This window comes from Protomyctophum parallelum (assembly GCF_964188405.1).
Source record: "Protomyctophum parallelum genome assembly, chromosome: 20".
Lineage (NCBI taxonomy): Eukaryota > Metazoa > Chordata > Actinopteri > Myctophiformes > Myctophidae > Protomyctophum > Protomyctophum parallelum.
In genome coordinates this window covers 15,484,698-15,556,786 of record NC_139718.1, presented here as the reverse complement: position 1 = coordinate 15,556,786, position 72,089 = coordinate 15,484,698, and the positions used below count along the sequence as shown (strand labels likewise).

The following is a 72,089-nucleotide window of genomic DNA, read 5'->3' as shown; positions in this document are numbered from 1 at the left end:
CTTAAGCCCTATAGGCGTACATTTCAAGATGAAAATCTTTTGAAATGCATCACAACACATTGTGAGCTTGTAGATCGGCTATTTTCAAAAGATTTGTATACATTTGAAAACTTGAAACGGGACATTCTGCCTAATGACTGCTTTCTACTGTTGGATTTTGATACCAATTTGTACTTTAACTCAGGTCAAATTTGAATTCCGGACTTTTACTTGTAACAGAGTATTTCTACATTGCAATATTGACACTTTTAGTCAAACATTTGAGTACTTTTTCCCCCCACTGCTGTCCCTCGCTGCTGTTGTTGATGACTTATGCAGACTGACTGACTGACTGACTGACTGACTGACAGGCACTTAACTTTTCCATGGATTAGGGAATCTGACTTCATCAAGGTCCATGAGGGGGTTCACGTAACTCTGCCCGCCCGGAGGTCATTCCATTCCTGTCTGCTGACCGCTCCGATGATGACAGGACTTCCAACCTCCAGACCCAGGACAGACAGTGGACGGACTTGACCCTTCCTCTATCTCTCTATCTCTCTCTCCCTCTCTCCCTCTCTCTCTCTCTCTCTCTGTCTGTCTGTGTCTCTCTCTCTCTCACTCTCTCTCACACACACACACACACACACACACACACACACACACACACACACACACACACACACACACACACACACACACACACACACACACACACACATTATGTCGCAAGTTGACACACTTTCGGATACTCCTGACTGGAGTGTAAATGTTTAATGGAATGTACATTAAGACGATGCATTCATGGGCTGATATATGATGTTTCTCCACAGCTAATATTTCAGCGGGCTGTGTAACAGATCAAGATTCAATGATTGATTTTCTATCAGGCTGCTTCTCTTGAGTGAATAATTCAGGAGTTATACCTTGTGTGACACCTCTTCGGCATATTCGATTACAGTAGCTACCGGGTCATTTGTATATTGAGCATACATACATACAGTCACAGCGCCCCCTGGTGGAGAAAAACTCACAGAGTGTGAAGTCACAGCGCCCCCTGGTGGAGGAAAACGCACAGAGCGTGGAGTCACAGCGCCCCCCGGTGGAGAAAAACTCACAGAGTGCGAAGTCACAGCGCCCCCTGGTGGAGAAAAAAACCACAGAGCATGAAGTCACAGCGTCCCATGGTGGAGAAGAAATCTCAGAGCATGATGTCACAGCGTCCCCCGGTGGAGAAAAAACCACAGAGCATGAACCCACAGCGTCCACTGGTGGAGAAGAAATCACAGAGCATGAAGTCACAGCGTCCCCTGGTGGAGAAGAAATCACAGAGCATGAAGTCACAGCGTCCCCTGGTGGAGAAGAAATCACAGAGCATGAAGTCACAGCGTCCCCTGGTGGAGAAGATACTGAGGCCGCCGAGAGGTCCTTCAATGACAGTCGAGTGGAAGAATTTCCAACTCCCTCACCAATACATCTCCTCTCATTCACCCCGGGCATGGTGGACCTGATAAACATTGGAATAAAGTCGACCCCCCTTACCAGACGATGTCACCGACTGACGGCGTCCCATATGTCAAGCCCAGCTCCAGATAGCCTAGAAAATACATTTGATAACTGATATGAACAGGGTCCATTATGCGCAGCAACAAACATGTATGGACCCCATGCTTCTAGAAAGCCTGGTGTTTCAATCACTGCACAGGTTGAGGTTCACAACATTTCTACTGTTATTTCAAATAGAGTGTCCAAAACAAGGACTGGTCTGCAGAGAGAATGCTGTTTGGTTACTGTACCTCACAGGCATCACAGCCCCCAAAAATGTGATAACAAGCTTAACCTTGCCTTGTTTAACATCAGGTCACTAACAAATAAGTCCTCCTCTGTAAATGATATAATCTGTAAAGAGAAGCTAGATATAATCTTTCTAACAGAGACATGGCTTGGCTCGGATGGAGCTGTTCTCCTAGCGCCAGCCTGTCCCGCAAACTACAGTTTCATTCACTCTGTTCGCGAAGCTAAGAAAGGAGGTGGACTGGTGACACGTTAAAATTCAAGGCTCCTTGGCAGCTTTACATCCTTTGAATACCAGGCCATTATACTACATGGTCAATCCTCTATGCCAATGATTAGCATTTATCGCCCACCAAAATGCAGTAAAGCAATATTTCTAACAGAAATATCAGAACTTTTATCTATCTGCTCCACTAACTATGACAGAACTCTTATCTCAGGTGATCTTAATCTTCACCTGGATGATGCTACAGATGCTGTGGCTATGGGTTTCTTTTATTGCACTCCTTTGAGTTTATCCAACATGTTGGGCCTACACATAAACATGGGCACACTCTGGACCTGGTGATTTCTAGAGGGCTGAACATCACTGTGGAAAGGACTATTGAAAGGCCTGAGCTATCAGACCACTATTTGCTGTGTTTTAATATGACTGTCTCTGATCTAGAAAAAAACATCACTGAATATACCATAAAAAAGCGTTTTCTTTAGCTCTTCTGCAGCCGACGAGTTCTCTCGTCATCTGGGCCCCCCCCCTGCCCGATACTCCCCCAGTGAATGATATGGTTTAATATTTTTAATCTTAAACTAGAGTCAGCTCTTGATATAGTGGCTCCTTTGAAAACAAAAAAGAAACATAACACCAGAGTAACACCCTGGATAAATGAGCATACACGCTCACTGAAGCAAGAATGTCGTAGAGCTGAGCGAGCTTGGAGAAAAAACAAACTCACCATCCACCTAGAGATTCTTAAAAAGTCAACAGTCGCCTATAACAAAGCCTTGCGTCTAGCAAGGCAGGCATATTTCTCTGGCATTATTAATGAGAACAAGAAAAATGCCAGAGTCCTATTCTCTACCATTGAACGACTTTTAAACCCCCCCAGTCCTACAAGCAGTCATTCCCGGCCTCTAAAGCTAAGTGTAATGAGTTTGCATGCTTTTTTGACAACACATTTTTTAACATTAGAGCTGATATTATGAATGGTGCTGCTGCTAGCGCAAACCTTCAAACAGCAGCTATGAATGAAGACGAACTCCGCAAAACCATATCACAGATGACATCATCCTCCTGTTCATTGGATACAATTCCCACCACCTTTCTCAAAGAGGTCTTAGACAGTGTGATTGGAGATATCCTAAAAATTGTAAACAGCTCTCTACAATCAGGCGTCTTCCCAGACTCACTGAAGACTGCTGTAGTTAGGCCCCTACTCAAGAAACACAATCTTGATCCCGCTGTTTTGGGTAACTATCGACCCATTTCAAATCTACCCTTTCTGGGCAAGGTTTTAGAAAAAAATGCATCTTCCATCAATTGGATGTGTTTCTACAGAACAATAATGTCCACAACAAATTCCAATCTGGCTTTAGGAAAGGTCACAGCACAGAAACAGCACTTGTAAAAGTAATGAATGATTTTAGGGTGTCTGCTGACAAGAAACATGTATCCGTTCTCTTACTTCTAGATCTAACGGCTGCATTTGACACTATTGATCATTCAATTTTAATACAGCGTCTGGAGCACTGGACAGGCCTGTCTGGTACGGCCCTGTCCTGGTTTTCCTCCTACCTATCAAACAGAAGTTACTTTGTCAATCTAGCCGAGTTTGACTCAGACAAACACGACATCAGTTCTGGTATTCCACAGGGCTCGATTCTTGGCCCTCTGCTTTTCTCCTTGTACATACTGCCATTGGGCGAACTCATTACCAATCACGGAGTCAATTTTCATTTCTATGCTGATGATACCCAGCTATATCTCTCTGTGGCTCCAGATGCTTTAGACCCGCTGTTGACCTGTCTGTCTAGCATCAAATGTTGGATGAGTGAGAACTTTCTCAAGCTAAATGAGGATAAGACAGAAGTTCTCATAATCGGTTCTAGTGAGCAGAAAGAATCAATAATAAGCAGACTTGGCAACCTGACTGTAGAAAGTAGCAGTACAGTAAAGAACCTGGGGGTTATTATTGATTCTGAATTGAATTTTAATTCACACATTAATCATGTTACCAAGATTGCCTTTTTTCACCTTTGTCCTTGGACGATGCAAAAACGTTAATCCACGCCTTTGTTTTTTCTCGGCTTGCACTTTTTTCAGGACTGCCTAAGAAAACTACTGACAGATTACAACTTGTCCAAAATGCAGCAGCCAGAGTTTTAACTAGAACTAAGATGAGAGAACATATTACTCCAGTTTTTTTTTATTTTTTTTATTTTTTTTTGGAGGGTCTCCACATTTTTATTTATAGAAAAGAATTTGACCATCTAGTAGAGGCGCTGGGGTTTGCCCATGGTGCTCTTGATGTACAGGGCACGCACGTTCTGCCAGTTCTTCTTCAACAGAGACACCAGGAAGTTGACAGCCAGGTGAACGTTGTAGACCAACTCATCCTCTGCCATCTTCACATGGCCCACAGCAACAGCCAGACAAAGCACCTTCTTCATCTGGAATTTGATGGTGGACTTGACCTCATCCACCTTGGTGTTTAGGTTCTCGTTGTGGGTGAGCAGGGAGGGGAACTTGCCAGCCTTGTTCAGACCAGGACCCAAGATACGAGGGATCTGCTTGATCAGAGACTCCGAAGCAAGGAAGGCGTCATACTTCTTGGCGAGCTTCTTGACCATCTTCTTGTTCTTGTTGAGCTTCTTGAGGGCCTCAATGTCCATGTGGGGCAGTTCAGCAACTTTGGCCTCGTCACAGTGCTGCTGGTCTCCCAGGACGCACACAGAGAACTTGGGCCTGGGGAGGGACTTCAGCCTGACGGTGCCAGAGAAACGCTTGTCCTTCTGTGGATCATAGTTCTTCAAGCTGATCTGCAGCTCCACAGTCTCCACAAACTTCCTATGCTTTGTCCTTGCTCCCTGCTGGACCTCCCTCACACATTCGTACAACGTGTCTCTTGAGACCTTACTCATTTTGGCTGGACGCTCCTTCCGTCTCCACGTGTATAATATATTTACTTGTATGTAACATATGTTATGTTATTGATCTTCTTCGGCTTCTTCTGACTTACTGACCCAGTGCCATACTTTAATAGGGTAAGGTGACGTCATGACCTGACGTCAGGTTGTCGACCGTTTCCGTGACAACACCATGGACAACACCCACATTAACAAGTTTTGGATGTATCTGGGTATATTGTTGATAATATTGACTCTGACTTAGGTAATAATAGTAATAAGAAAAAGTATACATAATTAATTTGATCATTATTCTAGCTAAATTTCATATACATAAATTTAAATTTAGTCATTCCATACCTTCATTCATTGTATTTGATTGAGACCAAGCAGTACATTAAAACAAATTTTAACTATTTAAAAATGCTGCAATAACTGTTGCTTTGTGTTCGCTCTTTAATGTTTTCTATTAGTAATCCCCCCTGGCTCTGATGTTGTATTAATAACTTTGTTGTTTGTGTTAAAAAAAAGGAAAAACAACAACTATAGAACTCCATAATACATACGTATAGTACATATGTATTAAATAAAGGTTGTTGCATAGCAGAGCCATAGAGTAAAGGCCTATTCATAGTCTGGATTTTCTGTGGTGAGGTGACCACCGCTCCAGTGGTGAGGTGACCACCGGAGCTTAACGTTGAGCGGTGATGAGTAAAAACAGAGAGAAGGGCTGGGGAGAGTGGTGGTTTGCTCTTCACCGCGGCTCCGTGACATCATGTTGTAGTTGCGGTGGTCACCTCACCGATAAATCAGACTATGAATACCGCTTTAGACAGTGTTACAACTCCGTTCACTTCATGGGGCCAGTCTCTTCTACACATACTTCTATTGAAAAGGGACAACCAGAAGTTTAGGGAATCCATTGGACACGAGGGACGAATAGTTTTCATAATCCTCATGGGGGCCCGTTCTTTATTACTTGTGCAAGCAGAGCGCGCAAGTAATAGTTTCGCCTGGTCCGTATGCACCGTCCCAGCCAACCCGCCACCCCCGATGCGCACGCAAACAAAACAGCAAACCGCGCCCGACCCGCTGGGACCAGACCACACACACGACCACACCTCCCACGCCACCACCGAGCGCCAGTCACACACATACCACATACATGCAACCTGTCAAATAAAATAGCAAATTGTGCCTGATTTGCTGGGACCAGCGCATATGGTGTGTATATGTATAACTAGCTCCCAACGACGACGCAAGAAATATGTTGATTAAAGGACCCAATGCCAGAGTGTAATTGGTCTTCAATTGTGACGTAATGACGATATGTTTTAGTGTTGGGAGGATTAAAGGTAATGTTCCTGTGTATACATGTATGCAACCTGGTCCCAGCAAACCAGGCACAACCCGCTGTCCCATTTTCATACGCATCAAAAGTGGCGGGTTGGCTGGGACGGTTTTTGGCGCAAAGTATACCGCTAATCAACTTACAAATTACATATATACAGTACATGCATGACCAGCCCTCAACGATGACGCAAGAAACACGGCCATGTATGCAATCTGGTCCCAGCAAACCAGGCACAACCCGCTGCCCCACCTGCACACGCATCAAACGCGGCGGGCCGGCTGGGACGGTTTTTGGCGCAAAGTAACCACATTACTCCAGTTTTGGCATCACTGCACTGGCTTCCGGTTGTTTTTAGGATTGATTTTAAAATTATTTTACTTGTCTATAAAGCTCTCAATGGTCTCGCACCTTCCTACCTACATGACTGCCTGCCTAAATATGTCCCAAACTGCCCCCTAAGGTCTTCCACTGCTGGCCTGCTCGCTTTGCCTAAAAAAATGGCAACTAAAAAATACGGGAAACAGCTTTTTGCTTCTACGGGCCGTCGGCATGGAACAAGCTCCCACTGTACCTTCGTCAGGCAGCCTCTGTAGACATTTTTAAAGCTCAGCTCAAGACCCACTTCTACAACATTGCTTTTAATTGATCTTTTATTTTTTATTTTTTGTTATTCATGTCCTCACTGTATTGCATTACTGCTTGTTTTTTAATGTCGTTGCCTTGCTTTTCTTTTATTCTCCATTGTTCTGTAAAGCACTTTGAGCTGCATTTCATGTCATGAAAGGTGCTATACAAATAAAGTTTTATTATTATTATTATTATACTGTAATAATACTAATAATAATAGTAATGATAATGTCATTCTTATTTTCTAATGAAAATAAATGGGTATAAAAACTCACTGAAATAGGATGAAAGAGGATAGTTTCAATGCTCACCTACTGTGTGTGTGTGTGTGTGTGTGTGTGTGTGTGTGTGTATGTGCATGCGCACTGCGCACTTTAAACACAATATATTTGTCAATACATCGGCAATCGTTGCTCCAGGCCTCTGTATGGTGACGTACCGATCGTGAGTTTGTAGGCAATACCCCAGCCCTAATCGGTGACTATGAGAGGGTTTTTATGCCTGTTGATGATGGGTATACATGTAGGTATGTAGGTGTACAATGCTTGTGTGTTGATGCATATGTCCTTTGTCCTTTTATAACGTGTTTCCTTCGGTTAATGTTTTATGTATAGCACATTGTTGAAATGTTATATACAAATAAACGTGCCTTGCCGAGGTGTTATTGGGTAGGTTTACATGCATGTTAATGGGTATAGGAGGTGTACTTGCGTGTTTCACCTTTATAGTTAGGTGTATGTGCGTGTTGAGGAGTACTATGTGCGTGTTGATGGGTAGGGCGCACGCAAGTGTTGATGACTTTCTCTGTTGGCCTCCTGTCTGTGACGAGAAATAGGAGATGGCGGTGTCTGAGGTCACTCTCTGATTACTTGTCCCCTCACCGGGTCAAATGACTCTTAAATGTTTTGTTTACACTTCTGCTACTCGGTTTGGGCTCACAACCAACTAGGGTGAACCCCCGTACGGATTGCACAAAGTTGTGGTCATTGGATTCCCGGACTATGTGATCAGTGCATCAATCACATGTGTGACCAGAGGAACTTTCCACACCAACATTCTGCCAATCGAGACAATGCTTGTCTCGATTGGCATCCTTGTCCTTGTCAATTAGTTAGTACCAATTAGTTTAGTAGTTTAGGTGGCTACACTGTACAAGTTTAAAGGAGCATTCAGTGATTTGGGTGATTTGGAAAAAAAACCTGGTCCTCCCCGGTAACAAGATGTGCACATGCACGCTCTACAGTGGGGGGACATGCGACAGGCCAACAGCACGCGCACCAAGGCCCGCCCCGCTCGATCCTGATTGGAGGAAGGCTCCTCTCATCCTGATTGGATGAAGGCTTTGCCACCCAAAGCCCAAACCGAAACTAGGGTTTTTTGACCCCAGGGGCTCACTGGGGACAGGGAGGAACTTCTTATGATCAGCACACTTTATAGTAGGGAGGATTATCCAAAAAATAAGAAAACATAAGTGATATTTGAATTAAGTGTCACTGAATATACCTTTAATGTCAGATTTGGTCCATGTCATTGGACACAGTGACGCAGTCGGTATTGCTGTCGCCTCACAGCTAGAAGGTCCTGGGTTCGATTCCCGCTGGGGACGCTGTGGGCGTGTTCTCTCCTCCGCGTCATCAGTGTAGTTTAGTTACCCTCACAAAAAAACAGGCAGTAATCCTGGTTTCTATACTGCCTCCCCCTGGCCAGCCGGGGTGCCTGATTGAGGGGAAAGGAACTACTTGGAATAACGTGTTCCTTCCATGCGCTATGTCCAACCAGGGAATCTCCCCCCTGGTTGAATCTCCCCCTGGTTGTGGAAAAGAAGCGGCTTGGACTCCTCGTGCAATGAAGGAAGCATGAGGTCCGTACGTTGCTCTCCCCGTGTTGGCAGAGGGAGTGTATAGTGCCCAGGTTTACAGTAGACAATTGCATGGTTCTGGGTTCCGATCCCAGCCAGGCACCACCAACTCAGTGTATGTAATAGAATATACTAAGTTGTGCGGTAAGTCCTGTGATCTGGTATAGGTGTGGTGCTTCACCTCAGCAATCCATCTGCCAGGGGTCTAGTTATTGTACAGTAAAAGAGATGGTTGCCCAGCTGCTTCAGACAATAAGACACTCCAACCTACATAACTCACGTTAATCTTCATACATCTGGGCACTTTTTATGATTTTGGAACCACACAGGAAATGGATATGTTTAAATTCACGGTTGAGATATTAAGGGGTATAATTTATGTCATGGAACAAAAGCTGGAACTCTTATGTTAACCACAGGCCTTATTTTCTGCATAAATCGAAAACTCTACAGTAAACTACATCCACATGATGTGTTTCATAAAAGCACAAAGACACAAAATCAGCCTAAGTGTTGATTCACAGCTTGAAGAAAGGTGATATTTTTGTTTGTTTAATAGCTCCTGCATCATTCAGGAGGGTCGCCTCAGGTTTCAGTCTGGCTGGAGTCCTAGAACCGGACCGACAAACACTGGATAATTATCCGGGCTGGTGTAACTACAAATTGCCGGGATTGGATCTTGAAAGGACTTGCTGAAGCATGTCTACCATGTTCTGGCAGAGAGTTCTTCTCAGGCCCGCTAACTCTCACTCCAGTCTAGTCTGTTGACCACCCCATGTACAAACACTGATATTTTGCTAATTAAGTTTTAATTCGTTCCACAGCAGAACGTCTGGGCAAGCCCCACGAACGGTTCAGTCATTAGGTGTCTCTGAAGAAATCTGAAGTTATTATCTTTTTTAATACACTATATCAAACTGTGCCTGTATGTGGCCTCGCTTCTAATTGGAACACGTACAGCTTCTGTGAACACTCTTTTAAATAATGGTTGATGCTCTAAAGGTATTTTTATCATCACAAAGTATTTATAGAGAATATATATACTAGGGATGCACCGAAAGGGAAATTCTTGGCCGAAACCGAATACCGAATATAGGAAACAGATGGCCGAAAACCGAATAGCCGAATACATCTTGTGTGGAATGTGGAATTTCATGGAATTTGATGCGATGCGATACGATACGGTGTGATCCGACACATTTAACCTTTTTTAGATTTTTTATTTGAAGCTAGATCTATGGAATAGGGTTGGGACTTCATTAAAAAACATCTAATTAATTGGAGGCTTTGTGATTAATTCATCTCAATTAATCACATTTTAATCGCATATCAATAGGCTTATTTGACCTGAGCAGTGAGCTTTTTTTTCTACATAAGCATAGGCAATAAAACAAGTAGTAATAATAATAGTGATAATAATATTATTTATAGCTTCTCTGAGTACTTAAAGACACTTTTCAAGGAGAACATGAGAAAACAAATAAAAACAACTTTATTTGAGAAAAACTAAGACTATGGAATAAAATAAATTAAAGTGGAATGAGATAGCAATATTCCAGAGGTTGGTTTGAATTTATAGGTGGTGGCATATCTCTGAGTTTTGGGAAGTGCATCGTTTTGACAGGTCTGCCTGCTGTGGACAGTGAAACCCTGACCATTAAACACGGGCAGACGCAACGATACAGTCTATCATTCATTGTTAAAGCTACAGATGATATTCCCATTCGTCTTTGTGTCTGCCCGTGTAAACGCAGCAGCGAGTGTGATGGGGTTGGGGAACGGATGGAAAGTACATAGTGTTAAAACTAACGTTAGCTCCCTTGCTAGCTACTAGCTAGTAGCTTCCCTCGTCAACAGAACACCACCACAGATCGGGTGGAAGCTGCTGGATATCACGTTGCTTGTGCCCGTGGATGGGAAATAAGATTTAAAAGGCTATGGAAGCGTGGATGAAAGCACAGATGTGTGCAATAAAGTTGTGTCGGATCTGCCTGTGCATTCCGTCTGCTGCTCGCGTGTTGTGAGTGACTGTCGCAGCGTCGCTGGCTGCTGATGCATAGTTAAAGAGCGTCATAAGCATGCGCCCTTCCTGCGCTGGAAGTAGCAGATCTACAAGTTATCTACCCGTCGCAATGTTTTTCCTGCAGTTTAGTTGAATTATATCTCACTACTATTCGGTGATATTTTTTCGGCCTATTTGAGCCGAAACCGAATAGGCCAAAAATAAATTTTTAGCCATTTTCGGCCGAATATTTTCGGTGGCCGAAGTTTCAGTGCGTCCCTAATATATACTTACTATATTTTAGTCCCCACAAAAATTTGAATTAATTCTTATATTGTAAAACTAAATATACAGTATGTGCTAATTTCAACCAATAATAAGACCATCAATCAGTCTTCAACTTTTAACTGTAATTCTCCATTTTTGTAACTTATGAGACACACTTTTTAACATTCAAATCAAATACCTCTCAACATCATGCCCCACGTACCTGCTTATCACTCAGAGATACATCACAATACAGAAATTAGATACCCTCGAAATGGTGTGTCACCTGGACTTTAACATGTATTAAATCAAATAGATATCTAAAACATGGTTGGTTATGGTTGGTTACTTACATGCTGGTAAGTGGTAACCTGCTTTCTTTGAAGCACCACCTTGTTTTCTTTGCACTCTACTTATTACTTATTTACCCTGTTGTTTGTTTACTCGGGTTCACGACATTTACTCAGGATAAGAGCCAAAAACCCTTAATTGAAATTGTAAATTGGTGATGCCTTTGATGTCCTTGGAATAATTCTAACATTTCATCCTTATTGGCATGCTGCGTGCACACAGTCCCGCTGTGACTTAATCAGTGGGTTATAAGAACCGGTTCCAGCTGTAGTAAAGTGCATGTCCAAGTGTATTCTCTTATAGTCCAGCATGGCAATAACAAGGACAGGTGGCCTGCATGGACAGACCAAAGTCATATTTGATGTCCAACATCAAACTACTTAGACTGGAGGGACTGTGACATCATGATGACTCTAAGCTGATAACCCGGCAACAAACCTGCAGTTGTTGTGTGGATAAAGGATTAACATCCCTTTGCTTGTGCTGCTCTTTGAACCAGAAAATGCTCAAACCAAAGGATTGGGGCTTGAAAGAACCAACTTGCTGAGAAGGCACAAAACTTTGGGGCCACCTCCTCACATCAAAGAGTTGAGTCACTTCAGGCGAGACTTGTGAAATTCTCTCTCTCTCTGTCTGTCTCACTCTCTCTCTGTCTGTCTTTGTCTCTCTCTCTCTGACACCCGTCGCTGGCCGGGCTTATGGTGTCGATGCCGCTTCGAGTTTGCAGGTGATGCTGCGTGCGTGATTTCTCTTTTGTGCGTGTGTTGACCGTGTCTGTCTGGCGTATCAGGTAAGGTCCCTGTCTGCTTCCTACATTGTTTGGCGGATAATAAGGTGTGATTAAATATGAATGCTAAGTGTTTGGTGGCTGAGGCCCAAAGCTGAAACCGGATCCAGTGGAGCCCACAGGCGGCATAATTAGTAGCTGATGAGAGATGCCATCAATGGTGCTTTTCCACCCAGCGCCGCCAGGCCTCTCAGCTGGACCTCCATGCAACAGACCTCCTTTAAGCCGACCACAGTTAATTAAGTCCCAAATAAACAAACCCTGATACGATTATGCAGTCTGCTGCTGTTCTATCTTAAAGCTGCACAGTTGATTGCAAGCGACCATATCTAACTTTCTGCTTTGCGGCCAGCAGTGATTAAATATTAAGGCCTTTGTTACACTTATTTGATCTTTATTTCCACAACACTCCTCTGGGGGGGATTTTCATGCTGAAAGTTTGGTGAAGACAATATCAGTGTTTCAAAGCATTGGAGGGCCAGTGTGAATGCTTTTAATGGTGGGGAAAAGCCCTTTATGTGTGCTGGAAGCTCTGTGTTTGGGTTTGAGGCCTCTTTGTATTGTCATAACCCCGGTGTGAGATTGACTCATTCACAGAGAGAGGCCTCCATGCTGCTCATCCTCTCCTCCGCTGCTGCGCTGTCTTCTCTCACTTCAGAGAGAGTGAGAGAGAGAGAGAGAGGAGAAAAGAGAGAGAGAGAGAGAGAGAGAGAGAGAGAGAGAGAGAGAGAGAGAGAGTCATGTCCACAGCTGTTTGGACATGCCCTCTTTGAGGTGCCGTCTCTTTAATGTGTGCGGTAGATCAAATAGGGTGTCTTTGTGAAGGCTGGGTGACTGGTCAGCTCTCCCACACAGTTATCCACTGTCGTCCACTGTGTGTGTGTGTGTGTGTGTGTGTGTGTGTGTGTGTGTGTGTGTGTGTGTGTGTGTGTGTGTGTGTGTGTGTGTGTGTGTGTGTGTGTGTGTGTGTGTGTGTGTGTGTGTGTGTGTGTGTGTGTGTGTGTATTATTGCCTTTGCCACACTCGCATGCTAAAGCCCTCAGAAGCAAAAGGGCAAAAAACATCTCCACACCCCACGAGTCGATCTCATTAAATGATGCCTGCAGTCCTTTAAGAGCACTCCGCCCGGCAGGTAGCCGGTTGGCCCAAATGATCAAGTAGCCCCTCATTGAACTGTCTGCATCGCCACGCTGCTTCAATTGATTCTGCTCACTTCGCATGAAAGCACCACCTGAATTCTGAGTGTTGCTGGACTTGCTGCTGTCCTAGTTTCAGTGTGTCATGCAGAGATTTCATGCAGCCGCCGCCCGCAGTACAGTTCAGCCGGTGTGTGTGTTTGTGTGTGTGTGTGTGTGTGTGTGTGTGTGTGTGTGTGTGTGAGTGAGAGGTCAGTGTGCATGTGTGGAACGGTGAGACATGCCACAAGATGTCAGATCGTGTTGTTTCTCTTTGCCCACCGTTGAAGTGTTCCATAACAACATCTGAAATAAGCAACCAAGCGATGTGTTCAAACATGGCGGCTCATGTGGCGCTTTCAGCTCTGTTCATAATGCTGCAGCTTGAGTCCACACTAAGACGGAGAAAGTGGATCATTTCACACCAGTTCTAAAATGTTAACACTGTCTCCCTGTCTGTCAAATAGATTACTTCAAAAATACTTAGAAAGCATTGAAGGGTTTATATGGCCAAAATACATTTCTGATCTTCTGCTATCTAATCTTATGAACCATCCAGACCTCTCATGTCATCTGGGACAGGTCTGGTTTCTGAACCCAGAGTAAAAACTAAACATGAAACAAACTCTCAGAAAACAGCATCAGGTCTGCCACATGAAGACCTTTATGTTTGCCATTGAGGCTTTTGGCTAATTTATTGTGCTGCACTGTATTTATTCTTATTTTTAACTGATTTATTTGAGCTTATTCTTTTCTGTTCTCTAGACTCTTATATCCTTTTATAATATGTCTTAATGCTCTGTTTTGTCTAAAGCACTTGGATAGCCTTGTTGAAATGTGCTACTACAGTAGGCTACATAAAATTGGCATGCTGTCATTGCTGTGCCTTGCTTAAAGCCACGTCTGATTGCAACGGTCACCTAACTGGATTTCAAGGAATGAATAGATGACGACAAGCCGGATGCAAACACTATCTCAATTAAAACACCCATAACAAACATGAATAAATCCTTAAAGTCTTCATTAAACGGCACTGATGCACGCATTCTGCCATCGGCCCTAAACAATTGGATTGTCACACAGCTTAAAGTCACTCAGATCATTTGCATGACTGACATACATTGGGGAAATGATTTACGGTAACATTGCAGCCTCTGATGCTTCAGTCATCATCAGATAATAGTGAACACATACAGTAGGAAGGGGGTTGTTCCTTTGGGTAAGCGTCTGAGACGATGAGCTCACTGGCTAAATTGCGGTAATCCCAGAACACTAAATCTGGGTTTATAAATTTAAAAGGACAATTACAATGCATCTCTGATGTTGGAAATCTTTGCCATCATGTGTAAAGTAAATGGTTGGCTTTTGCTATATAAATCCATCTCCAGAGAGGGATTTTGTGTGGGTCATTGGAATAATTTACTAATTTACTCTTGTGAATACTGGGTTCAAACTATGAACATTGACTGAAGACATGCAACAAAAGCCTTTGTATTGAGAGGTCAATTATACCAGAGTAATGTGCACCCAGATCAGTGATGTATGTTTACCAGACAGAAGTGAAAAGGTGGCCCTTTGCGTCCACGCTCTCAGTTACCAGAACCAGATCAGGTGTCGTTGCTTAATAATAACTATGGTGCCCTTAGCTCCATTTCCCATTTCTGAAAGAGTCTGGAGGTCACCGTCAGACACAAATCACCGTCCATCTCTCCACCCATCATGATGCATTATTCACTGGCTTTCACCTGAGAGGACCTGCATAAGGGGGTCGACAGACAGACTGAGAGGAAAACTGACAAACTGTCTCCTTGTCTTGAAAACAACACTGGGTGACTTAAGGTATAGTGACAGCAAATCAGTGAAAAACAAACAAACCACAGCAGTGCTCATGCTTTCTGAAAGTGAATGATTTCCTTAATGATATACCAAACATTACATACATTAGTCTTCTAGTAGAATGGCCCCCTTTTGGATTGCATTGTATTTTGTTTTACTGTACTTGATATGATTTTGAGATTTGACATTACTATGAAAACCTGCAATGTCGTCACTCCGTTAGTCATGCTACCATATTTGGCCGTCAGTCCCTCACTCCTTATGACACGTCACATCACAACCATATGGCGAGACCTCATCAAACCCTGTACACTGAGTAAAGACACTGCCCCCGCTGCCACCCTTAGATCTCCATATATGGAGCTGACCTGTTCTGACATTCCATATGTTGATCTGACCTCATCAAACCCTGTACACTCAAGACACGCTCCATATATGGCCAGTACAGAATTCATTCCATATGTTGATCTGACCCCCCTTGCCAAAGCGCCAGCGCTCGCCCAGCAGTCTGCTGTCACCCAGGCGGATCCGTTGCACGGTTGCTTCTCGCCCTTTCAGTGGTGATGTGTTTATCATCTATTGTTATCATTTTCATACCCAGTACACTCAAGTTAAATTCTCTCAATACTAAGGCAAATCATACTGTTTGTAGAAACTATTGGTTATTGCTCGAAAATGTGAAGAAATCTGAAGTAAAACAATAAAAGCAACATCTTCAGATCTTCAGACTCCAGGTCATCTGACTTAGAAAAGAAAACAAGCATACATTTGATGACATGATAACTGACCTGAGGCTAATCCTGTGGATGGCTTACACAGACAGCCTGTGTAAATACAGTATGTATGTGTGTGTGTGTGTGTGTGTGTGTGTGTGTGTGCGTGTGCATGCTTGCGTTCGCATACACGCACACTTATAGCCTCATAGCTTCAGATGTTGTCAGGTCCCATTCTTCTCCAAGGCTGATCTAATGTTGTTGACAGTTTGTTTGCTTAACTGTGTCAACCGCACAGATGCCTGTTTAGAGCAAACGGCTATTTCTTTGAGTTTGCGTCACGTGGGACTTGGAGAAATTTCTCCCAAACAGTACACGAATAAATGCATTATAAAATGCACAGCAAAGTGAATTAGTAATGTGATTCACAGTGTCAGAGATGTCTGCGTCTTTAGTATCCCATGGCTGTTTCCTCGGATCCCACACAGTAACAACCTTAGTGTTTATTTTATACATTTGTAAGTACCGGTAGCTGTCTCGAGAAAGAGAGAGAGAGAGAGTACAAATGTAACCCTAATGCACCCAGAAGGGTCCGTTTGGTCACATTTGTACCATCTCGGGGTCAAACAAACGCTGAGGATTTTGCTGCGTGTGACACGGAGTCAAGGCGACAAGGGGAGTCCCTCAGGGCAGGTCATCAAGCCCCCTTTTGTTGCCAGGTCACAGGGCTTCTCCATTGGGTCAGTGTGCCACACATGTCTCCTCTGACTGGCCAGCCGCCCGGACGCAGTTGTTGCCATGCTACATATGTGTTCTACTGAAACACACGATGGAAATTAAAAAAGAAAAAAGCCTTTCCAGTTTCCAGGCAGGATTCACACACGCATGATTGTTTGAGAGAAGCTGCATGTGTGTGTGTGTGTGTGTGTGTGTGTGTGTGTGTGTGTGTGTGCGTGTACATCTACTGTATGACTGAGAGAATGAGATATCAAGAGGGAAGATCAGTTACTGAGGAAGTGGAGCATGTGATTGTGCCGCCATGTGTGTGCACGTGCACACGTATGTGTGTGCGTGCAGTCGTGCACATCACTCGGAGCACGTGATTGTGCCACCATAATATGTGTGAGTGCGTGTGTGTGTACACATGTGACTGTGTGTGTGTGTGTGTGTGTGTGTGTGTGTGTGTGTGTGTGTGCACGCGTGCGTGTGCGTGCACATGCGTGTGTGTGTGCGTAGGCGCGCGTGCATGCGTATACACATCACTCTGAGCTCTTGGAAACAGTTTTCTGATGCAACAGAAACTGATGTATATATGCCTCTCCTCTGCTCATCCCAGAGGGTTCCTGGAATCCCGGGCGTCTGTGTGAGAGCTTGTTTGTTTGATCACCAGCATTCTGCAATGCAAGCACAAGCCAATGACAATGCTGTTGCCATCGGAGCTACTACAGGATAATGGTTGCTGTCTGTTGTTGTCACACACACCTTTTCTCATCGTTGTTGTGATGCAAGGCAAGCTAATAACTCCTGGAGGTTAGATGAAAAACGTAACGTTGCAATACCGTTCTTTGTGATTATGGTTACCTTCAATGTTTATATGGGGCTGTGTCCGTCCTCATTGCCGTGACTACTTGAACCCTATAGTGTTCAGGTTCTGCGATGAACAGTCGGTGAAAGTAGAAGATCTACAAGCTTGTACACATGCAATTTCTGGCTATATTTGATGTAGAGGGGGAAAATGGAGGAGGCCTGGTATAGACCCCTGGGAGACTCCGGTCAACTAAGTATACAGGGTTTACACTAAGTGGTTAAAAGCTCTTGCAGATCCCTGATAATCATGCACTAATGCATTTTAAAGAGCAGCTCTTGTTTGTTTAGTTAAAGGACGTTACATAATTTTTTACCTGAATTCTATTAGTGTATGATGAGGGCACGTGAAAATCGGACATAAAATGTGCACTGACCACATTCTCCTTGTGAGTTGTGACTCGTGAGGACCTTCTGTTGCGTGAATCCATATTATACCTGCCAATGTATTCATCCATTCATATACTGTACTGTACATACTGTATATTTTCTTTTTGGCTCATCATCATCCTTCGAGTGCCCTTGAGATCTGCGACACAAGCTGCTTCCACTGGTCTCTGTTGCTCATTGCCACACCAAGTTCATTCACAGTCAGTCCTGTGTCCCTACTCAGAACATCTGGAAATGTGAGAGGTCGTGTTCCTCTTGATGGGCAGGGTAGTCTCCACAGAAGAATATCCGAAATGACCTGGTCTTTTGCTCTGTGGCAGTGTCCAGCAAAGCGGAGTCTTCTTTCTGCCACAACAACTGAGATGGGGGGTGCCTCCGTAAATCTGAGCTTTAGTGGGATGGTCCTTTTTGGCTGCAACATTACATATCTTGCCACAGAAACAGATGCAATTCCAAATGATCAATTGTATATTATTAGACCTTGCGCGCCTATGTCGCGCTCAGGGGTGTGTGTCACAGTGTGTGTCACAGTGAATATTGAGAGACACAAAGTGTACATTTTGAACGAAGGCATGCAGACAGCGATGTGTCTTTGGCCACTGACCGTGTTTTGTCCGTGCTGGGCAGGTTGTGTGGGCACTTGCGATATGTCTTTGGCCACTGACTGTGTCTGCCACAGCTACATGTCACTGTACATACTTGTATGAGCATGTGACAAGTACAATCTCTTGAATCTTATCAGTGTGCAATTGATTACCATCTGTTGTTAGTGTATCCCTACAGTGTGTCTCCACTAAACTGAAAATCAAAGTAGGTGACTCTGAAACCTTGATTCAAACCACAGATGTAAAGACAGATATTTTTGGGCTGTGTATTTTTCCACCACCTCAGACTGAAGAGATAAATATTAATGGTCAGGCGGTTGTGGCCAGGGCTACGAGCCTGTTGATTTGGCTACGAGCCAGCAAACCCAGCATGAACTCTTGTCCCCACCTTGGAGTTCAAGATGACAGCTGATTTTACCTAAAGGCTCATATTTCTAATGGAATTAGGAGAACGAGTGTTGTAACTCAGTGGTTCCCAAACCTTTTAGCTCAAGACCCTAAAGAGAAATGAGACGTTTGCCTGGGAACCAAACCAGTGAAAGAAGAAAGTTGTAGATCTGCTATTTTCACTACTATTCATGAAATGCTTTAAAAAAAATGTATGTTTAATTGAGGAAATGGTTGGTTTTAATAGTTGTTTTTAATTGATGAAACGTTGTGATATTCTTTTTTGGTTTCAACCTTTTTTTAATCTGAAATTTACTCGTGACCCAAACCTACCGACCTACTCTTTGGGAAACAGTGTTGTAACATATTTGAGACCAAAGATGGAGGGATGACAGTAAGTTTATTCAGAAAATGAACATAATTTACATAATTATCTGAACATGTCAGGACAATAACGGGTTTAGAACATTGTTGAGGTTCTCTGTGTAGATGCAATATGGCCAACAAAAGACAATTACTCTTGAGCTTATATGACACATTAGTATGAACACTGATCAGACTAAACAAAGAACTTGGTGAACTCAATTAATTTAATACTTGCAGGACCACTTTGGAAACAAGCCCTTAGGGCTTTTTGTGTTATCCTTTTAGCCTCGTCGTATAATTGTACCACTGTACTATTTGCAAACTGTTAATAAAGTAGCTATATCGCCTGCACACTTCAAGAGTTTTAATTTCCTCATAATGAAAATGCAAAGCACTGGAAGAATTGCTGTCTGTCCTGTCATCCAAATGGCCTGTTCCATGATGGATTCTGGCCTGTCCTTTAGTAATTACATCTTGGCTTTTCTCTTCTCCACAATAACGTGTGTGTGTGTGTGTGTGTGTGTGTGTGTGTGTGTGTGTGTGTGTGTGTGTGTGTGTGTGTGTGTGTGTGTGTGTGTGTGTGTGTGTGTGTGTGTGTGTGTGTGTGTGTGTGTGTGTGTGTGTGTGTGTGTGTGTGTGTGTGTGTGTGTGTGTGTGTGTGTGTGTGTGTACGTGCATGGGAAGGGGGTCCTTTGTTTCACTTGTGAACAAAAGGAAGTAAGTATCAATGCTTCCACTTCTCAGCATCTCTTTTTTTTCCTTTTCCCCCCAGCAGTCACTCGTGAGAGAGGAATCAGGTTTCCAATATCATACTGAGAGAGAAAGCCAATCCCCTCTTCCACAGTGCATCTCCACCTCCTTGGACAGGCTACAGGTGGTGGTCAGACCCACATGTCCAGCCCATTCAGAGTGGACACAGGAACCAGGGATCCGTGACTTCAGTTCTCACACAGCTCAGTGGTGTGAGATAACACTTACAATTTAGGCAAGGTAAATAATCATATATTCATATAATGAAGAGAGACAGGGTAGTACCTCAAGAGACTAGGATAAATAAACCATGAACCTAGCATCTGTCTAAATAACATAAATCACATTGTTAACAATTTGTGGTCAGGAAAACAATAAGAAACATAACATGAGGACCAAGTGACCAAGCCATGTTGATCAGTATGAACGACCGGGAGTAGGCTAGGGCAATTTGGCAAATAACGGAAAATATATCGAAACCGATCTCGCTCATCGAATTCATTCATCAAATAACTGAAAAGCAGGTTATATATATATAATTTCTTTCTTATTTATTTTACATCAACGAATCGACACAAACAAAATTAATGCTAACAGATTTTTGGATCAAATTGATTAGTCTGATTAACCACTTAATATATATAGCCTATTATATTTAGCTGTAAAATAATTGCGTACAAAAACAGTGGAAAAAAGACGATCTACAAGCTCACAACTTGTCGCATTGTGATGCATTGTGAGCTTGCAGATCTGCTGTTTTCACTGTATTAAAAATAATTGTGCGTTAATTGTAATCGAGGTCAAAGTTAGAAATAACGGTGATATTGTTTTGAAGTCACGTCGCCCAGCCCTAACTGGGACAGAGAGAGAGGAGTCAGTTGGGGGCAGGGTGACACTAGCGTTCTGTGAGAGAATGCAGCAGAGTATCACCCTCCACCCCCAGCTGTCCCAGTGTTTATTGATCAGCGAGACCCCTGGGGCAGGGTGGGCTTCATTACAACCAGCACCAGCACCTACCCTGCCCTCCATAACTAGAGCAGTCCAGCACGCAATTATAGATCAGTGATTCTCAACCTTTTTAATGTCATGATGGATGATGGACCCCCAGTTTGATATGCATTAGTGCACTGTTTCCCAAACAGAGGTTCGGGACCCATTTGTGGGGCATGGGCCACTTTTTATGGGTCACGATTCGAGTAAAAAAAAAGTTCTACATTCAAATATTTCAAAAGATAGATTTTAAACCAAACAACTAATTATAAGAAATGCCATGAAAAAAAAAACATCCTGATGAAGGCGATTGAAACTTAATCTTGTCTACTAGTGTGCAGACACCTGCAGCCTGCCTGCACTGATGACCGCCAATGTGATTGACTCTCATAGAATGCAGTTTGTAGAGATTTTTTTACAACTTGGAAGAAACAACAATGCCATGTCTCCATTTCAGCTCTTGGCTTATTATTTCAGATTTGATATTCCACCCATCACCAGATAGTATGTTCTCAGAGTGGGGTCCAGGGACTCAGGGAGGGACCCCCAGGGGTCCTTGAGCATACCAGTGGTTTACAAGCTTTTTAATTCCAAGGACACCCATATGTTTCTGGTCCCTTTGGATAGCTTCCAAAGGGACCCTAACTCAGAGTTGTGTGTCCATGGAATTAAAAAGCTTGCAAACCACTGGTATGCTAAACAGTGCACTTCAAATGCAGGCCAAAGCTATAATAATTCTGCATTGTGTCACCACTCACCACTGCAAATGAGATTTCCTGGAGATTTACAGAAACATGCTGATCTAATTCTAAGTACACTAAGTACAGTAGTAGCAAGTTCAGCCCATCAGCCTACCCTACCGTAAACGCAGTCCCGTGCTACTGGGAATTTCCCGGCCACGTGTCTGAATACGCGATTGCGGAGTCTGGATGAAAACAAAGCAGCCGATTGGCCGCGTCGACGACATGGTGAAGCATGTTTAAAGGGACGCGGTCCCCGCGCGTGTAAACACAACAGCGTTGACCGGCACATGTGCCTGTGTCTTTAAGAGCCACTTATGTACCCGTGCCCGCGCCCCGCCCCGGAGGCGGAGTCACTTTTCCTGCCGACGTTTGCGAAATGAAATGAGCTTGTTGCCATTTGTTTCACACAGAGAATCCAACTTGTCGCGGAGGAGGTGATACACGGACTTAAATTGGCTTGATCTGCCGGGATTTCGAGACATCTGCGTGTATAAATATTTTTCTTCTATAAGACACAACAATCAAAGGACATATTTGTGGTGAGTTTAAAAAAATGCTGTTTTCTTATAATAGTTTCTTATAATAAATGACAGTAAAGCCGGGCACTGGGAAATAATACATATCAGTCCTATTGTTGTGAAACGGACAGCAACAACCTGTTGTTGTTGTTGTTGTCGTCGCTAGCGGGCTGATACAAAAGTTGCACCGCTGTATGTAATCTACTCTACCCACTGAGCTGTAAGCTGTGTAAACATAAACAACAATGCACCGGCCGGGGTGCGTGCGTGCGTGCGTGTGCGCGCGCGCGCGTATGTGTGTGTGTGTGTGTGTGTGTCATCATTCATGGAGCAGATGCTTGCCGGTGTTTTTGCCGGTTCAGTGCAGCTCATGTCTCTCCAGAGCAGAGCAGACTCAGGTTTGAGGTGGTGCCTCATGACATTCAGGGGCGCCGCTTGCCGACAACAACAGATCTAAGTTATAACAACGCGTCGCGGTGCGAGAAGTGACTTTATATCACGTGTATTAATAACAAAAGGCAAAGGATTATTATTATATAGGCTACTATTAGCAATCTGGCTGCGTATGTTTGCATTCTGTATGTCCTACCGCATTCTTTATTTTTTATTTATTTTTAATCGTAGGCCTAAATAGAATTTAGTTATTTTTTCTTTGTAATTACTATGTCAAACAATTAATGTAGATTTCCCCCCAAAAAATAAAAAAAGTATTTCGTTATCTGTTCGGTGGATTAATAATTGACTGATACGATAATTAAGTACAGTAGATCATCCAATTGAGGCAGTTAAATATTTAAGTGAAATCATTTGATTTGCTTATGCTAATAATAAGGGAGGGTGCACTGCACTGCAGAGCTTGTGCTGGGCAACAATAAATAGTCGTTTTAGTACTACCTAAAATGTAGGTCATTTGAATTTTGGTTATTTGCTTTAATGGTTTTAAGTATTCATTTCATGTGGAAGTCTGGTATGTATGAAAACCATCATGCTAACTGGCAACTGCCTAGACAGAAACAGTAATGAGTAGTGACACTGCTCTCTCTTTCTGCCTCTACACTCTCTTCGTCTGTCTCTCTTGTTACCGTGAGTGTACGTGCGGCCGGCAGGGGGCGCCGCTGTCTGGAAGCTACACACAAAGAGCAGCCCGTGGCCCAGGGCACAAACCCTGGAGCAATGAACATTAGTAACAGAATCCAACCAAGAAGAATATCCCAGAGTTGTGCCTCCTTTTTTTTCTTTTCTTTTTTTCCCTTTCTTTCTTTCTCTCTACATGTTCTTGCCTTGTGTTTGTCAAAACAAAGCATTATGTGGTTTTACACACAGGGCTTATTGTGAATGCACACAGGATGGCGTGAGGTCTGCAACTCTGAACACACTAGAGACGGGCCAATCTGCTTATGTTGGGTAAAGAAATGAAAACTCCTTCTCCGTGGCTGGCAGACTGACAGAGGCAGTGGAGGGAGAGAATGGCTTCATGCTTTATCCTCAAAGGCTGTCATTACCGTTTTGCTGTAGACCCTCATTTGGACGTGTGGTAGCAGCCTAACCCCGCATTACAACTCAATGGTGAATTGAGAGTGAGCTGGTGAGGCTACTTGAGTTTCAGCAGTATTTGGATACCTCTTTGACCCTTGATGTGCACGGGTTGACCCTGGAGAGAGACGCTGGCCTGCTTCTGTTGATCCCGTGCTGCATATGTGGTGGAAAGTGCTTTGGAAAACAAGTGCGTTTTCCATTACACATTTGAGCTATTTTTGTTCAAATTGTTGGCATGTAGACATGCATTGCCTGCAAGAGTGTTTATGTTGTGCACAAAAAAAATGCTATTCTGTCAACGTTCATAAGTAATGGTATCTTGGGGGGCATGCTAAGAAGCCAGGCTTTTAGCCACAGGGCTGGCTAGTGCAGAGGATGGATACCACCTCTCATTCAGTCTCGTCCGCCAAACCCCCATTTAGGTAAATTTAGCTCAACCCGAGTCTTCCCGACCACAGCCAATTGTGTGGTTTCATCACTGAGATGAACTGGGCCATTTGTCTAAATCAGCACTGAGCTCCTCGGCCACAAATGGAGGCCAACCTTTCGCTCATTCTCGCTCCCGCAGCTCGGTTTTACTGTAACTAGCCAGAAACGCTGATAGTAAACTGGTGTTTAGAGGTGTAGGTTGTACCGTGTGAGGTCATCTCATGTGGTATAGTATACACGCCCATACATCCCTAGATGTCTCCATTGGAGTCTGGGGGTTGTGGACGAGTGTGTATTATTTCTTGGACTTCTGTGCTCCTGGGAAGACCGGAACATGGAGTAAGACACTCGCATCTCAACCCCTATAGGCCTATACCGTATACACTTTGTTGTATGATGAATACCGGAAATATACAGTATCTACAGCCTCAAAGCTTCCAAAACACATTGTGATGCGAAATGTTGGGAGATTATAGATCAGTTATCTTTGCACAGTTTGAATTTTTTGGGCGTTGATAACGTTCTCCCCCCCCCCCCCTCCTCTCTCTATCTCTCTCTCTCTCTCTCTCTCTTTCCGCGGTAAAGGCAGGTCTTGCAACGCCCCCCGTATGGACGATGAGGAGGATGATGTGTTTGAGCCGGACCCCTACTGCTGGCGCACCACCTTCAGGGAGATAAAATACGAAGAACGGGGAACACAGACCCCCGGCCCTGCCTTCGGACTGCCCTACGGCATGCTGCCCTGTGGAGTTGCAGAAGAGCCCAGACCACTCTTCTACGGTGAGATGAACACACGGCACGCATGTACACACACACACACACACACACACACACACACACACACACACACACACTGAAATCACACTTGTCAGGGAGAGCAATCCACGCTTAGACTCACAAGTGCTTAGTTCAACTGGAGACCGAGGACAATCTCCCAAATTTCATTCTTAAAATATGGTGGAAACGGAGAGTAAAACATGTAAAAAATACAGCAGTGTAGATTTATTAGCAGCTGTACTCGCCACCATTCTACCCACTACCTTGCATTTAGGAGTTGCCATGATCAGTAGGCAGAGATCTTCAATTGTCTTGCATCGCGAGAAATAAATAGAAGATATAAAGATAAACCTTTATTGATCCCTGTGGGGACATTCAGGTGACTAATGCATGCATACTTGCACAGCTGTTATTGTCCCTGTGTGTCATAACCAGTGCTATAAAAGAAGTCTGAAACGTGATGTTGAGAGGCGGCGTGCGAGAAAGTAACACCGTATCTGTGCCTTTCTCACCCCGTGGCGCCTGATCGTCCCGGACACAGCGGCTTTTATGGCCCGCGTGGAGTGTACCCAGCTGCTTTGCCCATTCAAACGGCGCCAGGCTGGCGAGGGTGGCTCAAAAGGACATGCTGGGACAGTCACAGTAGCAGCGCTCACCTGAGCACCGACAGTCAGAGACTGGAGAGAGAGAGAATTGGCTGGTGTTGACGGTTGAGCCATATAATGGTGACGTCAGGAAAAACTAGGTCAATGTTCCAAACGAGCTCTCTGCAATGGTTGATCTCACAAACAAACTTCAATCCACACGAGACTTCATGTTGCTGACTTTGGTTTGACTATAAAATAAAGGAAAGCGGTGATTACACAAACTGTGAGCAGCAGGGAGTCTGTTCTCACAGAACGCCTCTGCCCCATTTATACTTGGTTGTCAGTCACGTGTTGGAAATGGCAGATTTTTACAAGATCACAATGCGTCGCAGCGCAACACATCAGGATCTTGTAGATCTACCATTTATCCGTGCACGACGCCGACACGCAACCAAGAAAATCAGGCGTTCAGTTCAGTAATAATAATAGTTAGTTAAATAAGAAGATAAATAACTCGCGGTCTCGATGCTCCCCAGGCAACGCAGGCTTTCGATTGCACTTCCCGGCACACTTTGAACTTGCTGGAGGCCAGGAGGCACATCGGCAAGGAAGCGAGGAGGAGGAGGAGCGAGGAGGCGGCGGGATGGAGCAGCGACTGCGGCAGCAGCCGGCGGCACGCAGCGTGGAGGCCCTCATCGGCCAGAAACTGCAGCTGATCGGAGACCAGTTCCACCGGCAACACCTACAATTGGTGAGGAGTACACACACACACACGCACACGCGCACACACACACACACACACACACACACACACACACACACACACACACACACACACACACACAGGCACGCATGCATTATGCTTCCATGGGGCCTTAACACCGACTGGCAATGCAGCCTTCAGACATAATTTCAACGACTGTGTGTGTGTGTGTGTGGCGAGTGCGTGCGTGCGTGCGCACACACACTCTGGGTTGGTTAAGTCACAGAAGAAAAGAGTCAGTCTGCATTCTGGCACACTAGCTCAATCCAAGGACATTCTTGACACTGTTTTAGATCCTACTCACAACCCGATGGTGGATTCCGCCCCCGTGTTTATCAGCGTTCCATTTTGTTTGGGCCGCTGTGTGTGTGCATACAGGGCATTAGCCCTGTGTTCTGTCTGACCCCCCCCCCCCCTCCCCCACCCAGCCGTTGCCAAGCCCTCCCTCTGCCTCCTCTTCCTGTTTATTTCTCTCTCTCTCTCTCTCTCTCTCTGTCTTCCTCGCGTTTCCTCTTTGAGTTGTTGAGAAAGGATGTGGGTATGCAGCACACCTTTTCACAGTGGTCAGGGTGACAAGACGGCGTCCGGCGAGGGTGACTTAACCCATTTAGGAGTAGGACTAAGGCCAATTCTAAAAACAAATGTCTTCTAAATCCTAAAGGTTTTCTGAAAAACCTATGTTTCTATGTCAGTGGTACTCAACCTTTTTCATGTCAAGAACCCCCATCTGAAAATATGTTTTTCCAGGGACCCCCCCAGAAGCAAAGATTTGAGTTAAGAACGTTCGCTCTGAAAGAATATATTCAAAGATTTGTGCCACATTTTCGTGATTTTTCAAATCTACAAGCTTGTAGCGCGGCACTCGGTGCTGCTGCTATTTTTCAAAAGCTAAAGTTTAACATAATGCTTAAAACACCAAAAGGGGTTCCCGTCCTACGTCCCCCGTTGTGGTCATGATGTGCTGTGAAAAGACACGAAGCACACCATGTTTCAGGTCACGCCGGCTGCACGGTGCAAATCCCAAGCCTTGGAGTTTCCAGAGACTTGGTGTCGCGTGTTGTACAAACACGAGGAACACAAGAGGCCCTCGCCGTCACCTCGCGTGAATCGCACCACACCACACCACTGCGCATTCGTTTTTACGTGCGCACGCGTGCACAGCACGCACATGCCTAGAAAAAAAAGAAAGGAGAGAGAGTGGGGGAAAAATAAATGAAAAAGCAGAAGTGGTGGGAGAAGGTAAACATGTTGTAACCCGACGCTGGGCGCGTGAGCCCTGAGGGGAACAGCTGTGGTTGGCAGGGAGTCTCCAGTCAGACCCTTCCCCAGCTGAGCACCAAGCCACAGGAGACGCCCAAAATAAGAGCCCTCCGCTCCGCAGCCACGAGAGGAGGGGGGGCAGGACCTCTAATGATGGCATGTAGGCTAGTATAGGACACACATTTACTTAATATAATTACATACACTCGATCCCCTGGGGAAAAGTAGGGGAGGGGGGGGTGGATCTGAATACAGACCCAAAACCACTTATCTGCATGGGCAGAGGGAAGGGTGTTGTGCACCAAAAATCCACAATCCACAAGCTCACAATGTGTCCCAGTGCGGCACATTGTGAACTTGTAGATCTGCTATTTTCATTATAACTCGGACTTAAATGAACCGGCACATAAAAATTCTGGGCATAAGATATAATCGAGACAATCGCAACCTCCTTGTATATATATATTCATACCCTCCAGCTCGACGTGACTCATGTGTGTAAAGAGATGCAGACACTCTCGCTCCGAGCGACCAGGCTACAGACAGGAGGTTGTACCGCTATCTGTGGCTGCCGAGTTTCACTGACACATGGCGGGAGGTCGCACGGGGTCAGGGCCAGGAGGAAGTGGCTAGAGTCGGCTCGCTGGCTGAGTAAACAGCAGACACGTCACAGTCAGAGTGAAAGAAGGGGTCTTGTTGTGATGAAGTCGACAGTACCTGTAGCTACACAAACTGACTGGCCATTTATTGGTCGTTATGGGATCATTGATAGTTTAATCGTGGAAAGGTAGACCTTTATTTATTTATTTCTTAAGGCTTACGCCTTTTATTGGTTTTTTGAAGGGACAGACAGTAGGCTGACAGGAAACGGGAGAGAGATGGGGGGAAGACATGCAGTAAAGGCCGTGTCGGGCTCGGGAGTCGAACCCACGGCACACTGCGACTGGATTACCAGTCGGGTGCCCAGACAGTTACGCCACCGCCTGGGCAGGTAGTCCTTTATTAATCCCTATGAGGGGGAATTCAGTTTCAGCTTCCACCAGCTGATGGCTGTTCAGATGGTTCAGTGTCTTGGTCAGGACTTGTGTTTCAGGCCTTGGGATAATGGACGCTAACGGAGATGCTTTCATGCTGTAGATCAGTGGTTCCAATTTCTTTTAAGCTCTGGACCCAAAAGTCCCCTTTTTTATGGAATTCTCTTAATTTTTCTTTGATTTGTTTATGAAATTACTGAAAATGATTTTTTTAACACATTTGACACTTATGATGCAGCCAGAGTTTTTCAGAATAATAAAGGTAATTCAATTCAAAGGCACTGGAGTGCCATGCAAATTAGAGAGATTTTACTCTGAAAATCCCCACCCCCGATTTCAGTGATCCCGTTTTATATTGATATAAATGACCTTAAGACGTGTCCACACGTCTAAGGCAGTAGGCGGTTTTATTTGATAGGACGTGACACGTCATCATAAGTGTTAATTCATGATTTCTGTTTAGTCTTTGCTTTTTGGGAATGTTTATTTGAATATGTTTTGAAATAATAATAATTAAAACCAAAATGTAGGAAACAAAATAAAACATAAAGGGACCCATAAAAATGTGTCCACGACCCACATGCGGGTCCCGACCCACTGTTTGGGAAACAGTAGGTAGAAGGATCAGCAATTATAGACCTTTGGTTGGCAGATTTATCCGCGGTTAACCGCAGTTTAGGGTGGATTTGGGTCATTCAAATATATTAATTAACATTAAAAAAGTTTATATTGGATAAACCGGTGAAATAATGCTGGAAATAAATTAATGGCATGTATCTATAGGCTTATAATAGCTTTTAAAATGCACAAAATGTCTGCAAAATCTCAAAGGCCTGTCTGCTTGTCTGTGGTTGGGTCGGTGTCTGTCGGCCTGACTGATGTTTGGACAGTGGAACCCTAAACAGTGACGTGTGGTTGATCTCCACTCGGCCCCGTATACAGTACGTTCTATCTGGGGCTCTCTGTGGTGTAGTGGTGCTATTAAGCCTTCAGCAGTGATGTAGGTAGGGCATCTCAAACTGCTGAATAACTTGGCAGCTCGGTGTGTGTGTTTGTGCGTGTGTGTGTGTGTCAGCACGTGCACAGTTGCACACACGCACGCATGCTTTTTAACGCCCATACTTGTTATTCTGCCTTTCCCCCGTCTCTCAACCGCTCGCTGTCACTCTGGCACACAAAACGCTCTCACCCTCAGTAATGTTGTTATTGTTCATCTCACATCGCCCCCTGTCAGTGGATGGCTGTCAGTGCTCCGATTGAGCAGACACTTGTCCTCCAAAACGTGCCATTTGAGACGCTTTGACGGCACGTCTTGTCAATGTGGACATGGGAGCGATGCTGCTGCGGCGACAGCGCGCTGTTCTCCCTCTCTGGGAGCCCCGAGGCCTCCGGCGAGAGAGCGGATTAGGTAGCGGGGGACAGAATGGGAGGGGGAGGACCGGTGGGCGCTGACAGATAAATTGCTCCTCAGTCTGGAGAGGGCTGGAGGGGGACGCCGGGGTCCCTGGAGGGGAGGCTGACATTAGCCGGCCCGCCATTTGAGACACTAGGCAATAATGACTGTCACAATGGCAGGAAGGCCGCGCCGGTCTGCGCGGGGCGAGGAGCCGAGTCGGGTTTCATCTCCGTGTTTTTTTTAAGAGAGACGACTCCCGGTGCTTTCGATAGGAGGTGTTGAAAGCAGGGTTTGGATGGTGTGTGTGTGTGTACGTCCATGTCGTTATCTTTGCACTGTTCCACTGAGGGCGCGGCACTCTCTCCTTTCAGCACTAGCAGAAGAGGGAGTAATATGCTGACCTCGAGTCCACAATACAAACTACTAACGTTGACTCTTTCTCGTGTGTGTCGGCCAGGAGGTGTTATTCGCCATTATCAAATATTCCAGCTCTTTTCTTTTCTCTCGTTTTGTGTCAGCGTTTCCTCCCTGGCGTGACTTAACTCTGAGCTGGCCCCGGCCACTGAAGTTGTTCTGTTTGGACAGGAGATAAGTGAGAGAGCTTCAGAGTGGCCGGGCTGACAGACAGCTTGCATGCGACGCTGATAAAGTCCATCAGTCCAGTGTCATGGTGACGACACTGTGCATCTGGCTAGGCTCTTTCTAACGGGCTAAATTTAGCGCCTGACTCACATTTTGACAGTTGGTGGTGTAACTTGTGACTAAAGTTGACAACAGGGCTGCCCACAACCCTCCCTCTATCTCGGTCTCTTTATTGTGTGTGCACGAGTGGAAAAGGTCATTGCCAGGGACTTTGTGTCTCATTGTTATCAGGAAGTTTTGCACTTGTAACTTGTTTGCAAATTATACATTATTTTCTTACCCACATGAACCCTATACTGTCCATGTCAGAAGAGGCCCTGGGGGTACACCGCTCAACTGAAGTTAGTCATGCTTTGTGGAACAAAAAATAAATAAAGAGAGAGAACAGATTGTCAAATTGGTTATTTATCAGTTAAGTGTAATGTAGGCTCTACATGTGGTGTCATGTGACAGCCTTGATTTGTATTAGTAGTTCAACTGGACCAGATCTGCTTTCACTGTCCAGCTGAACGTTAAACTGAATATACAGCCTCTCAGTGCTACGCTGATCTTGTAATAACAGATGGAACTGGTTTGTAGTCTCTACTGTAATTACTTTTTTTCCTCCCGTTTTTTAAAAGTGTCTCGGGGCACATTAGCCTACTCTCTCTGTTTACCAAGTGCAGTCACTTTAGCTGCCAACAGTCCCTGGGATGTCTCTTTAGTGAATTAATCAAATCTGTGCTTTATGTAACGTAGCCTATATTTATCGAGCGCACATCCATGTTATTGTTATGCTCCTATCCAAATATCCCCTGGGAAGATTTGGATACATACATTGAGGGGTGGTGGGGGGGCTGGGGGGGGGGGGTTGAAATGTTTGATCAAGATTCCCGGTATACCCTCAGATTGCTGTTGGCAATTCCTGATTTTGTTGTTTTCAGCCTCCTGCCTTTGATCAAAAAGAGCTGGTGTGGTGGGAGACCTGCACGAGCTGGTTGGAACCTGGCGAAGCTTATGCAACACTTTGCAACATTCACCACACTTTGTCTCAAGCAGTAAACCCGAGTTATACTTAGTTGCGGGCAGGTGTCGCACACCGATAATGGCCAATTTACAAGCTCACAGCGCATCGCGCTGCGACGCGCTCTTAACTTGCAGATCGGCTATTATCGGTGCACGACACCCGCATGCAACAAAGTATAAATCATGCTGTAGAGTAGACAACCCCCCCAAGGCTTATCACGACGCCAGCAGGTTTTGGCTGGTTGTAAATATGTCAACATTTGGACACCACCTCGGTAGTCATGTAATATGGCATATCTAATCGGAGCCGTCAGACACTTGGCTCTGTCGTAAACAAACACAGAACCTGAGATGTGTGTGTGATGTCGTAAACAAACACAGAACCTGAGATGTGTGTGTGATGTGTGCATTGTCACGGCACGAGAAAAATAAGCTAAGCTGGGGTACTTTTTTTTTTTAGTTTACGGCCAGTCTCTGAAAATAGCTTTGGCGTTTATCGGGTGTGGTGGAGTCTGCCTTTCGTCTTGAGGATGAACTGTCAGGAGCGTAGCACTCGGCTACTGTACCTCTCTCTCTCTCTCTCTGGCAGATATGAGTTTCCAGAGGCTTTCCGCCCCTCCTCAAGACCTCCCTAATCCCATTTAGTGCAATTATCTTATCTCCTCCTTCTCAATGGTAGAGATAGCATTATCCCTCTAATCGCACGGAATCCAATTGGCTCATGGGCCAGAGCGAGAGAAAAGAGGATCACTCCTGCAGCCGAGCTCTGCCAGGAGGACAGGCGCCGTGTGAGCTGATGACGGACGCGCGTGTTCACAATATGGCTGTTGTTGAGCGAGTGTCTTAAATGAGTGTCCGAAGCCCTTAAAGATAGAGAGAGAGAGAGAGAGTCCTCTAATAAGTAGTGGTCTACTCTGAAGCAGACTGTTGTGAAAATATCAGTGTCATTCCGGTGTCTGGTTTCGAATGACCTTCTCCTTATGCTCTACTCTGGGTCAATCAGCACATATCATTCAGGGCACAACACAAACCCATTTAACCCAATACTCCCACCCCCAAAAATAATGACCCCATTAGTGGCTACCGTCATTCGTGACCGAGTTCCAGCTCGGTGGCCATACAGTACATGTGTAGTGTACAGTATGCAGTGTTCTCACAAAATAAAAGGAGAAACTGCACACACTGGATGCAAGTTCAATTTATTTGGCCAAAACTTAGATCACATTCCTTCGCACATCTATCTTAGAGTGTGTGCTGTTTCTATGTACAGTATACTCTCAACCTGCACTACATGTAAATTGTCTTAACCACTTAAGCCCTATTTTATACTACTTACTATGGCGTTTTTGCATCACAGTCCATTGTGAGCTTTAAGATCTGCTACTGCTATATGAATACGATTGATTGATTGATTGACTGATCTGACATGTATCTGCCTCTTGTTGTCGCTTGTATTGCAGTATCAGCGAAACCAAAGGAACGTGCCCGTGGGGCCGCTGTGGTGGCGTCTGGCCTCGGCCCTACTCAGCCTTCTGTTCGATAGGGGGGCCATCGTGGGAGGGGGCGCCGCCATTGGACGGAGGTGAGGGGACGGTGTCTCGTGTCCCACACTCCATGGACTCCCATCTCTCCGAGGAACTGGACTCCTAATGGCACTGTCAAATCTAACACGGGTCTGTTGAGAAGACGGGAGAAAAGGTCACCGGCGGGCCGGAGACAAACCAACTTTTTATACGAGGTCATGTTTTTTTCTTTTTTTTTAATCCCTTCTTTCCACGAAGATGCCATGTTGTTGTTCAATGAGATTCCTCCACAGGACAATGCTCCTATTTTCGGTAAAAATGTGCAGTTGTAGTATTTTGTACAATACGTTGTTCTCGTCACATTTGTTTGCACTTCCATATGTGTCCATCTGGAATGACCTCCGTAGATACTGGGAATGCCTTATCGATGTCCCCTGCCACAAGCCGAACGCGTTTCATCGTTTATAGTGTTGAGAACAGAGGGGAAGGATTGGGAAGGACATTCTGTGTGGTAGAGGGGCTTCCCAGCTAACCGGTCACCTTGATGATTTACTCATTTCCAAAGAGGCAGTTTCTCAGAACAAAGCATTTTGCACCTCAACTTTTATCTCCTCAGTGGAGTTTATATCCTTTTTGCTACACTTTCTCACTTTTATCTTAATAAACACTGCCCCACAGTATCACTGAAAACGTTAGGAACAAGCTGTAAGTATTCTTTGGCCTTTAAGGGCACAAGACAATTATTTGGTTAATCTCAAAATCTAGTTGTTAGGTTTGCCATTTCGGTCAAGACCCCATTATTGTCCCTTCAATTTGATCTTGTTCTTGATTTTGCTCTGCAATACAAATAGCCCTCAGTGTTTTTAGATAGTGTGTTGTGCGTTTGATTCTTTTCACTACACCTCCATGCCCTTGAAGTGGAGCCTCGGATCCACTGTTTTTGCACTAGAGTACCACCCCTCAAGAGTTCAGATTGTTGTTACCAAGCCAACCTCTGTCACAAATGAAGGCTTTCAGATATGTCTTAACTTTCTCACTGCATGATTTCAGTTTTTCTTTATTTTTTATCCCTATGTCCAAGACAAATCATCAACCTTGAGACCAGACTGAACATGGATGGGTAATAATTCTTTGTGCCGGGGGTGTCGGTGGCCTAGAGAAGGTTAACACAGTCACAGTAGAGCGGTGTGCCTCGATACAAATGTTTCTAACTCTCTTATCTATGTGTTCTGGACACCAAAGCAATACTGTATAAATCAACCTGTGAACAACAGCATTTCTTCCTCTCAGGATCATTTAACATTTTATCGGGTGATCTTTCTTTTTTTCTTTTCTTTTTCGTCGGGGACTCTTTCATGTTTGACCACTGAGCCTATCGATATTCAAAGTTGAAAGAAAGAAAAAAGTCACAGTGAAATGGACTGTAACTATTGTTGAAATATGAATAGTTTGAAGACACTGTTGAAGATGCTGTTTGTTTTGTTCTTTCCATTGCCTAACTCTAGGCACTACGTTTTGTACCCAAGGAGGGGCAGTACATATGGGGGAGCTGTGAATGACATAGTTCCTAACAACAGATAATTGTCAAAGTTTACCACTCTGCAATTAGTGTAAGCTCTCATTAGAAAATATCTTAAAGATGTCTCAGGGACAGACTTTTAGGCTACTGGTGACCTTGAGAATCCGTTGCATCATAGTACAAGGTTCACGATAAAGCCCCTTAAGAAGGCATGCGCTGGGTTCACTCTGGATGTGGAAACGCCGGGAATGATTTATTGTTATTGCCGTTATTGCTTGTCTGAGGAAACAGAATAAATTAATTTGACTCTTACATACCTGTACACAAGACTTAATAAAGAAACCTTGAAATCTCTAATCAGAACAGTCGCTGAACTTTGGGAGCCTGCCGCGGTTCTCCACACCCCTCCAGGCAGTATCAACAGCCCAGTCATTTAACAGAGGCACCGAAAGGAAAGTGGCTGGTACGCCTGGAGCTGCGCAGCAACTAGCTGCACTTCCACGCCCAGTGAGAACCCAGTGTTATGCTTAAATTACCCTTGGTCATACGATGGTGTCGTCCACTGAAAAAAAGCCATTGCGTCACTGTCACAACATTGTGAGCCTGTAGATTTCCGGAATGCAACGCCATTGTACGATGGAGTATATATGTCAGGTTTTTTAGCCACATTTTCGTTCTTTGACTCCAGTTCACACCCAATTTGGCTAAACGCATCGTCACGTACACAAGGGCTTGAGGTGGACTTGACCACTACGTGGTGAGATGGGGGGGCTACTGGGCATGATAGTAGGAGGCGTGTGAGGTCAAGTGAATGTGGTCGTGGTGGTTATAGTTTCCTGCGGATCCTGAACGCTGAGCCAGTCCCTGTAGTTCTCCGTCTCGCCTCTGGGTTGTCGACGTCTCCTCCTCGTCCTCTCAAAGTCCTGCATAATGTACTGCTCCTTCCTCTCTTGGGTGGTGTTCATTTGTTCTGTCGTTTTATTTTTGTAATTTATTTTCTTTCTTATTTATTTTTTTGTACATTTGCCCATTTCTACTGTATACATTTATGTGTGCAATTACTTGTTTCTCCATGTGTTTTTCTTTTGGTTTTGGATGTGTATAATGGTCAATTTGTTTTGAGTCTGTGCAGAACAAGGGTTTTTGCCTGCGTTGCATCTGGTATTCCTGAAGGGTTGTGATTTCCAGGGATGAATGCCAACGAGTTCAGGCATTTATTTTCTTTCTTCCTGAATCATCCACCGCAGTTTTAGGAAGAATAATAATGTTTGATTTAGAAAAGCTGTAGCCTAGATGGAGCTGTGAGGGTTTTTGACCAGTGTCAACCATCTGGCATTTTCAGCAAAACCTTTCAAAAACATTCAAAAATAGCAGATCTACAAGATTGTGGATCGGCTATTTTCGCTATCCGTCATACGACGCAGTACCCACATATAGGGTCTTAAGTGGTCAACTGAGACAGGAGAACAGGCTATGGCTTTGCCCTTACATTAAACGACTCGTGTCGCCCATTTTAATCTGCAGTACCACAACATTGTCTATGCCACCAACACAGAGGCGACATCAGAAATGGTTCCAAAAGAACGCTGCAGATACTTTTGGAAACTCACTCTAAAATGCGCAGGGTTTGTTTATTTTTTATTTTATTTTTTGGGGGGAGGGGGGTTCAATTTAAAAAATATATAATTCTTTGTTTCTGTAATCAACATGCACTGGAAAGTACTTTTGTGTCTGTAGATCCTATGGGTCCCTGATCTATTGTGTTTTATTGTATAGTGTATACTCTGAATTGTTCTCTCTGAGGTCTGTCATGGGCTGAAGTGGCCATGTGTTATCTGGCTATGATCTGGCATATTTGATTAATTGGAAAGGGAAGCAAGCCACCAAGGTGCCCTGTATGATTTGTTAGAAGAGGTTCCCAAGCTGCACTCAACCCTGATTTAAACGTAGTTGCGCGCCTTTTGTCGCACACGGAAATGGCCGATCTACAAGCTCACGATGCGTTGCGAGCTTGTAGCACTAGCTCGACTATCTTCACTGCGAGACACTGACACGTTGCTTAACAGGCCGCACGGCATGACGTTCAAGTGTAGGAAAACCTTGAGTGCGATATGTATTCCATGGAAACCATCAGTGTCTTGAATTTTGTAGTCCACTTTCTATAAATTTGAAGTTTTAAGGAAGGTTTTTTGATTTTTATTAATTTTTGTTTTGTTTTTTAAATGCGAACATTTCTTGCCTCTTGATCTTTCTTAACGTTTTAAAATGTATTTTCTTATGGAAAAAAGGGTCTGTTTTTATAAGGACAGTTCAAAGTTGTAAAATAATTTTTATTAATACCTGATGGGCCTTTTCAAGTCTGATCAAGGGCTCACTTTTTCCCCCTTTTTTGTAAAAACGTGGGACATTCCTGTGCGCATTTCCTCGTGGTGCATTAACGAAACCAAGCGAATCAATCGGAGGACAATTCAGTGTTTAATTTGGCTCAGGAGCTTAGATCATCCAGTATGAAATAAATGCCCTTCTTTACTGAACATATGAACTGTACGAGTATTACTGAAACCCTGGAAAATGCCTTTAACTGCTCAGTTTCAACAAAGTCTTGATCATCACACACTCTCTGTATACCAAGAAATGAGACCCAGCGAAAATGTAGCATTTTTGTAAACATTGACTGTGTGTTTTCGAGACTGTACTGTGCACTCATTTTGTGTTCATAATTTTGTTGTTGATATAATATGGAAGTAAGGACAATTTGTTATGTAGTGCAATATGCTGTACATAAAGAGCTTTGCTCTACAAATCTTTTTTTTTCTGAATTTCTTGTTGTTTATTGGTACTTTTTTCAATAAAATTAAAAAATGAACGTGTGAAAGGCTCTCTCTGTCTTTTGTCACCTCGATCCCACTGAGGAAAGTCTATTATGACTGAATGTTGATTTATTCTCCACTCCTTTACTCTGCCCCTCACTTGTCTAACACCACGATTTGACTTTGTTTTAAGGAGTTCTCTACTGTGAAATTAATCCGGAGAAGGTTTAGCCAAGTGCCAGAGGCTAGCCAGGCGTTTGAAGCTAGCCAGGCGTTTGGCACAGAGCAGGCCCATCACATCTCTCCCGCTGTTAGGTCGTTAATGTTAATTTAGTGGGAGCTCCCTAACGACCTGCAGCCTGTACTCCGTATGCAGGCACATGTGCGGCCGGACACGCAAGAACGCACACGTGTACGAGTGTGTAGCATGACTTTGACAACTAGGGAGTATACCTGACCTGTCCCACAGGCTTAGTTCCGGAGACGAGTCCATGTGTAGAGAGAAAGTCAGTTGTTAAACCTCACATCGTGTAAAGACGGGGAGATAGCGGATCTACAAGCTCACAACGTGTTGCACTGCAACGCGTTGTGAGCTTGTAGAACGGTTCTTTTCGGCACGCAACCAAGCATTTACTGTCACTTCCTGAAAGGTCAAGCCCCACGTTGTTGAACCTAGCTTAGTCACACTGTTGCACGGATGCTGCCGGGGCATGTGAGTGATAGATGGCTCATAACACATAATAACAAGGAAGTTCGGCATGCACATGTGTGTGTGTGTGGGAAGGGGGGGGGGGGAACTATTGTTCCTATAGAGACTATGGGGTCGATTAAGGACTTCTATTTTACTTACTTCTATATTACTAATCTAATTACAGTATTATGATCTGGGGGCGTGTAGTATGTCATATTGCAATTTTGGGCATGTTAAGAAGCGCTTTTGACACCCCGCGGAGTGCGCAAAACGGCCTTGAATTAGTCATGGGTGTGTTTAAGGCGTGTTTGAGACGTACCCAATCAACATGTCCGTACTATTCTCTTTACCAGTCAGCTGATGTCACATACGGAATGCGCACTTTGGGGATCGTGGTATGACATTTCTTCAGGCTGGCACCATAGAAGACATGACATGCCTTTGTCACATTTGGGTTAATTATTCCTATTGCACTGCATGCTGTCACCTTTATGCCTCAAAAGAACAGACCCACCTTTCAGATCGGAATGGAATTGCGAGTAGATAGCAGCATATAAACAATCCATGCGTAATTAATTAATTCGATAACGATAGAACCATGTACCATACAGCGAATGAAAGCAAGATTCCTAAGGAATATGGAGATTTTTACATTTAATAAAACGGTTGAGAAATGAGAGAACCATGAGTGTTTATAGGCTAATATCAACGTTTTTTTATGAAAGACCAAACGGGCTGTGAACTTGAAGAGCTCAATCACCATCCCGACACGGAAGAAATATAGCCTAGTGCATGCATGTATATGTACTGTTGCACTTGCACACAGTAGCCTACACACGCTCTTTATTTGTTTCTATTGAAAAACACCAGTAAAATAACGTTTATTATATTTTATTTCATTCAAGTCACGACGAAGGAATGAGTTGAATGCGTGCTGCGTAATGCTGTGGCCCTGATGGTATGGTCTTCGCTGAGTTCGCTCGTAGCATTTTATTGAAGAAGACTTGAATCGGGTGTGATACAGCATATGAAAGCACATTTCCCACGGATTATGGAGATGTTTTTATTTATTTTTAAGGTTGAGAAATGAAAGAATTATGGCCGTTTCTAATCTCAACATTTTTTTTTAAAAGACGCAAATCTGCCATGTCTCATAGAAACAAGTAAATAGGTCTATAAAAATAAGCGCATATAACAGGGGTCTGTAACCTATTTTAAATGAAGTGCCATGTTTTTATTTTCTAAATAGTGAGTCTGCCATATCCAGATTAATTTGAATGACACCACATTAAAATAAAAAAACATATTTTGATTGTCCACAAATATAAAGTTCTTCCTTCTTTTTAAATATGTTCTTGCACATTGTTATAATGATCATTATATATCCCCCTGCAGTCAGAGTTCATAGTTTTAATGAATGAATGTGATGCATTGTGAGCTGGTATAGATCTGCTATTTTCAAAAGTAATCTTTTTATTTAATTTTTGGATTAGCTGTCCTTAGTTGGGCAAATGCATTCATCTGGGGATCCTTGACATGGGAATGTGCTGTGTGACGATCACTGGTTTAAACAACATTAGGAGAAAAGCCCAAATAACCACTTTAGAAACAAGAAAAGCAACCACACAAAGCAACTTTACAGAAAAATAAGCCGCTTATAATAAACAGACATGGCAACACTCTACCAGCCTTCCAGAGCCGCTCAAGTGTCAAATCAAACAGTGCTTTTTGCGTTTATGAGGTGGTCAGACCCACGTCTAATCGTTATGCGCTGAGTGTCTTTAGGTCAAGGGGCTTAATAGCAAATTGCGCAAAGCGAGAATAATTAACATATGGACACTCCCACAATGCTAAAATATTCAGGGACGCGGTATGCCAAATGTGTGTGCGTTCAACACGGGCCGAGTGCGTTCAACACGGGCCGATATGCCTTTCATAATACGAATGTGCGCAGAGCGAGGCCAATTTATGTATCACGACCATGTAAACCGCACCTTCAAAATCGACCTGCTTAGGTGTAGTATTAGTTCGTATACAAGAGATATAACCATATCCAAGCATGGTAAATGCAGACAGACACTGCTGTCAAGCATGTGACAGCGAGAACAGCCCAGATAGTGTTGCTCTCCCCTTCAAAAGAGCAGACATGTCAAAGCTGTGCGGTGTCTAAAGTCACCTCCCTCAGGGCTGACGCGTGTCGCTGCCATTGTCATGGCTGCCAGGTATGGTTTCATGCCTCGCTGACACCCGACTCACCTGTTTGGCCACTTGCAGCACGAGTACTCCCTCGCCCGGGGCTGCCCCCCCCCCTCCAACACACACACACACACACACACACACACACACACACGCACACTCACACACACACACACACACACACACACACACACACACACACACAGAGGGCGTGTCAGTCAGAGCATGTGGTCGTTGCAGAGGATGTGGTAAGGTATTCAACACTGTTCTGTGTTCCTCTTAATCCTGTGGGTTATGTCGTTTAAGTAGGCCTATGTAAAGTATGAATTTCAAGGCTTGCTAATTACCAGTGATAATTAGTGACACAATTGTCAAAATATTAATATTGGACACGGATTCACACAGATCTCACATGGAAGAAGGCAGATGGGCTGGCCAATAGTCAAACATGGCAACATAGGTACGGACATGATTGGAACATTACCTGGCTGTATTTAATTATGACCGATTAGCCAAAATGTTAGACCCTGATGAAGACCTTCTAGGCCGAAACGCGTTGGTCATATTTATTGTTTGTAAATGTTTATCAAAGACGGAGTGCCTTGGAATCCTTTTCTTTGCAAGTCTGCATGTTACAAAAAGAGAGCTTCAATGCCAGAGAAATGTATGTTTGTTCTTTGTTTTTGGCATAGCATTGTTTATTTTCCCCCAATCTTTGGTAACCATATGTTGCTCACATGCGTATGGTGTGTCACAGCAGACGGCATGACCCGGGCGACCCAACCGAGTTTGATCACGCCTCGACCGCTGTCCAAGTGGCATTGCCATTGACTATGCTGAGTGCTATAGGAGGCTCTGAGCATCATACAGTACTGTGGTAATAAGCACCTCCTATGTATGTATGTCTCACTAGGAGTTGCTTCTGTGTCGTCGCTTCCGCCACCAAGAGTCTTCATTGTGGCTTCTGTATGCTTGCTCTTCCTTTCAGAAGATGACATGGTTTGCCAATCCCCCCCCCCACACACACTCCTGTTGCCTATAGTCTTTGGCTGTCCTCTAACTCCCCAGCTGTCCCGTAATATTACATAACATTTGTTTCATTTATTTTTTATGACAGGTACTGTATAGTATGACTGTTTTTGTAAAACAAACTATGATAGGCCTACTATTTTATACTGTGGGCTGTGGGCGACTGGTTGTACTGTCGCAGTACAGACAGGTCCCAAACAGCATATACTGTATAAAAAACTACTGGCTGGATTGACCCAATTCCCTTTCCTCTAGTGCCACAATTCTTTTCAGTTTTTTAACTTCATAGTATAGTATTGCTGTGGGGGAATACAGCTGTGTTCTGCTCAGTGCACAGAAGAAGATAGAAGATTTCCTTTATTAATCCCCAAGGGGAAATTCTTCTCTCACTGTTTTCGCACGCGCATGAAAACAGTGAGAGAAGACAGACACACACACACACACACACACACACACACACACACACACACACACACACACACAGTCTCACACACAGTCTCACAAACACTATACGGCTCTGAGATGTGGGCCCTTACAACCAAGCCGAGAAGTCACTAATGATACGGCTGCTATACCCACATGCTGTGCATAGCCTTGATGTATCGTGGCAGAAGAACCATGTATGGAACTTTGACCTTTAAGACGGCATGCTGAGAGTAACAAAACAAACAACATCAAGGAGCATCAGCCGAAGATTTCTGATCCCTGTGTCCGACACCCTGAGCTCGCTGCCTTCCCGATTATACTGTGGGAACCCACAGTATATGAGGTGCACTGGCACGAAGGGGAGAAGAAAGGTGACCTACATAGGACTATACTGCAGAATAACAGCACTCCTGCATGGTGGATAGGGACAGATGGAGGAAGAGGACTCATATTCTGGCTTGTGATGTCACCACCGAGGCAGCATCCAAGCCTCGACATGAAGAAGGCCTGAAATGCAGACATGCACACACAGGCCCTGTAGATACGCAAATGGGGAGAGATGGTGGAAATGATTACGAACGATGCGGTTGTGTGTTTTCTGATTTTGGACATTATTTGTTTCGTCAAAATGTCATTGTGTCGTTGCACTTCCAGGTTTGATTATCATTGTCTTTTGTGAAACATAGGCTATGTACACTAGATTTTCACCCTGTGTTGGAAGTATGAAATCACTTGTCTCACTGGGTCATTAGCTTCCCTAGCTCAGTGGTTCCTATGGTCCTCTCCTCTTGGCTCAGCCCTTTAATGGGGAGAGCCTTGGCTTTTCCTGGCCTAAACAATGGCTCCTCTGTCTGTTTCCCTGCATGGCCTGGCCGCCTGCTGAAAGAGACACCCATTAGAGAAGCGTCTATCTCTGGGGTCAGGCCCAGGGGTCACTCACAAGTGCAGCTCTTGTTTATGTCTGCAAAGCCAATCAAAACACTGCAGCCTACGTTGTCGTTAACTCCTCCTTGCCTGGGTCTCTTGCAGCAGAGCCCGGTGGCTGCCAGGAGGAGACTGAAGAAGACTTTGTCTTCGACTCAGAGTTAACAATCCGAAGAGTCCTCCAATCCCTCTCTTTGAGTTGTTGTGATTTGCTTAGAGGCATCGGACGTGGGGCAAAGTTGCCAAATGCCTCACAGAGGCATTTATACCATTAAATGAATAAAGTAGCTGTGAAAAAAACAGCAATAACAGGCAGCTCAACACCTGCTTTGCTCTGTCAGCCACATGAACACATTTATAAACCAAAGGTCATATATTCAATATAAAGTCAATATAAAAACTAAACACACAATCAAACTAAACATGTTAAAGTAAAGCAAAACAAAAGCAGCCTAACACAATACAAACCTCAACGAAAAAAATCTAACTTATATCATATCCATTATGACGGGGTGCATACTTAGTTTAGACTAGTCATTGGTTAGACAAAAGCATTGAGGCGGCCATGAAACACGGACAGCACAGAGCATGTTCGTCTGATATGTGTGTACGAAGCGTAATCTGAGTTCCAAGAAGTTTTATTTTTCGCCACTAGGCGGGCGAGAAAGACTTCTGGGAAAAAAGGACTGTATCCCTGTGAGGGAAGTACGTTGCGCTCAGAATCTGAGCGGACACTCCCCTTTCCGGTCTGAAGCACTGTGCATACCATGGAAATAGTCCGAAGGTAATCCAATTCCAAACCATTGAGATAATCCTGGGGTTTATAAACAGAACATTCCCGGTTCAAATCTCCTGAAGAACATTTTCACTGTCCATTCTTAATTCTGAAAGGTCAGTTATGTAATATGTTCTCAACTGCATTACTCATGCATATGTGGCTCAAGAGTAAAATCCAGAGTTCAATCCTGCAACAGAACATTTTTACTGTCCATCTAAATTCTAAAAGGTGGGTTAAATATAAGTCCCAGATTGTACCTTACAGCCCAGCGTGGCTCAAAAGATAAATCTGAGGTTTACAACCCAAAGGTTACTGGTTCAACACTCAAACAAAACTAATAATCAACAAAAAACTCAAACTAAACAAAAAGAAACTCAAACAAAACAAAAAGAAACTCAAACAAAACTAATAATCAACAAAAAACTCAAACAAAACTAAAAGAAACTCAATCAAAACTAATACTCAAACAAAACTAAAAGAAACTCAAACTAAACTAACAAAAAACTCAAAAAATATTCAATATAAAAACTGAAACAACAAATCAAACAATTAGAGGTTCAAGCCTCTTGAATAACATTTTCACTGTCCTTCTGAAAGGTGCAGTGTTTGAACCTCCTAAAGTGTGCATTGTTTTTTAACCTCCTAATGGAACTCCTAAAGAACCTCTATATTCTGAAAGGTGGGTTAAGTCAGACATTCTCAACTGCATCACTTATGCCTGTGTGGCTCATGAGTAAAATCCAGTGTTTGTACACCAAAGGTTGCGAGTTCGAACCTGCCACAGGACATTTTCACTGTCCATTCTTTATTCTGACAGGCTGGTTAAATATAAGTTCCCGATTGTACCTTACATGCCAATGTGGCGCAGGTGATAAGCCTGGGGTTTATAAACAGAACATTCTGGGTTCAAGTCCCCTGAAGAACATTTTCACTGTCCATCTAAATTCTAAAAGGCTGGTTAAATATAAGTTCCCGATTGTACCTTACATGCCAATGTGGCGCAGGTGATAAGCCTGGGGTTTATAAACAGAACATTCTGGGTTCAAATCCCCTGAAGAACATTTTCACTGTCCATCTAAATTCTAAAAGGCTGGTTAAATATAAGTTCCCGATTATACCTTACATGCCAGTTTGGCTCAATAGATAAAAACTAGGCTTCATAAACCAAACGTCATAGGTTCAAACCTCAAAGAAAACCAATACTCAACCAAAAGGTCAAACAAAAACAAAAACCAAAAGAAAAAAAAAATCTAACAAAACAGCTGAAATAAAGTGTCATAAAAAAACTCAAATATCTCAATAAAAACTAAAAATAAACTGGTTCAATCAAATTAATGTGAAAAGTACAAAAATCACTTTGCTTAATATGTACATTTCTTAAGCTCCGCCCCCAGGAGGCAGGCTCATAAAGAAAATCCCGCCCCAGAGGCGGGTTCCCAAAAAAGATCCTCCCCCTCCCACCGGAGCCAAAAGAGGGCGTGAGGAGGGAGGCGGCCTGCCTCGGCACTTTGGCCTTAAAAAGCCAGAAAATGAAGGTTTGCTCTGAGCAAGATTCAAACCCACCACCTTCAGCTTGGGAGACCTATGCTTTCCTCTTGCGCCACTAGGCATTTCACACTAATAAGAATTTGGAGGTTGTATTTAAGGTTGAAGGCAGAGGTGACAGGTCAAGGGATGAAAATCCTTTTCAGACACCTCTACCCCTTGCCAGAATGATTGAATCTAAAGGTGATGATCAGGGTTCATGACGACTCAACTGAGATTTAGGTTATTGTTTAAAACCCATCTGTGGGAACATTTTTACTCTGTTTCCCACATTTACTCTTTCATTGAGCAAACAAGATGTTTAGTTTGCCATAATGTAATTACATTGCATACCAGTTATTGTCATCTCTTACTCTTAGTCTTAGTTTTAGATGACCAAAACTTTTGCACTTTTAATCAACCAGAAATATAATTGTTTTGTTTAATACATTACTTTTGCTGTTCTCACTCCAGACTTTATTTAAACAATTAAGTTGGATATAAAGTTTTCAACTAGTTTCTCAAACAGTGCTGTGACCACAGCACTTCTTTGATAAGCTGAATAAAAAATAAAAAATAAACTACTTTAAAGTGAGAACAAATGCACTATAGCCTGTTTATCAAAACCTAAAGTGTTTGTGATTAGTATATATATATTTTTACACTTACACATTTTTGTTAAAGAACATTTGCTGTTCTCACTTTAGACTGTTAAACGTCTTTAAAGTTTTCAACTCAAACAGTGCTGTTATGACCACAGCTCATCTTAGAATAGCTTATTTAATTTAAAAAGAAATACCACTTTATACACTCATGGCATGCAGCATGTCAATCAAATCAATTATAGGCTGAGCTCCATACTTGTGAACTGCATTCTGTTTTGAGCTAGTGACTCAAGGATACCTTTTTTAAATTGAATCCAACAAATTCCATTTCATGTATTTATTGCAACAAACACCAAACAATTAAATACAAAAACAAACAACAATTTGGGGTAAGAACAGGACTATGGAAATTGTATACATGTGACCATGGCAGAGTAAGAACAGCTCAGTAAATTCAACTTGATGGTATTCCATCTTGGGAATCCATTAAAAGTGCTAAGGTGACCACACTGTTGATGTGTTCCACAATGGCAAGAGTAGACAAGCCTATAAGTAGAACTCTGTTAGAACCACAATGGCGAGAGTAGACAAGTCTATAAGTAGAACTCTGTTAGAACCACAATATGAAGGTACAGATAAGGCAACATTTCTGCACATTTGGTCATCAACACTGATGTGTAGAGAAGGGAGGCCTGCGAAACATACATTAGGACCACCAAGTCCAAAAAGAATCAATGGCCTAAACTCAAAAAGTGCTAAAGCAATTACAAGCAGTTTCCTACTTTGCTCAGTCAGTGCAAACAAAGAAAGACCAAACAGGAAAGCTAGCATTGCCAGTAGGCTTTATAGGGGAGGGGCTAATCAGTGACTACTTACACCTGGGTAATTGGGGGAAAGGTTAAGTGTATGGTTATCAGAGGCATCTTCCATGCCTTTGTGGCATAAGTATAAAAACAAAGGTATATAAACCAAAAGTGATAGGTTCAAAACTCAAACATGACTCAATATTAAAACTAAAAGAAACAATACCATTGAAGATGTCAAACAACTCCAATTTATGAGTAAAATAATTTTCAACAAAAACGTACTGACTCAAAATTTATGTAATGTTCTCAACTGCATTTCTCATGCATATGTGGCTGAAGAGTAAAATCCAGAGTTCATTTCTGCGACAGAACATTTTCACTGTCCATCTAAATTCTAAAAGGTGGGTTAAATATAAGTCCCAGATTGTACCTTACAGCCCAGCGTGGCTCAAAAGATACATCTGAGGTTTACAACCCAAAGGTTCCTGGTTCAATACTCAAACAAAACTAATAATCAACAAAAAACTCAAACTAAACTAAAAGAAACTCAAACAAAACTAATAATCAACAAAAAACTCAAACAAAACAAAAAGAAACTCAAACAAAACTAATAATCAACAAAAAACTCAAACAAAACTAAAAGAAACTAAAAGAAACTCAGTCAAAACTAATACTCAAACAAAACTAAAAGAAACTCAAACAAAACTAACAATCAACAAAAAACTCAAAAAATATTCAATATAAAAACTGAAACAACAAATCAAACAATTAGAGGTTCAAGCCTCTTGAATAACATTTTCACTGTCCTTCTGAAAGGTGCAGTGTTTGAACCTCCTAAAGTGTGCATTGTTTTTTAACCTCCTAATGGAACTCCTAAAGAACCTCTATATTCTGAAAGGTGGGTTAAGTCAGACATTCTCAACTGCATCACTTATGCCTGTGTGGCTCATGAGTAAAATCCAGTGTTTGTACACCAAAGGTTGCGAGTTCGAACCTGCCACAGGACATTTTCACTGTCCATTCTTTATTCTGACAGGCTGGTTAAATATAAGTTCCCGATTGTACCTTACATGCCAATGTGGCGCAGGTGATAAGCCTGGGGTTTATAAACAGAACATTCTGGGTTCAAGTCCCCTGAAGAACATTTTCACTGTCCATCTAAATTCTAAAAGGCTGGTTAAATATAAGTTCCCGATTGTACCTTACATGCCAATGTGGCGCAGGTGATAAGCCTGGGGTTTATAAACAGAACATTCTGGGTTCAAATCCCCTGAAGAACATTTTCACTGTCCATCTAAATTCTAAAAGGCTGGTTAAATATAAGTTCCCGATTATACCTTACATGCCAGTTTGGCTCAATAGATAAAAACTAGGCTTCATAAACCAAACGTCATAGGTTCAAACCTCAAAGAAAACCAATACTCAACCAAAAGGTCAAACAAAAACAAAAACCAAAAGAAAAAAAAAATCAAACAAAACAGCTGAAATAAAGTGTCATAAAAAAACTCAAATATCTCAATAAAAACTAAAAATAAACTGGTTCAATCAAATTAATGTGAAAAGTACAAAAATCACTTTGCTTAATATGTACATTTCTTAAGCTCCGCCCCCAGGAGGCAGGCTCATAAAGAAAATCCCGCCCCAGAGGCGGGTTCCCAAAAAAGATCCTCCCCCTCCCACCGGAGCCAAAAGAGGGCGTGAGGAGGGAGGCGGCCTGCCTCGGCACTTTGGCCTTAAAAAGCCAGAAAATGAAGGTTTGCTCTGAGCAAGATTCAAACCCACCACCTTCAGCTTGGGAGACCTATGCTTTCCTCTTGCGCCACTAGGCATTTCACACTAATAAGAATTTGGAGGTTGTATTTAAGGTTGAAGGCAGAGGTGACAGGTCAAGGGATGAAAATCCTTTTCAGACACCTCTACCCCTTGCCAGAATGATTGAATCTAAAGGTGATGATCAGGGTTCATGACGACTCAACTGAGATTTAGGTTATTGTTTAAAACCCATCTGTGGGAACATTTTTACTCTGTTTCCCACATTTACTCTTTCATTGAGCAAACAAGATGTTTAGTTTGCCATAATGTAATTACATTGCATACCAGTTATTGTCATCTCTTACTCTTAGTCTTAGTTTTAGATGACCAAAACTTTTGCACTTTTAATCAACCAGAAATATAATTGTTTTGTTTAATACATTACTTTTGCTGTTCTCACTCCAGACTTTATTTAAACAATTAAGTTGGATATAAAGTTTTCAACTAGTTTCTCAAACAGTGCTGTGACCACAGCACTTCTTTGATAAGCTGAATAAAAAATAAAAAATAAACTACTTTAAAGTGAGAACAAATGCACTATAGCCTGTTTATCAAAACCTAAAGTGTTTGTGATTAGTATATATATATTTTTACACTTACACATTTTTGTTAAAGAACATTTGCTGTTCTCACTTTAGACTGTTAAACGTCTTTAAAGTTTTCAACTCAAACAGTGCTGTTATGACCACAGCTCATCTTAGAATAGCTTATTTAATTTAAAAAGAAATACCACTTTATACACTCATGGCATGCAGCATGTCAATCAAATCAATTATAGGCTGAGCTCCATACTTGTGAACTGCATTCTGTTTTGAGCTAGTGACTCAAGGATACCTTTTTTAAATTGAATCCAACAAATTCCATTTCATGTATTTATTGCAACAAACACCAAACAATTAAATACAAAAACAAACAACAATTTGGGGTAAGAACAGGACTATGGAAATTGTATACATGTGACCATGGCAGAGTAAGAACAGCTCAGTAAATTCAACTTGATGGTATTCCATCTTGGGAATCCATTAAAAGTGCTAAGGTGACCACACTGTTGATGTGTTCCACAATGGCAAGAGTAGACAAGCCTATAAGTAGAACTCTGTTAGAACCACAATGGCGAGAGTAGACAAGTCTATAAGTAGAACTCTGTTAGAACCACAATATGAAGGTACAGATAAGGCAACATTTCTGCACATTTGGTCATCAACACTGATGTGTAGAGAAGGGAGGCCTGCGAAACATACATTAGGACCACCAAGTCCAAAAAGAATCAATGGCCTAAACTCAAAAAGTGCTAAAGCAATTACAAGCAGTTTCCTACTTTGCTCAGTCAGTGCAAACAAAGAAAGACCAAACAGGAAAGCTAGCATTGCCAGTAGGCTTTATAGGGGAGGGGCTAATCAGTGACTACTTACACCTGGGTAATTGGGGGAAAGGTTAAGTGTATGGTTATCAGAGGCATCTTCCATGCCTTTGTGGCATAAGTATAAAAACAAAGGTATATAAACCAAAAGTGATAGGTTCAAAACTCAAACATGACTCAATATTAAAACTAAAAGAAACAATACCATTGAAGATGTCAAACAACTCCAATTTATGAGTAAAATAATTTTCAACAAAAACGTACTGACTCAAAATTTATGTAATGTTCTCAACTGCATTTCTCATGCATATGTGGCTGAAGAGTAAAATCCAGAGTTCATTTCTGCGACAGAACATTTTCACTGTCCATCTAAATTCTAAAAGGTGGGTTAAATATAAGTCCCAGATTGTACCTTACAGCCCAGCGTGGCTCAAAAGATACATCTGAGGTTTACAACCCAAAGGTTCCTGGTTCAATACTCAAACAAAACTAATAATCAACAAAAAACTCAAACTAAACTAAAAGAAACTCAAACAAAACTAATAATCAACAAAAAACTCAAACAAAACAAAAAGAAACTCAAACAAAACTAATAATCAACAAAAAACTCAAACAAAACTAAAAGAAACTAAAAGAAACTCAGTCAAAACTAATACTCAAACAAAACTAAAAGAAACTCAAACAAAACTAACAATCAACAAAAAACTCAAAAAATATTCAATATAAAAACTGAAACAACAAATCAAACAATTAGAGGTTCAAGCCTCTTGAATAACATTTTCACTGTCCTTCTGAAAGGTGCAGTGTTTGAACCTCCTAAAGTGTGCATTGTTTTTTAACCTCCTAATGGAACTCCTAAAGAACCTCTATATTCTGAAAGGTGGGTTAAGTCAGACATTCTCAACTGCATCACTTATGCCTGTGTGGCTCATGAGTAAAATCCAGTGTTTGTACACCAAAGGTTGCGAGTTCGAACATGCCACAGGACATTTTCACTGTCCATTCTTTATTCTGACAGGCTGGTTAAATATAAGTTCCCGATTGTACCTTACATGCCAATGTGGCGCAGGTGATAAGCCTGGGGTTTATAAACAGAACATTCTGGGTTCAAGTCCCCTGAAGAACATTTTCACTGTCCATCTAAATTCTAAAAGGCTGGTTAAATATAAGTTCCCGATTGTACCTTACATGCCAATGTGGCGCAGGTGATAAGCCTGGGGTTTATAAACAGAACATTCTGGGTTCAAATCCCCTGAAGAACATTTTCACTGTCCATCTAAATTCTAAAAGGCTGGTTAAATATAAGTTCCCGATTATACCTTACATGCCAGTGTGGCTCAATAGATAAAAACTAGGCTTCATAAACCAAACGTCATAGGTTCAAACCTCAAAGAAAACCAATACTCAACCAAAAGGTCAAACAAAAACAAAAACCAAAAGAAAAAAAAAATCAAACAAAACAGCTGAAATAAAGTGTCATAAAAAAACTCAAATATCTCAATAAAAACTAAAAATAAACTGGTTCAATCAAATTAATGTGAAAAGTACAAAAATCACTTTGCTTAATATGTACATTTCTTAAGCTCCGCCCCCAGGAGGCAGGCTCATAAAGAAAATCCCGCCCCAGAGGCGGGTTCCCAAAAAAGATCCTCCCCCTCCCACCGGAGCCAAAAGAGGGCGTGAGGAGGGAGGCGGCCTGCCTCGGCACTTTGGCCTTAAAAAGCCAGAAAATGAAGGTTTGCTCTGAGCAAGATTCAAACCCACCACCTTCAGCTTGGGAGACCTATGCTTTCCTCTTGCGCCACTAGGCATTTCACACTAATAAGAATTTGGAGGTTGTATTTAAGGTTGAAGGCAGAGGTGACAGGTCAAGGGATGAAAATCCTTTTCAGACACCTCTACCCCTTGCCAGAATGATTGAATCTAAAGGTGATGATCAGGGTTCATGACGACTCAACTGAGATTTAGGTTATTGTTTAAAACCCATCTGTGGGAACATTTTTACTCTGTTTCCCACATTTACTCTTTCATTGAGCAAACAAGATGTTTAGTTTGCCATAATGTAATTACATTGCATACCAGTTATTGTCATCTCTTACTCTTAGTCTTAGTTTTAGATGACCAAAACTTTTGCACTTTTAATCAACCAGAAATATAATTGTTTTGTTTAATACATTACTTTTGCTGTTCTCACTCCAGACTTTATTTAAACAATTAAGTTGGATATAAAGTTTTCAACTAGTTTCTCAAACAGTGCTGTGACCACAGCACTTCTTTGATAAGCTGAATAAAAAATAAAAAATAAACTACTTTAAAGTGAGAACAAATGCACTATAGCCTGTTTATCAAAACCTAAAGTGTTTGTGATTAGTATATATATATTTTTACACTTACACATTTTTGTTAAAGAACATTTGCTGTTCTCACTTTAGACTGTTAAACGTCTTTAAAGTTTTCAACTCAAACAGTGCTGTTATGACCACAGCTCATCTTAGAATAGCTTATTTAATTTAAAAAGAAATACCACTTTATACACTCATGGCATGCAGCATGTCAATCAAATCAATTATAGGCTGAGCTCCATACTTGTGAACTGCATTCTGTTTTGAGCTAGTAACTCAAGGATACCTTTTTTAAATTGAATCCAACAAATTCCATTTCATGTATTTATTGCAACAAACACCAAACAATTAAATACAAAAACAAACAACAATTTGGGGTAAGAACAGGACTATGGAAATTGTATACATGTGACCATGGCAGAGTAAGAACAGCTCAGTAAATTCAACTTGATGGTATTCCATCTTGGGAATCCATTAAAAGTGCTAAGGTGACCACACTGTTGATGTGTTCCACAATGGCAAGAGTAGACAAGCCTATAAGTAGAACTCTGTTAGAACCACAATGGCGAGAGTAGACAAGTCTATAAGTAGAACTCTGTTAGAACCACAATATGAAGGTACAGATAAGGCAACATTTCTGCACATTTGGTCATCAACACTGATGTGTAGAGATGGGAGGCCTGCGAAACATACATTAGGACCACCAAGTCCAAAAAGAATCAATGGCCTAAACTCAAAAAGTGCTAAAGCAATTACAAGCAGTTTCCTACTTTGCTCAGTCAGTGCAAACAAAGAAAGACCAAACAGGAAAGCTAGCATTGCCAGTAGGCTTTATAGGGGAGGGGCTAATCAGTGACTACTTACACCTGGGTAATTGGGGGAAAGGTTAAGTGTATGGTTATCAGAGGCATCTTCCATGCCTTTGTGGCATAAGTATAAAAACAAAGGTATATAAACCAAAAGTGATAGGTTCAAAACTCAAACATGACTCAATATTAAAACTAAAAGAAACAATACCATTGAAGATGTCAAACAACTCCAATTTATGAGTAAAATAATTTTCAACAAAAACGTACTGACTCAAAATTTATGTAATGTTCTCAACTGCATTTCTCATGCATATGTGGCTGAAGAGTAAAATCCAGAGTTCATTTCTGCGACAGAACATTTTCACTGTCCATCTAAATTCTAAAAGGTAGGTTAAATATAAGTCCCAGATTGTACCTTACAGCCCAGCGTGGCTCAAAAGATACATCTGAGGTTTACAACCCAAAGGTTCCTGGTTCAATACTCAAACAAAACTAATAATCAACAAAAAACTCAAACTAAACTAAAAGAAACTCAAACAAAACTAATAATCAACAAAAAACTCAAACAAAACAAAAAGAAACTCAAACAAAACTAATAATCAACAAAAAACTCAAACAAAACTAAAAGAAACTAAAAGAAACTCAGTCAAAACTAATACTCAAACAAAACTAAAAGAAACTCAAACAAAACTAACAATCAACAAAAAACTCAAAAAATATTCAATATAAAAACTGAAACAACAAATCAAACAATTAGAGGTTCAAGCCTCTTGAATAACATTTTCACTGTCCTTCTGAAAGGTGCAGTGTTTGAACCTCCTAAAGTGTGCATTGTTTTTTAACCTCCTAATGGAACTCCTAAAGAACCTCTATATTCTGAAAGGTGGGTTAAGTCAGACATTCTCAACTGCATCACTTATGCCTGTGTGGCTCATGAGTAAAATCCAGTGTTTGTACACCAAAGGTTGCGAGTTCGAACCTGCCACAGGACATTTTCACTGTCCATTCTTTATTCTGACAGGCTGGTTAAATATAAGTTCCCGATTGTACCTTACATGCCAATGTGGCGCAGGTGATAAGCCTGGGGTTTATAAACAGAACATTCTGGGTTCAAGTCCCCTGAAGAACATTTTCACTGTCCATCTAAATTCTAAAAGGCTGGTTAAATATAAGTTCCCGATTGTACCTTACATGCCAATGTGGCGCAGGTGATAAGCCTGGGGTTTATAAACAGAACATTCTGGGTTCAAATCCCCTGAAGAACATTTTCACTGTCCATCTAAATTCTAAAAGGCTGGTTAAATATAAGTTCCCGATTATACCTTACATGCCAGTGTGGCTCAATAGATAAAAACTAGGCTTCATAAACCAAACGTCATAGGTTCAAACCTCAAAGAAAACCAATACTCAACCAAAAGGTCAAACAAAAACAAAAACCAAAAGAAAAAAAAAAATCAAACAAAACAGCTGAAATAAAGTGTCATAAAAAAACTCAAATATCTCAATAAAAACTAAAAATAAACTGGTTCAATCAAATTAATGTGAAAAGTACAAAAATCACTTTGCTTAATATGTACATTTCTTAAGCTCCGCCCCCAGGAGGCAGGCTCATAAAGAAAATCCCGCCCCAGAGGCGGGTTCCCAAAAAAGATCCTCCCCCTCCCACCGGAGCCAAAAGAGGGCGTGAGGAGGGAGGCGGCCTGCCTCGGCACTTTGGCCTTAAAAAGCCAGAAAATGAAGGTTTGCTCTGAGCAAGATTCAAACCCACCACCTTCAGCTTGGGAGACCTATGCTTTCCTCTTGCGCCACTAGGCATTTCACACTAATAAGAATTTGGAGGTTGTATTTAAGGTTGAAGGCAGAGGTGACAGGTCAAGGGATGAAAATCCTTTTCAGACACCTCTACCCCTTGCCAGAATGATTGAATCTAAAGGTGATGATCAGGGTTCATGACGACTCAACTGAGATTTAGGTTATTGTTTAAAACCCATCTGTGGGAACATTTTTACTCTGTTTCCCACATTTACTCTTTCATTGAGCAAACAAGATGTTTAGTTTGCCATAATGTAATTACATTGCATACCAGTTATTGTCATCTCTTACTCTTAGTCTTAGTTTTAGATGACCAAAACTTTTGCACTTTTAATCAACCAGAAATATAATTGTTTTGTTTAATACATTACTTTTGCTGTTCTCACTCCAGACTTTATTTAAACAATTAAGTTGGATATAAAGTTTTCAACTAGTTTCTCAAACAGTGCTGTGACCACAGCACTTCTTTGATAAGCTGAATAAAAAATAAAAAATAAACTACTTTAAAGTGAGAACAAATGCACTATAGCCTGTTTATCAAAACCTAAAGTGTTTGTGATTAGTATATATATATTTTTACACTTACACATTTTTGTTAAAGAACATTTGCTGTTCTCACTTTAGACTGTTAAACGTCTTTAAAGTTTTCAACTCAAACAGTGCTGTTATGACCACAGCTCATCTTAGAATAGCTTATTTAATTTAAAAAGAAATACCACTTTATACACTCATGGCATGCAGCATGTCAATCAAATCAATTATAGGCTGAGCTCCATACTTGTGAACTGCATTCTGTTTTGAGCTAGTGACTCAAGGATACCTTTTTTAAATTGAATCCAACAAATTCCATTTCATGTATTTATTGCAACAAACACCAAACAATTAAATACAAAAACAAACAACAATTTGGGGTAAGAACAGGACTATGGAAATTGTATACATGTGACCATGGCAGAGTAAGAACAGCTCAGTAAATTCAACTTGATGGTATTCCATCTTGGGAATCCATTAAAAGTGCTAAGGTGACCACACTGTTGATGTGTTCCACAATGGCAAGAGTAGACAAGCCTATAAGTAGAACTCTGTTAGAACCACAATGGCGAGAGTAGACAAGTCTATAAGTAGAACTCTGTTAGAACCACAATATGAAGGTACAGATAAGGCAACATTTCTGCACATTTGGTCATCAACACTGATGTGTAGAGAAGGGAGGCCTGCGAAACATACATTAGGACCACCAAGTCCAAAAAGAATCAATGGCCTAAACTCAAAAAGTGCTAAAGCAATTACAAGCAGTTTCCTACTTTGCTCAGTCAGTGCAAACAAAGAAAGACCAAACAGGAAAGCTAGCATTGCCAGTAGGCTTTATAGGGGAGGGGCTAATCAGTGACTACTTACACCTGGGTAATTGGGGGAAAGGTTAAGTGTATGGTTATCAGAGGCATCTTCCATGCCTTTGTGGCATAAGTATAAAAACAAAGGTATATAAACCAAAAGTGATAGGTTCAAAACTCAAACATGACTCAATATTAAAACTAAAAGAAACAATACCATTGAAGATGTCAAACAACTCCAATTTATGAGTAAAATAATTTTCAACAAAAACGTACTGACTCAAAATTTATGTAATGTTCTCAACTGCATTTCTCATGCATATGTGGCTGAAGAGTAAAATCCAGAGTTCATTTCTGCGACAGAACATTTTCACTGTCCATCTAAATTCTAAAAGGTGGGTTAAATATAAGTCCCAGATTGTACCTTACAGCCCAGCGTGGCTCAAAAGATACATCTGAGGTTTACAACCCAAAGGTTCCTGGTTCAATACTCAAACAAAACTAATAATCAACAAAAAACTCAAACTAAACTAAAAGAAACTCAAACAAAACTAATAATCAACAAAAAACTCAAACAAAACAAAAAGAAACTCAAACAAAACTAATAATCAACAAAAAACTCAAACAAAACTAAAAGAAACTAAAAGAAACTCAGTCAAAACTAATACTCAAACAAAACTAAAAGAAACTCAAACAAAACTAACAATCAACAAAAAACTCAAAAAATATTCAATATAAAAACTGAAACAACAAATCAAACAATTAGAGGTTCAAGCCTCTTGAATAACATTTTCACTGTCCTTCTGAAAGGTGCAGTGTTTGAACCTCCTAAAGTGTGCATTGTTTTTTAACCTCCTAATGGAACTCCTAAAGAACCTCTATATTCTGAAAGGTGGGTTAAGTCAGACATTCTCAACTGCATCACTTATGCCTGTGTGGCTCATGAGTAAAATCCAGTGTTTGTACACCAAAGGTTGCGAGTTCGAACCTGCCACAGGACATTTTCACTGTCCATTCTTTATTCTGACAGGCTGGTTAAATATAAGTTCCCGATTGTACCTTACATGCCAATGTGGCGCAGGTGATAAGCCTGGGGTTTATAAACAGAACATTCTGGGTTCAAGTCCCCTGAAGAACATTTTCACTGTCCATCTAAATTCTAAAAGGCTGGTTAAATATAAGTTCCCGATTGTACCTTACATGCCAATGTGGCGCAGGTGATAAGCCTGGGGTTTATAAACAGAACATTCTGGGTTCAAATCCCCTGAAGAACATTTTCACTGTCCATCTAAATTCTAAAAGGCTGGTTAAATATAAGTTCCCGATTATACCTTACATGCCAGTGTGGCTCAATAGATAAAAACTAGGCTTCATAAACCAAACGTCATAGGTTCAAACCTCAAAGAAAACCAATACTCAACCAAAAGGTCAAACAAAAACAAAAACCAAAAGAAAAAAAAAAATCAAACAAAACAGCTGAAATAAAGTGTCATAAAAAAACTCAAATATCTCAATAAAAACTAAAAATAAACTGGTTCAATCAAATTAATGTGAAAAGTACAAAAATCACTTTGCTTAATATGTACATTTCTTAAGCTCCGCCCCCAGGAGGCAGGCTCATAAAGAAAATCCCGCCCCAGAGGCGGGTTCCCAAAAAAGATCCTCCCCCTCCCACCGGAGCCAAAAGAGGGCGTGAGGAGGGAGGCGGCCTGCCTCGGCACTTTGGCCTTAAAAAGCCAGAAAATGAAGGTTTGCTCTGAGCAAGATTCAAACCCACCACCTTCAGCTTGGGAGACCTATGCTTTCCTCTTGCGCCACTAGGCATTTCACACTAATAAGAATTTGGAGGTTGTATTTAAGGTTGAAGGCAGAGGTGACAGGTCAAGGGATGAAAATCCTTTTCAGACACCTCTACCCCTTGCCAGAATGATTGAATCTAAAGGTGATGATCAGGGTTCATGACGACTCAACTGAGATTTAGGTTATTGTTTAAAACCCATCTGTGGGAACATTTTTACTCTGTTTCCCACATTTACTCTTTCATTGAGCAAACAAGATGTTTAGTTTGCCATAATGTAATTACATTGCATACCAGTTATTGTCATCTCTTACTCTTAGTCTTAGTTTTAGATGACCAAAACTTTTGCACTTTTAATCAACCAGAAATATAATTGTTTTGTTTAATACATTACTTTTGCTGTTCTCACTCCAGACTTTATTTAAACAATTAAGTTGGATATAAAGTTTTCAACTAGTTTCTCAAACAGTGCTGTGACCACAGCACTTCTTTGATAAGCTGAATAAAAAATAAAAAATAAACTACTTTAAAGTGAGAACAAATGCACTATAGCCTGTTTATCAAAACCTAAAGTGTTTGTGATTAGTATATATATATTTTTACACTTACACATTTTTGTTAAAGAACATTTGCTGTTCTCACTTTAGACTGTTAAACGTCTTTAAAGTTTTCAACTCAAACAGTGCTGTTATGACCACAGCTCATCTTAGAATAGCTTATTTAATTTAAAAAGAAATACCACTTTATACACTCATGGCATGCAGCATGTCAATCAAATCAATTATAGGCTGAGCTCCATACTTGTGAACTGCATTCTGTTTTGAGCTAGTGACTCAAGGATACCTTTTTTAAATTGAATCCAACAAATTCCATTTCATGTATTTATTGCAACAAACACCAAACAATTAAATACAAAAACAAACAACAATTTGGGGTAAGAACAGGACTATGGAAATTGTATACATGTGACCATGGCAGAGTAAGAACAGCTCAGTAAATTCAACTTGATGGTATTCCATCTTGGGAATCCATTAAAAGTGCTAAGGTGACCACACTGTTGATGTGTTCCACAATGGCAAGAGTAGACAAGCCTATAAGTAGAACTCTGTTAGAACCACAATGGCGAGAGTAGACAAGTCTATAAGTAGAACTCTGTTAGAACCACAATATGAAGGTACAGATAAGGCAACATTTCTGCACATTTGGTCATCAACACTGATGTGTAGAGAAGGGAGGCCTGCGAAACATACATTAGGACCACCAAGTCCAAAAAGAATCAATGGCCTAAACTCAAAAAGTGCTAAAGCAATTACAAGCAGTTTCCTACTTTGCTCAGTCAGTGCAAACAAAGAAAGACCAAACAGGAAAGCTAGCATTGCCAGTAGGCTTTATAGGGGAGGGGCTAATCAGTGACTACTTACACCTGGGTAATTGGGGGAAAGGTTAAGTGTATGGTTATCAGAGGCATCTTCCATGCCTTTGTGGCATAAGTATAAAAACAAAGGTATATAAACCAAAAGTGATAGGTTCAAAACTCAAACATGACTCAATATTAAAACTAAAAGAAACAATACCATTGAAGATGTCAAACAACTCCAATTTATGAGTAAAATAATTTTCAACAAAAACGTACTGACTCAAAATTTATGTAATGTTCTCAACTGCATTTCTCATGCATATGTGGCTGAAGAGTAAAATCCAGAGTTCATTTCTGCGACAGAACATTTTCACTGTCCATCTAAATTCTAAAAGGTGGGTTAAATATAAGTCCCAGATTGTACCTTACAGCCCAGCGTGGCTCAAAAGATACATCTGAGGTTTACAACCCAAAGGTTCCTGGTTCAATACTCAAACAAAACTAATAATCAACAAAAAACTCAAACTAAACTAAAAGAAACTCAAACAAAACTAATAATCAACAAAAAACTCAAACAAAACAAAAAGAAACTCAAACAAAACTAATAATCAACAAAAAACTCAAACAAAACTAAAAGAAACTAAAAGAAACTCAGTCAAAACTAATACTCAAACAAAACTAAAAGAAACTCAAACAAAACTAACAATCAACAAAAAACTCAAAAAATATTCAATATAAAAACTGAAACAACAAATCAAACAATTAGAGGTTCAAGCCTCTTGAATAACATTTTCACTGTCCTTCTGAAAGGTGCAGTGTTTGAACCTCCTAAAGTGTGCATTGTTTTTTAACCTCCTAATGGAACTCCTAAAGAACCTCTATATTCTGAAAGGTGGGTTAAGTCAGACATTCTCAACTGCATCACTTATGCCTGTGTGGCTCATGAGTAAAATCCAGTGTTTGTACACCAAAGGTTGCGAGTTCGAACCTGCCACAGGACATTTTCACTGTCCATTCTTTATTCTGACAGGCTGGTTAAATATAAGTTCCCGATTGTACCTTACATGCCAATGTGGCGCAGGTGATAAGCCTGGGGTTTATAAACAGAACATTCTGGGTTCAAGTCCCCTGAAGAACATTTTCACTGTCCATCTAAATTCTAAAAGGCTGGTTAAATATAAGTTCCCGATTGTACCTTACATGCCAATGTGGCGCAGGTGATAAGCCTGGGGTTTATAAACAGAACATTCTGGGTTCAAATCCCCTGAAGAACATTTTCACTGTCCATCTAAATTCTAAAAGGCTGGTTAAATATAAGTTCCCGATTATACCTTACATGCCAGTGTGGCTCAATAGATAAAAACTAGGCTTCATAAACCAAACGTCATAGGTTCAAACCTCAAAGAAAACCAATACTCAACCAAAAGGTCAAACAAAAACAAAAACCAAAAGAAAAAAAAAAATCAAACAAAACAGCTGAAATAAAGTGTCATAAAAAAACTCAAATATCTCAATAAAAACTAAAAATAAACTGGTTCAATCAAATTAATGTGAAAAGTACAAAAATCACTTTGCTTAATATGTACATTTCTTAAGCTCCGCCCCCAGGAGGCAGGCTCATAAAGAAAATCCCGCCCCAGAGGCGGGTTCCCAAAAAAGATCCTCCCCCTCCCACCGGAGCCAAAAGAGGGCGTGAGGAGGGAGGCGGCCTGCCTCGGCACTTTGGCCTTAAAAAGCCAGAAAATGAAGGTTTGCTCTGAGCAAGATTCAAACCCACCACCTTCAGCTTGGGAGACCTATGCTTTCCTCTTGCGCCACTAGGCATTTCACACTAATAAGAATTTGGAGGTTGTATTTAAGGTTGAAGGCAGAGGTGACAGGTCAAGGGATGAAAATCCTTTTCAGACACCTCTACCCCTTGCCAGAATGATTGAATCTAAAGGTGATGATCAGGGTTCATGACGACTCAACTGAGATTTAGGTTATTGTTTAAAACCCATCTGTGGGAACATTTTTACTCTGTTTCCCACATTTACTCTTTCATTGAGCAAACAAGATGTTTAGTTTGCCATAATGTAATTACATTGCATACCAGTTATTGTCATCTCTTACTCTTAGTCTTAGTTTTAGATGACCAAAACTTTTGCACTTTTAATCAACCAGAAATATAATTGTTTTGTTTAATACATTACTTTTGCTGTTCTCACTCCAGACTTTATTTAAACAATTAAGTTGGATATAAAGTTTTCAACTAGTTTCTCAAACAGTGCTGTGACCACAGCACTTCTTTGATAAGCTGAATAAAAAATAAAAAATAAACTACTTTAAAGTGAGAACAAATGCACTATAGCCTGTTTATCAAAACCTAAAGTGTTTGTGATTAGTATATATATATTTTTACACTTACACATTTTTGTTAAAGAACATTTGCTGTTCTCACTTTAGACTGTTAAACGTCTTTAAAGTTTTCAACTCAAACAGTGCTGTTATGACCACAGCTCATCTTAGAATAGCTTATTTAATTTAAAAAGAAATACCACTTTATACACTCATGGCATGCAGCATGTCAATCAAATCAATTATAGGCTGAGCTCCATACTTGTGAACTGCATTCTGTTTTGAGCTAGTGACTCAAGGATACCTTTTTTAAATTGAATCCAACAAATTCCATTTCATGTATTTATTGCAACAAACACCAAACAATTAAATACAAAAACAAACAACAATTTGGGGTAAGAACAGGACTATGGAAATTGTATACATGTGACCATGGCAGAGTAAGAACAGCTCAGTAAATTCAACTTGATGGTATTCCATCTTGGGAATCCATTAAAAGTGCTAAGGTGACCACACTGTTGATGTGTTCCACAATGGCAAGAGTAGACAAGCCTATAAGTAGAACTCTGTTAGAACCACAATGGCGAGAGTAGACAAGTCTATAAGTAGAACTCTGTTAGAACCACAATATGAAGGTACAGATAAGGCAACATTTCTGCACATTTGGTCATCAACACTGATGTGTAGAGAAGGGAGGCCTGCGAAACATACATTAGGACCACCAAGTCCAAAAAGAATCAATGGCCTAAACTCAAAAAGTGCTAAAGCAATTACAAGCAGTTTCCTACTTTGCTCAGTCAGTGCAAACAAAGAAAGACCAAACAGGAAAGCTAGCATTGCCAGTAGGCTTTATAGGGGAGGGGCTAATCAGTGACTACTTACACCTGGGTAATTGGGGGAAAGGTTAAGTGTATGGTTATCAGAGGCATCTTCCATGCCTTTGTGGCATAAGTATAAAAACAAAGGTATATAAACCAAAAGTGATAGGTTCAAAACTCAAACATGACTCAATATTAAAACTAAAAGAAACAATACCATTGAAGATGTCAAACAACTCCAATTTATGAGTAAAATAATTTTCAACAAAAACGTACTGACTCAAAATTTATGTAATGTTCTCAACTGCATTTCTCATGCATATGTGGCTGAAGAGTAAAATCCAGAGTTCATTTCTGCGACAGAACATTTTCACTGTCCATCTAAATTCTAAAAGGTGGGTTAAATATAAGTCCCAGATTGTACCTTACAGCCCAGCGTGGCTCAAAAGATACATCTGAGGTTTACAACCCAAAGGTTCCTGGTTCAATACTCAAACAAAACTAATAATCAACAAAAAACTCAAACTAAACTAAAAGAAACTCAAACAAAACTAATAATCAACAAAAAACTCAAACAAAACAAAAAGAAACTCAAACAAAACTAATAATCAACAAAAAACTCAAACAAAACTAAAAGAAACTAAAAGAAACTCAGTCAAAACTAATACTCAAACAAAACTAAAAGAAACTCAAACAAAACTAACAATCAACAAAAAACTCAAAAAATATTCAATATAAAAACTGAAACAACAAATCAAACAATTAGAGGTTCAAGCCTCTTGAATAACATTTTCACTGTCCTTCTGAAAGGTGCAGTGTTTGAACCTCCTAAAGTGTGCATTGTTTTTTAACCTCCTAATGGAACTCCTAAAGAACCTCTATATTCTGAAAGGTGGGTTAAGTCAGACATTCTCAACTGCATCACTTATGCCTGTGTGGCTCATGAGTAAAATCCAGTGTTTGTACACCAAAGGTTGCGAGTTCGAACCTGCCACAGGACATTTTCACTGTCCATTCTTTATTCTGACAGGCTGGTTAAATATAAGTTCCCGATTGTACCTTACATGCCAATGTGGCGCAGGTGATAAGCCTGGGGTTTATAAACAGAACATTCTGGGTTCAAGTCCCCTGAAGAACATTTTCACTGTCCATCTAAATTCTAAAAGGCTGGTTAAATATAAGTTCCCGATTGTACCTTACATGCCAATGTGGCGCAGGTGATAAGCCTGGGGTTTATAAACAGAACATTCTGGGTTCAAATCCCCTGAAGAACATTTTCACTGTCCATCTAAATTCTAAAAGGCTGGTTAAATATAAGTTCCCGATTATACCTTACATGCCAGTGTGGCTCAATAGATAAAAACTAGGCTTCATAAACCAAACGTCATAGGTTCAAACCTCAAAGAAAACCAATACTCAACCAAAAGGTCAAACAAAAACAAAAACCAAAAGAAAAAAAAAAATCAAACAAAACAGCTGAAATAAAGTGTCATAAAAAAACTCAAATATCTCAATAAAAACTAAAAATAAACTGGTTCAATCAAATTAATGTGAAAAGTACAAAAATCACTTTGCTTAATATGTACATTTCTTAAGCTCCGCCCCCAGGAGGCAGGCTCATAAAGAAAATCCCGCCCCAGAGGCGGGTTCCCAAAAAAGATCCTCCCCCTCCCACCGGAGCCAAAAGAGGGCGTGAGGAGGGAGGCGGCCTGCCTCGGCACTTTGGCCTTAAAAAGCCAGAAAATGAAGGTTTGCTCTGAGCAAGATTCAAACCCACCACCTTCAGCTTGGGAGACCTATGCTTTCCTCTTGCGCCACTAGGCATTTCACACTAATAAGAATTTGGAGGTTGTATTTAAGGTTGAAGGCAGAGGTGACAGGTCAAGGGATGAAAATCCTTTTCAGACACCTCTACCCCTTGCCAGAATGATTGAATCTAAAGGTGATGATCAGGGTTCATGACGACTCAACTGAGATTTAGGTTATTGTTTAAAACCCATCTGTGGGAACATTTTTACTCTGTTTCCCACATTTACTCTTTCATTGAGCAAACAAGATGTTTAGTTTGCCATAATGTAATTACATTGCATACCAGTTATTGTCATCTCTTACTCTTAGTCTTAGTTTTAGATGACCAAAACTTTTGCACTTTTAATCAACCAGAAATATAATTGTTTTGTTTAATACATTACTTTTGCTGTTCTCACTCCAGACTTTATTTAAACAATTAAGTTGGATATAAAGTTTTCAACTAGTTTCTCAAACAGTGCTGTGACCACAGCACTTCTTTGATAAGCTGAATAAAAAATAAAAAATAAACTACTTTAAAGTGAGAACAAATGCACTATAGCCTGTTTATCAAAACCTAAAGTGTTTGTGATTAGTATATATATATTTTTACACTTACACATTTTTGTTAAAGAACATTTGCTGTTCTCACTTTAGACTGTTAAACGTCTTTAAAGTTTTCAACTCAAACAGTGCTGTTATGACCACAGCTCATCTTAGAATAGCTTATTTAATTTAAAAAGAAATACCACTTTATACACTCATGGCATGCAGCATGTCAATCAAATCAATTATAGGCTGAGCTCCATACTTGTGAACTGCATTCTGTTTTGAGCTAGTAACTCAAGGATACCTTTTTTAAATTGAATCCAACAAATTCCATTTCATGTATTTATTGCAACAAACACCAAACAATTAAATACAAAAACAAACAACAATTTGGGGTAAGAACAGGACTATGGAAATTGTATACATGTGACCATGGCAGAGTAAGAACAGCTCAGTAAATTCAACTTGATGGTATTCCATCTTGGGAATCCATTAAAAGTGCTAAGGTGACCACACTGTTGATGTGTTCCACAATGGCAAGAGTAGACAAGCCTATAAGTAGAACTCTGTTAGAACCACAATGGCGAGAGTAGACAAGTCTATAAGTAGAACTCTGTTAGAACCACAATATGAAGGTACAGATAAGGCAACATTTCTGCACATTTGGTCATCAACACTGATGTGTAGAGAAGGGAGGCCTGCGAAACATACATTAGGACCACCAAGTCCAAAAAGAATCAATGGCCTAAACTCAAAAAGTGCTAAAGCAATTACAAGCAGTTTCCTACTTTGCTCAGTCAGTGCAAACAAAGAAAGACCAAACAGGAAAGCTAGCATTGCCAGTAGGCTTTATAGGGGAGGGGCTAATCAGTGACTACTTACACCTGGGTAATTGGGGGAAAGGTTAAGTGTATGGTTATCAGAGGCATCTTCCATGCCTTTGTGGCATAAGTATAAAAACAAAGGTATATAAACCAAAAGTGATAGGTTCAAAACTCAAACATGACTCAATATTAAAACTAAAAGAAACAATACCATTGAAGATGTCAAACAACTCCAATTTATGAGTAAAATAATTTTCAACAAAAACGTACTGACTCAAAATTTATGTAATGTTCTCAACTGCATTTCTCATGCATATGTGGCTGAAGAGTAAAATCCAGAGTTCATTTCTGCGACAGAACATTTTCACTGTCCATCTAAATTCTAAAAGGTGGGTTAAATATAAGTCCCAGATTGTACCTTACAGCCCAGCGTGGCTCAAAAGATACATCTGAGGTTTACAACCCAAAGGTTCCTGGTTCAATACTCAAACAAAACTAATAATCAACAAAAAACTCAAACTAAACTAAAAGAAACTCAAACAAAACTAATAATCAACAAAAAACTCAAACAAAACAAAAAGAAACTCAAACAAAACTAATAATCAACAAAAAACTCAAACAAAACTAAAAGAAACTAAAAGAAACTCAGTCAAAACTAATACTCAAACAAAACTAAAATAAACTCAAACAAAACTAACAATCAACAAAAAACTCAAAAAATATTCAATATAAAAACTGAAACAACAAATCAAACAATTAGAGGTTCAAGCCTCTTGAATAACATTTTCACTGTCCTTCTGAAAGGTGCAGTGTTTGAACCTCCTAAAGTGTGCATTGTTTTTTAACCTCCTAATGGAACTCCTAAAGAACCTCTATATTCTGAAAGGTGGGTTAAGTCAGACATTCTCAACTGCATCACTTATGCCTGTGTGGCTCATGAGTAAAATCCAGTGTTTGTACACCAAAGGTTGCGAGTTCGAACCTGCCACAGGACATTTTCACTGTCCATTCTTTATTCTGACAGGCTGGTTAAATATAAGTTCCCGATTGTACCTTACATGCCAATGTGGCGCAGGTGATAAGCCTGGGGTTTATAAACAGAACATTCTGGGTTCAAGTCCCCTGAAGAACATTTTCACTGTCCATCTAAATTCTAAAAGGCTGGTTAAATATAAGTTCCCGATTGTACCTTACATGCCAATGTGGCGCAGGTGATAAGCCTGGGGTTTATAAACAGAACATTCTGGGTTCAAATCCCCTGAAGAACATTTTCACTGTCCATCTAAATTCTAAAAGGCTGGTTAAATATAAGTTCCCGATTATACCTTACATGCCAGTGTGGCTCAATAGATAAAAACTAGGCTTCATAAACCAAACGTCATAGGTTCAAACCTCAAAGAAAACCAATACTCAACCAAAAGGTCAAACAAAAACAAAAACCAAAAGAAAAAAAAAAATCAAACAAAACAGCTGAAATAAAGTGTCATAAAAAAACTCAAATATCTCAATAAAAACTAAAAATAAACTGGTTCAATCAAATTAATGTGAAAAGTACAAAAATCACTTTGCTTAATATGTACATTTCTTAAGCTCCGCCCCCAGGAGGCAGGCTCATAAAGAAAATCCCGCCCCAGAGGCGGGTTCCCAAAAAAGATCCTCCCCCTCCCACCGGAGCCAAAAGAGGGCGTGAGGAGGGAGGCGGCCTGCCTCGGCACTTTGGCCTTAAAAAGCCAGAAAATGAAGGTTTGCTCTGAGCAAGATTCAAACCCACCACCTTCAGCTTGGGAGACCTATGCTTTCCTCTTGCGCCACTAGGCATTTCACACTAATAAGAATTTGGAGGTTGTATTTAAGGTTGAAGGCAGAGGTGACAGGTCAAGGGATGAAAATCCTTTTCAGACACCTCTACCCCTTGCCAGAATGATTGAATCTAAAGGTGATGATCAGGGTTCATGACGACTCAACTGAGATTTAGGTTATTGTTTAAAACCCATCTGTGGGAACATTTTTACTCTGTTTCCCACATTTACTCTTTCATTGAGCAAACAAGATGTTTAGTTTGCCATAATGTAATTACATTGCATACCAGTTATTGTCATCTCTTACTCTTAGTCTTAGTTTTAGATGACCAAAACTTTTGCACTTTTAATCAACCAGAAATATAATTGTTTTGTTTAATACATTACTTTTGCTGTTCTCACTCCAGACTTTATTTAAACAATTAAGTTGGATATAAAGTTTTCAACTAGTTTCTCAAACAGTGCTGTGACCACAGCACTTCTTTGATAAGCTGAATAAAAAATAAAAAATAAACTACTTTAAAGTGAGAACAAATGCACTATAGCCTGTTTATCAAAACCTAAAGTGTTTGTGATTAGTATATATATATTTTTACACTTACACATTTTTGTTAAAGAACATTTGCTGTTCTCACTTTAGACTGTTAAACGTCTTTAAAGTTTTCAACTCAAACAGTGCTGTTATGACCACAGCTCATCTTAGAATAGCTTATTTAATTTAAAAAGAAATACCACTTTATACACTCATGGCATGCAGCATGTCAATCAAATCAATTATAGGCTGAGCTCCATACTTGTGAACTGCATTCTGTTTTGAGCTAGTGACTCAAGGATACCTTTTTTAAATTGAATCCAACAAATTCCATTTCATGTATTTATTGCAACAAACACCAAACAATTAAATACAAAAACAAACAACAATTTGGGGTAAGAACAGGACTATGGAAATTGTATACATGTGACCATGGCAGAGTAAGAACAGCTCAGTAAATTCAACTTGATGGTATTCCATCTTGGGAATCCATTAAAAGTGCTAAGGTGACCACACTGTTGATGTGTTCCACAATGGCAAGAGTAGACAAGCCTATAAGTAGAACTCTGTTAGAACCACAATGGCGAGAGTAGACAAGTCTATAAGTAGAACTCTGTTAGAACCACAATATGAAGGTACAGATAAGGCAACATTTCTGCACATTTGGTCATCAACACTGATGTGTAGAGAAGGGAGGCCTGCGAAACATACATTAGGACCACCAAGTCCAAAAAGAATCAATGGCCTAAACTCAAAAAGTGCTAAAGCAATTACAAGCAGTTTCCTACTTTGCTCAGTCAGTGCAAACAAAGAAAGACCAAACAGGAAAGCTAGCATTGCCAGTAGGCTTTATAGGGGAGGGGCTAATCAGTGACTACTTACACCTGGGTAATTGGGGGAAAGGTTAAGTGTATGGTTATCAGAGGCATCTTCCATGCCTTTGTGGCATAAGTATAAAAACAAAGGTATATAAACCAAAAGTGATAGGTTCAAAACTCAAACATGACTCAATATTAAAACTAAAAGAAACAATACCATTGAAGATGTCAAACAACTCCAATTTATGAGTAAAATAATTTTCAACAAAAACGTACTGACTCAAAATTTATGTAATGTTCTCAACTGCATTTCTCATGCATATGTGGCTGAAGAGTAAAATCCAGAGTTCATTTCTGCGACAGAACATTTTCACTGTCCATCTAAATTCTAAAAGGTGGGTTAAATATAAGTCCCAGATTGTACCTTACAGCCCAGCGTGGCTCAAAAGATACATCTGAGGTTTACAACCCAAAGGTTCCTGGTTCAATACTCAAACAAAACTAATAATCAACAAAAAACTCAAACTAAACTAAAAGAAACTCAAACAAAACTAATAATCAACAAAAAACTCAAACAAAACTAAAAGAAACTAAAAGAAACTCAGTCAAAACTAATACTCAAACAAAACTAAAAGAAACTCAAACAAAACTAACAATCAACAAAAAACTCAAAAAATATTCAATATAAAAACTGAAACAACAAATCAAACAATTAGAGGTTCAAGCCTCTTGAATAACATTTTCACTGTCCTTCTGAAAGGTGCAGTGTTTGAACCTCCTAAAGTGTGCATTGTTTTTTAACCTCCTAATGGAACTCCTAAAGAACCTCTATATTCTGAAAGGTGGGTTAAGTCAGACATTCTCAACTGCATCACTTATGCCTGTGTGGCTCATGAGTAAAATCCAGTGTTTGTACACCAAAGGTTGCGAGTTCGAACCTGCCACAGGACATTTTCACTGTCCATTCTTTATTCTGACAGGCTGGTTAAATATAAGTTCCCGATTGTACCTTACATGCCAATGTGGCGCAGGTGATAAGCCTGGGGTTTATAAACAGAACATTCTGGGTTCAAGTCCCCTGAAGAACATTTTCACTGTCCATCTAAATTCTAAAAGGCTGGTTAAATATAAGTTCCCGATTGTACCTTACATGCCAATGTGGCGCAGGTGATAAGCCTGGGGTTTATAAACAGAACATTCTGGGTTCAAATCCCCTGAAGAACATTTTCACTGTCCATCTAAATTCTAAAAGGCTGGTTAAATATAAGTTCCCGATTATACCTTACATGCCAGTGTGGCTCAATAGATAAAAACTAGGCTTCATAAACCAAACGTCATAGGTTCAAACCTCAAAGAAAACCAATACTCAACCAAAAGGTCAAACAAAAACAAAAACCAAAAGAAAAAAAAAAATCAAACAAAACAGCTGAAATAAAGTGTCATAAAAAAACTCAAATATCTCAATAAAAACTAAAAATAAACTGGTTCAATCAAATTAATGTGAAAAGTACAAAAATCACTTTGCTTAATATGTACATTTCTTAAGCTCCGCCCCCAGGAGGCAGGCTCATAAAGAAAATCCCGCCCCAGAGGCGGGTTCCCAAAAAAGATCCTCCCCCTCCCACCGGAGCCAAAAGAGGGCGTGAGGAGGGAGGCGGCCTGCCTCGGCACTTTGGCCTTAAAAAGCCAGAAAATGAAGGTTTGCTCTGAGCAAGATTCAAACCCACCACCTTCAGCTTGGGAGACCTATGCTTTCCTCTTGCGCCACTAGGCATTTCACACTAATAAGAATTTGGAGGTTGTATTTAAGGTTGAAGGCAGAGGTGACAGGTCAAGGGATGAAAATCCTTTTCAGACACCTCTACCCCTTGCCAGAATGATTTAATCTAAAGGTGATGATCAGGGTTCATGACGACTCAACTGAGATTTAGGTTATTGTTTAAAACCCATCTGTGGGAACATTTTTACTCTGTTTCCCACATTTACTCTTTCATTGAGCAAACAAGATGTTTAGTTTGCCATAATGTAATTACATTGCATACCAGTTATTGTCATCTCTTACTCTTAGTCTTAGTTTTAGATGACCAAAACTTTTGCACTTTTAATCAACCAGAAATATAATTGTTTTGTTTAATACATTACTTTTGCTGTTCTCACTCCAGACTTTATTTAAACAATTAAGTTGGATATAAAGTTTTCAACTAGTTTCTCAAACAGTGCTGTGACCACAGCACTTCTTTGATAAGCTGAATAAAAAATAAAAAATAAACTACTTTAAAGTGAGAACAAATGCACTATAGCCTGTTTATCAAAACCTAAAGTGTTTGTGATTAGTATATATATATTTTTACACTTACACATTTTTGTTAAAGAACATTTGCTGTTCTCACTTTAGACTGTTAAACGTCTTTAAAGTTTTCAACTCAAACAGTGCTGTTATGACCACAGCTCATCTTAGAATAGCTTATTTAATTTAAAAAGAAATACCACTTTATACACTCATGGCATGCAGCATGTCAATCAAATCAATTATAGGCTGAGCTCCATACTTGTGAACTGCATTCTGTTTTGAGCTAGTAACTCAAGGATACCTTTTTTAAATTGAATCCAACAAATTCCATTTCATGTATTTATTGCAACAAACACCAAACAATTAAATACAAAAACAAACAACAATTTGGGGTAAGAACAGGACTATGGAAATTGTATACATGTGACCATGGCAGAGTAAGAACAGCTCAGTAAATTCAACTTGATGGTATTCCATCTTGGGAATCCATTAAAAGTGCTAAGGTGACCACACTGTTGATGTGTTCCACAATGGCAAGAGTAGACAAGCCTATAAGTAGAACTCTGTTAGAACCACAATGGCGAGAGTAGACAAGTCTATAAGTAGAACTCTGTTAGAACCACAATATGAAGGTACAGATAAGGCAACATTTCTGCACATTTGGTCATCAACACTGATGTGTAGAGAAGGGAGGCCTGCGAAACATACATTAGGACCACCAAGTCCAAAAAGAATCAATGGCCTAAACTCAAAAAGTGCTAAAGCAATTACAAGCAGTTTCCTACTTTGCTCAGTCAGTGCAAACAAAGAAAGACCAAACAGGAAAGCTAGCATTGCCAGTAGGCTTTATAGGGGAGGGGCTAATCAGTGACTACTTACACCTGGGTAATTGGGGGAAAGGTTAAGTGTATGGTTATCAGAGGCATCTTCCATGCCTTTGTGGCATAAGTATAAAAACAAAGGTATATAAACCAAAAGTGATAGGTTCAAAACTCAAACATGACTCAATATTAAAACTAAAAGAAACAATACCATTGAAGATGTCAAACAACTCCAATTTATGAGTAAAATAATTTTCAACAAAAACGTACTGACTCAAAATTTATGTAATGTTCTCAACTGCATTTCTCATGCATATGTGGCTGAAGAGTAAAATCCAGAGTTCATTTCTGCGACAGAACATTTTCACTGTCCATCTAAATTCTAAAAGGTGGGTTAAATATAAGTCCCAGATTGTACCTTACAGCCCAG

General features: G+C 41.0%; 2 protein-coding genes across 4 annotated transcripts; one reads left to right on the top strand and one right to left on the bottom strand.

Moving 5' to 3' along the window:
* Positions 1 to 4,220: 4,220 nt before the first annotated feature.
* LOC310877628 (large ribosomal subunit protein uL1) lies at positions 4,221 to 4,934 on the bottom strand. Its single transcript, XM_083791573.1, has one exon. It carries the CDS (start codon positions 4,909 to 4,911, stop codon positions 4,261 to 4,263), a length of 651 nt encoding a protein of 216 aa, XP_083647699.1. The 5' UTR covers positions 4,912 to 4,934; the 3' UTR covers positions 4,221 to 4,260.
* Positions 4,935 to 22,096: 17,162 nt separating this feature from the next.
* Positions 22,097 to 34,427, top strand: bmf1 (BCL2 modifying factor 1). Of its 3 annotated transcripts, XM_083791913.1 has the most exons (5): positions 22,101 to 22,220; positions 23,523 to 23,603; positions 24,750 to 24,944; positions 26,065 to 26,279; positions 33,089 to 34,427. In XM_083791913.1, the coding sequence occupies exons 2-5, from the start codon at positions 23,597 to 23,599 to the stop codon at positions 33,212 to 33,214; spliced, it is 543 nt and encodes a 180-aa protein (XP_083648039.1). In that variant the 5' UTR covers positions 22,101 to 22,220; positions 23,523 to 23,596; the 3' UTR covers positions 33,215 to 34,427. The 3 variants fall into 3 exon arrangements, with proteins under 3 accessions (XP_083648041.1, XP_083648039.1, XP_083648040.1); XM_083791915.1 differs by lacking the exon at positions 23,523 to 23,603 and having other exon boundaries at positions 22,097 to 22,220; positions 24,754 to 24,944; XM_083791914.1 differs by lacking the exon at positions 23,523 to 23,603 and having other exon boundaries at positions 22,107 to 22,220.
* The last annotated feature ends 37,662 nt before the right edge of the window (positions 34,428 to 72,089 follow it).

Coding starts and splice junctions, on each gene's coding strand:
- LOC310877628 (XM_083791573.1), bottom strand. CDS start 4,911: ATGAGTAAGGTCTCAAGAGACACGTTGTACGAATGTGTGAGGGAGGTC.
- bmf1 (XM_083791913.1), top strand. Junction 24,945..26,064: donor GCCCAGACCACTCTTCTACG/GTGAGATGAACA, acceptor GATGCTCCCCAG/GCAACGCAGGCTTTCGATTG. Junction 26,280..33,088: donor ACCGGCAACACCTACAATTG/GTGAGGAGTACA, acceptor CTTGTATTGCAG/TATCAGCGAAACCAAAGGAA.